This window comes from Phytophthora infestans, genomic scaffold, assembly GCF_000142945.1.
Source record: "Phytophthora infestans T30-4 supercont1.6 genomic scaffold, whole genome shotgun sequence".
Taxonomy (NCBI): Eukaryota; Oomycota; class Peronosporomycetes; order Peronosporales; family Peronosporaceae; genus Phytophthora; species Phytophthora infestans.
The window spans coordinates 1,141,386-1,205,299 of NW_003303753.1; the positions used below are offsets into that span (position 1 = coordinate 1,141,386).

A 63,914-nucleotide genomic window follows, 5' to 3' on the forward strand; every position below is an offset into this window, starting at 1 on the left:
GAGGCACAGCGAAGAGCGCCCTCCACACCCCATATGCGTACGTAGCACCCCAGAGCTGTCGTAGTTCACCGGCTTGGAGCACGTCCCAGTATAGTGAAGCACAGTCGCCGCAAATATCGCAGTTCATCTTAGTAACGCGCCACACTTGGGCTAGGAACTTCCAGGCAACGTTTCGCAGAGACACCGTTAAGCGCCAGACCGTTATAGCCCCTACGTACACGGGCCACAGCTCCCGGCGGGCGTACTCGAAGAAGACACTCGCATGAGACCCCATTGTAGGAGAGGAACAGTTTGCATAAGAATTGGAGTGCCCACGAGACGACTCTTCTCGAAGTCGGTCGATACCCATCAGTCTTAGTCGTTAACCATCAATCAATTTTGTTTTGAGAAAGGAGGACACCGGTTCTTCGTCTCTTGCGAGAGTCCATCTTGCATCCAATACGTAGTTTTCACATAAATCCCCAGCGAGACGGAGCTTGTGGTCCAGGTCCCAACGGTCAGTCTTTCAGCCCATTCGGGCAATTTTGCCTTGACTTCAGACGCTTCCTCCACATCCCTCCTCCTTCGTACGACACCATCGTTGACACTTCGCGTGGCAAGGCGCCCCGCAAGTTCAAGGCCGTCTGGAGTATTGAGTCGTCCGACTCCGACGGTTTTTCACTCGATGAGACTCCGGCCGACGAGCGTTTCTGGGTCACCATGCGGGCTATACTCTCAGCGAACGCATGCTCCTTCGGTATCGAGGTGCTGGACATCACCGCGGAGGCAATTCTGGACGACACTGGGAAGGCGGCGAGCGCCTTGACTGGGCCCGTAGTGATCCTGCCTAAGCCATCCCGCCAGCTCGCCCGCGGAAAGCCGCCTCGACATCCACGCTTTTCCCAGGATGGTCGATTCTTGCTCAAGCGTGTCAGCGCTGGGTCAGCCAAGAAGAAAACGCTAACGGAGAGTCCTCGTTCCGGCAAGCAGCGTCAGAGCCATCGTGGCCGTCGCACGCTTTACCGTTCAAGCTGGCGGACACGACACCTTCCCCGATAATTGATGATCTTAAAACGATCTACTACGAGGCGTCCGAACTGGGTCAAGAACCATACCAGCTCGCTTATCGGTGTCCTGGCTCCCACTTGTGGTATAACTCGCAAGAATATCCCTACGTACACGCTTCTCATTGGCTTTTGTGGAACGAGAACCATTCTAGGTTCTGGGATTTGCAAACGAACGTCTCGTTGAAGACTTTCAACGCCCGGACTCAGCGTCGCAAGGCCAAAATGTCGGCGGTGGTCGCTCGCGTCTGGTTTCTGAGCATCTGCGTTGAGACTTGGGGTTACTTCGGCTTTCTTCGCTTGTCCGAGAGCTGTGCTCATCGGCGTCGTCTTATGTGGATGGGGGGCCGGATTGGTCGGAGCGCTCCAGACGCCAAGTCTTATAACGGCCCGATTATCGACAACCTCTTCAAGTTCTATTGGCGTGACGCGAAGGCGTACTCGCGTAAAGTGAAGAGCGCTATCAAACCGTTCCGCATCGACGAGGGAGGCTTCACGACGTTCACGGAGTTGTTAGAGCACACCAGAGCGCTTAATTCAAACAGTTCAAAGCCGGACAGTCAGCTCACGGACCGAGTACTAGCGCTGGTTTTACTGGATTTGATATCCAAAGACAAGCACAAGCCACATTGGGTGGGAGACCGTTCGAAGGTAGTCTGGCACGCGTTGAGCCACTGTCCTCGCATCCGGAAATTATCGACTAAGCTCTCGCGTAAACGGGAAGGAGGAGCTCTACGAACACCCAAGGTAACCCCTCTCGACTCATTCGAAGTGGACTCCGCGGGATATGCGGCTTACGAGTGCCCGGACGGGACTTATACGGCAGTCTGGGAGGCGAGCGAGGAGGAGTCAGCCTACGAAGAAGCCGAAGCCGAGAGCGAATACGAGGACGTCCATCCCATCAAGAAAACGTTGCGCTTGTCTTCTAGCTCTGACGAGAGTTCAGATGAAGATAAGCGCCCCAGTAAGCGTCTGCAGCTCTCCCGTACGCCTCTGAAGTCGAAGTCGCGTACAAAGCGCTCCCGTTCTCGGTCACGTAGTCACTCACCCCTGAAGAAGTCTCGCATCAGTTCTGCGCGTAAGCGGCCTACTCCCCCCCATGGGCTAAATGCAAACATAAAGAGCGCGCTTCACCCAGGCGTTCGGTCTCACCTCTGCGGTCGCGATCGAGATCACCGGCGCACAAGAAGTCTCGTCGGTCACGCTCGGAGGCGCGTTCAGCTTCACGTCCGAAGTCATCAACTAAGTCCTCGACCACTAAGGTAAGTACGGGTGAGTCACAACGCGAGAAGACATGATCACCCTCGCACTCGAAGGGGCGCAGATCCACCCCCGACAAGCACACAGAAGTAAAAACAACGACTCGCTCGCCAGTCAAAGCGCGGGACGATACTCGCAAGCGTTCGCAGTCGCGCTCAGCGTCGTCGTCGAAGAAGGCAGTATCCCCACGGAGATGCTCGGCGTCGCGGTCTCCGTCGGCACCGAAGAAGTCGAGCTCATCGGGAGAGCACTCCACTCCCACCTCGCCGACGAAAGAATCCGATAAAGCAGTCTAGCGTTAGGCCACCATCAAGTTCGCGACCCGTAAGGGCCCAGAACCGTTCCGTCCGGACGGGTGGTATCGTTCCCAAAGATCTTTTTGTCTTTTCACCCGCGATTCATGCCAACATTTATTGTTTTTGTTCTTCATCTTGGAGCCGCGGTTTTTCTTTTCGACCGGGGATAGAGTAGTCACCCGTAATGTAAAATCCAAAAATAAACAGAGTAAAGTAAGAAGTGTTCCTCCGAACACTTCCAAGTAAAACGGGCTCGAGAGTTACTTAGGCTCAATTGATCAGTCTGTCACGACTCATCCCTTGTAAAAGAATAGTTTCTCTTCGTCCACAGCGGCGTTAGCATCTTCTAACCGAGCACCGCGACGTAATTCTGGTAGGCCCTCCTCCCTACGACGGGTTTCTTCGAACGCCTTGATTAGAGCGGCGTAAGTAGGTAACAGAGTGTTCCGAGGTCTACAAAGGGTCTCATAGGTGGCCAACAACACTAGGAACTGCTTTTCTCGGCCCTTCTTGCGCCTAGCGATTATGTCGATCATCGAACAGGGAACCCCAGTCAAGGCCGTCTCTTCTCCTCGAATCAAGAGTATTTCCATAGACCTAGAAGACGGGAGATCTCCTTCCCTCAAAGGACCGTTGTCGTCGGTTCCGGGACTCGTCCGTTCTCCATCAGGTACTTCGGACGGGAACGCCCTGCTCCATCGACCTTGGAAACGCTTCAAGCGATTGACGCTGATAGTCACTACTCGGTTAAGGTGGGTAGGAATAGCCACTCGATAGGAGTTCTCCCCCACAGTCCCGACCACACGGTAAGGACCATGCCACGCGAAAGCCAGCTTCTTCGTGGTCCTCCCTCGGTGACGTGCTCGGAAATACTGATAGACCCACACAGGGTCGCCTTCTTTAAACTTTACCGACACATGGTTACTCAGTCGTTGCTCGTGCCTTCCCTGGGCCTTCAAGAGCTGGCGCTCAACCAAACGTCTTGTATTTCGTAGTGACAGGAATAGTTTTCGGTGGTAACTAGCGACTTCGTTTCTCTTCTATTCGTTGTTCGTATTAAGAAACGCGAGGTCTAGAGGCAACACGGGGTCCCGGCCATAAACGCTGAAGAACGGGGGGACTTTAAGGGCCTCGTGGTAAGACGAACGAGCAGTACTCGGGGTAGATAAAAGTCCCAGTCGTTCTGCCCTTCGTTGACATACATCTTTTGTATTTTAATCAGCGTACTATTGAAGCGTTCGACTAGGCCCTGCGTCTGAGGGTAGTAAGCAGCACCAAAAAGCTTCTTAATTCTGAGCGTCTCGTAGAAGGACCGAGCTAAACCCGATATCAAGTTGGAGCCTTGGTCGCTCAACAGTTTCTCGGGAACCCCATGTCGCGAGATTACCTTGTTCACCATTATTTCCACGAACGTCACGGTGTCTAAGCGAGCCACGGGGAACGCTTCGACCCATCGAGTAAAGTAGTCGGTGAAGACGAGTATGAACTTGTTGCCTCGAGAGGTAACTACTAGGGGACATATTGCATCCACCACTAGTAGCGATAAGGGTCCAGATAGCTCTTGCACGGCCATTCTCTGTATCAGGCCGCTCCTCCTAGGGCAACAACCTTTACCACTGTCGCAAACGGTACATTCTCGAACGTATTCGGCAACATCCTTCTTCCAACCGTGCCAGTAAGCGTGCTTGCGTACTTTGTCGAGTGTCTTTGTAACTCCAACATGCGCAGCGAGCACATCCTTGTGACAGTGATGCAGTACAGGCGATATGAATGGCAGGGGGAGCACGGATACTTCAAGGGTTGACGCGGGCCCGGCCCGAGTCTTTAACTGCACGCGACGCATGAGCACACCGTTCTTCACTGAGTAGTTAGGGGCCATTAGTAAGTCCTTCTTGCTCATTTGAGGGTCTAGAGCTAGTGTTCCGTCGCTGAGGAACGCTATCATAGCCTGGATCCAAGGAGTCTTCTTTTGTTCTTCCATGAAGCGAGTTTGTTGGAGTCCGAGCACATCAACCGGGGACACCAAGAGCTGATCGGTAGTTTCTTCCTCGTCGGGCGATACCACCGAACTAGAGTCGTCAGCGTTATCTAACACAGATCCCGAAGGGGAGTAGAGTCCAGTCGAGAGGCGCAGTCTCCCTGACTTCGACAGTACTAGGGAAGGACTCGTCAGCATCATTGAGTAGCTCCGCCATTGAGATTGCGTTGATGGTGTGGGTGTGAAGCCTAAATAGACCATCCACATGACTCATAGAAGTGCCGGGCTTGTGGAACACCTTGAAGCGCAGTTGAGATAGTTCCATGGCCCACCTAGCCAGCTTAGCGCTACTCGTGCGGTTAGTTTCGTTGAAGACCCACGTCAAGGCTTTGTGATCCGTGTACAGGTCGAACTCGCAGAGATCCAAGTAGCAGCGAAACTTCCGCGTGGCCCATACAATGCCCCAACACTCGACTTCCGAAGTATTGTCCTCCTTGTGGACCCAGTTATTCTTAGAACCAACAAGCAGTTTGCTCGCATAGGCAGCGACGCTCTTGCGCCCGCCCACGGTTTTCATCAAGCACGCTCCCACGGCGAGTTTGGATGAGTTCACGTACAGACGGAAACGCTTTGAAAAGTCAGGATACACAAGGATAGGAGGTTCCACCAGATTACGCTTGAGCTGCAGGAAAGCAGCTTCGCAGTCGTCGCCCCAGTAGAACCGGGCTTCTTTCATCTAGAGTCGTTCGATCGGGGCCGATATGGCCGCGTACCCCGGGATGTACCTTCTTAAGTAGCCAGTCAAACCCAGGAACGCTCTCACCGTGTGCAAGTCGTGCAGTATTGGCACGTTCATCGCCGACTTGACTTTCTTGGGGTTGGGCAAGATGCCAGAAGAAGTGACGATGTGTCCCAAGAACGCTACCTGGTCACGAGCTCACTTACACTTCTTCATCTTGAGCTTGAAGCCAGCTTATCAGAATTGTTTCAAGACTTGATTTAGTCGTACCAGGTGAGTAGGAAAGGCTTCGCTGAAAACCACGCAGTCGTCGAGGTACTCTGGACAAGTCGTCCACTTGAGGTCGACAAGTACAGTCTCCATTAGTCGTTCGAAGGCCGGGGCTGCATTACACAGTCCAAAGAGCCTCACGAGCCACTCGAAGACACCAGCCCCTAAGGGTCATTCTTAACGGGCTCGCGATCCAGTCGTTCTTAACTGGCTCGCGGCTAGTCCATAGAGTGCGACCGAACATTAGACTTAAGCTTACCATAAAGTAAAATAACTAAGGCGAAGCGAAGGTTAAAAAAACGAAAATGTATTGTTTTCTTACTTTTTTTTAAAAAAAATGCAAAATTGTCGTGTACGAAACGCTAAGTTTAAAGCCCGGAAAGAGGTGAGAACGTATGGGATGGTGCCAAACCACCGTACCAATTACGGAGTAGGTCGGCGCGATCGATCGCAGGTTCGTGTAGAATCTCCGATGCAGAACCAACTGAAACATACCGGAGTTTGTTGTACGTAGAAAGCGTAGCATTTCTCACAACGACGACGCTGCCTTGTAAAATGTCTCCATTGGCGAGGTGACCCCACGTCGTACAAACTATTTGGTACCCGGAATCATCAACAAGGAGTAGCTCTCGCTTATCAGTCGTCTTCCCCTTCCGCGTTACAATACGCTTCACCGAGCCCAACCGATGCACAATAGCAATAGTTGTTGCTACAGACCCGTCCTCAGCTGCCGCAAGGTTGGCAATTGTAGCGGTAGGTATTTGCGGGGCATCCAACAAAGGAGTTTGGGCCAGGTGAATATCCGCATTGGATCCGAAGGATATCTCAACGCAATTCTTCGCCGAAAACGCAGGTATTATCCGGCCGCCGGAGAAGAAGCAACTGTTTCCAGGAACAATGACGTCACCATAACTTGTAATTGCCTCGTTGAACAGGGTAACCCGGTAAACGATCTTGGGTGAGTCGGCAACGAAAACTTCAAGCAATGTACCATTATTTTGCCAGGTTTTCCATTCACGCACGGGATTTCTTGCTATCACACGCGCGATAAACGCCCACGGAGAAGGTGTGCTGGGCTTTAAGTCCTGAAGAGGATAAATGCGCGCAGATTTAACACCAGTCTGCGCGCTGCTGACTGAAGTTTGGGGGGTATTATCGGCAAAATCACAAACGGCACCATCTTATTCGGATACCGAGCAGACTTCCAGTCGCGCGTCCACAATTATTTGAGGGCAAGAGCCCTTGACAGTGGGCGACATCTTTTGGTTATTCTCCGTCACTTGCGAAGCTGTCCCGAGTCCGGAATTTGGTTTCGAAGCTGTGGTAGAGATCACCGCGAGGCCTGGATCACGAGCCGTTCCTACTGCAAGCTTGGTCTTAAGAGTTTTCCGATCACAAAGGGGTAGACCAACTGCCGTTTTCACTTCTGCCGTTCCCACTGCGACTTCACTAACCACGGCACGAGAAGTCTTACTTGGAGGAGTCACCATAGCTGGATCACGGACTGCTGTAGGCAGCTTGGTCTGGAGAGTTTCTCGATCACATGGACGAGGAGTCACCATAGCTGTGCAGACAAGCGAAAATTGTCGAATGACAACAGGAGCAGGCGAGCAAATTGTGCGGATGGACAAAATATGCCAGAAAAAAAGTGGAGAGGTGCTTTGAATGAAAGAAGAGAAACGATTCGACTGAGTGTAGACGATTACCGATTGATGGGTTCAAGTAGACTACATAGTTTCAGTAACTTTACCACCGGCAAGTTACTGAAAGGGAAAAATCTACTTTAACTAGCTTCGAGAGGTTTGGCCATTGTTAACCGCTTAGTTTTTTTTGTCATGTAACTACAAAACCGAAACTAGCATTGAATTTCGAATTACATGCAAGCATAGTCGTTGTAGTTAGTCGTTATCGAGAGGATGTAAGCAGGCGCTTAGCTGAAATTCAGCAAGAAGAATTGCACTGGACCATCTGTTACGCGTTGCGTGTTGAAGCACCACTTGTAAATCTGCGAACTCTGGATAGTGGACGGCAATCCATTTAGCAGTGTACAGATCTCCTCTTGTTACACATATACGAAAAGCCGCGTCTGAAACACGCTCCGGCCTGCTTTCGTAAAAAAATTCCAGCAAACCAAGATTGCCCTGTGTGGCAGCAGCGTCTAAACCGCGAAAAGTACCCCCCTCGCGTCGAGCGTGGCGAAGCCATTTAACAACGTCCATTCTCCCGCGACTAGCAGCATTATCCATAGCGTCTGTTGAGCATCCCGGTGATTCAGGTCTCCCACCTAGCCATCGAAGAAGAGCAAGATGACCGCTCCCTGCTGCATTGTCCATTGCAGCGGACGTAAATCCAGCATCTTGGTTCTCAATAAACCATCGGATGACATCGAAAAACCCGTTTCCCGCTGCATGATCAATAGCATCAGTGGTACATCCTTCTGCACGATTATGGGAAAGCCAACGAACAACTTCAAAGTGACCATGGCATGCAGCCGAGTCCATTGCTGACACAGAGCATCCTTCAGTCCGCTCTCGATGAAGCCATTGAATGACCTCAAGGTGATTCTGAGCAGCAGCCCAGTCCATCGCATTCAAACTCCCACCCCCAATGTGATTTGCATGCAGCCATTGCGCAGTTAAAAGGTGCCCATTTGCGCAAACATGGTCAAACGTATTTGGCGGAAAACCTTCACTTCGATTCAAGAACAGCCAAGTAGCTAGTTCCAGATGACCTCTGATCGCAGCGAGGAAGAACGCCTGCCTTGTGCACCCCTCGGAGCGATTATCGTGAAGCCACAAAACGACGCTGCAGTGACCATGTCCGGCAGCGCCGTCCATCGCTCAAGCTGTGCTGCACCTGGTCTAGTCCGTTCCTTGTTCTCGCTCAAATCGAACAGTTACCCGGTAAACCGGACAGTTACCGGCTTCAGTTACCGCGACGAATTAATCCGATTTGAGCTGGCTAGCCTTCCAGACCATCCCAGTAAAAGAATTTTAAAATGCATTAGCAGAGCATTACAAGCGTAAAAAATAAACTGACATGCATTAAATACTGTATAAAGGATGTAAATACATTAGTACACCTCCATTTGCGCCCTACCACGAGCATCGTGCACTGACGTCGTTTACAGACAGCTGTGCGATCCGGCGATCCCGTTGAGGTCGAGATCCGAGACTCGGATCGCGTGGGTACGCTAGGTTACAAATTGGAAAAAAAAATGAAGCAAGATTGACTAATCACAGGTCAATGGTTCGGATCGCGAGTGATGTCTGGAATTGCGATCCCGTCGTTCTTAACCGAATCGCGATCTGCCCACATAGCGCTAAAGGAACGACGCAACACTTTAAAAAAAGGTTTATACTAATTTTTACTATGAGTGCTGTATGTGCATGATTACAGGCGTAAAAATAAACTAATAGGAGGAGGATATTGTATATGCGCCCTAGATTCCTACTACCACCTCTTTGTACGCACCTCTTCGCAAGTGGTGTGCTGGTGCCTACTGAGAGGTCGCCTCGAATCGCAATGGTAAACAATCGGAAATTAGTGGGTATGGATTAGCCAATCACAGGCCGATTTTCGGGTCGCGATCCCGGTTAAAGAGATTTTTGTTGCTTGGATTAGAGCCATAAGATGATGAACAAAAGTACCCATCGGACTTATTTATAGAATAAGTACCGTGCCGCCATGGAGCCGACCGTGTCTGCCTGCATAGCTGTAGGCTTCGCCAGTCTACTCCTAACTCTAGATGGTGCAGGTACGACAGAGACCCGTGTAAACCGCGCGGCGTTGCCCTCTCTCACTTTTGTTGGTGATACATAGCCTGCCTATTGAACGTGGAGAACGCATGCCTTGTGACGCCATCTAGCAGCATCGTGATGCTCATCATCGGCGCATCGTTGCTAATGCCAATCACTGTCTGCCTCTATGCTGCTGGGTTAGACAGTTACGAGGCACAAGAGTACGAGAGGACCCGGTTACTGCAAGTATTCTCCATCTCGAGCTTGCGCTTCAAATACAGGGAAATGTCTAACCGTTGCCTTAATTAATTATTTCGGCTTTGCAGGGAAGAGCGCGAGCAATACAAACCTCAGCCATGCAAGCTACCGCGACGAGTGTTAATGTATCTTTATACCGGTCATTTACTCTCGGCCTGGGTAATTATTGACTGTGACCGCGAGGTAACAAGGCTGCCGCGTCGAACTGATTGTTTTTTTCTGGTGCAGGGTGACCGCATGTGGGAGTTCGCTGTGCCAATTCTCTTCATGGAGATCTTTGTGGATACATTGCTACCTGGCGCGTGCTTCTCGCTCGTCATGTATGCCTCGTGCCTCATTGCGATTCCGTCGGTGGGGAGACAACTTGATGCTGCAAACCGTTGGAAGGCCATGCGACTAGCTATCTTACTGGAAAATGTCAACATTATCGCTAGCACTGTGTTACTGGGGGCAATGCTGCTGCTAACAGACGCCGATGGACTCCACAAACCCGGTTGGACTTGGCCATTAACGCTTCTCTTCATAAGCACACTGGTCTGTGGTGGGGTGGGTCAGGTACTCAGTGAAGCACAGACATTGGGGATCGAGCGCGACTGGGTCGTGATAATCGCTCAAAGCAGTGGAGCGGAGCGGTCGAGTGCACTGATGAGCCTCAATACTATCCTTCGGCGTGTTGATCTCGCCTGCAAATTGCTGGGCCCTCTTGCATTTGGAGTTATCATGGATTTTGCTGGGCCCAATCCGACCACGCGCGCGATGATGGGCGCGTCGACAGTGGCAATCTGGAATGGCCTTTCCACCCCGCTTGAGTACTTCATGACGCGAGACATCTACAACCTTGTCCCCGCGCTTGCAATTAAGGGGGAGAGCTCGGAGCCATCCAATGACGCTTCCGGTACTGAAGATCGGCAAGCATTCGTGGACGGTCAATCTACGCTGTCTCGTTATGTAGGAATGTGGAGAAACTACCTGAGGCATCCGGTGTTTCTGCTGAGTTTTTCCTACTGCGCACTGTTTATGACTGTCCTGGATAATGGCTCGTTGAACACCGCTTATCTCAAGTGGCGAGGCGTACCCGATTCATTACTGGGCTCCAGTCGTGGTGCAGGTGCCGTGTTCGGGCTTCTGGGTACTGTGCTGTTCCCGTACTTGCAACGCACCATTACGCGACTGGAGCGTGTTGCTGTCTTGAGTATCTGGCTGTTTTGGCTGTTCCTAGCACCAGTGCTGGTGGCATTCCTGCTGACTGGCGAGTCGCGCGTGTCGGACTACGTTATGCTGTGCTTTATGGTAGGCGCACGCATGTGGCTGTGGAGTGCTGATCTCGCAGAAACACAGCTCATGCAGGAATGGATCGAGCCAAGCCGTCGCGGAGCTATCAACGCCATGCAGACGGCGACGTACCACTTATTTTACATGCTCATTCAAGTGATAGGCGTCGTGTACCACGACCCGAAACAGTTCGGAGCACTCGTGCTCTTCTCCGTTGCCACAGTGCTTGCTGCTGCAGTGGGTTTCACCATTTGGGACGTTCGATATGGCTGCCACCGAAGTTTGTATGTGCGGCCCACGACAGAAATTGTGAAGACAGTGACATCACCGTAAAAATCACTTGAAGACTCGTCACTGACGAGTTTGCTGCGCTACAGTATGGTTTTATTTGCATGAGCGCCTACGGTATCTGTGTGGGGATAGTTATCGATGGCGTCGAAATGTAAGTGTCAAATTAGTACAGAAGCGGACTTCAACGTCTTATGGCTCTCTAGGAGAGCACACCTTGGAGGAAAGTATTGTGGCTGCCATTTTCGTTGTCTTGCTGCACCAGTGCGCTTTTCAAGCATCTCGACCGGTAGTGCAAATGTCCGGTCTCATGTCTGTGCGTCGTCTCCGTAGCATGTGATTTGCAATGATAGTTTGTCAGACCATACATGAATTTTGTATGGTATATACTGCCAATTACCTGCCAGCAATATCACCAGCCAATCACAGTTAATCTAAATCATGATTTAAACCAATCGGATGTAGTAGGTCTAGGTGAGTCATCCAAGCCACGTATCAAGTCCGATAAAACTCTAAAATATGTGTATATTCATTCAGTTGTCAAGTGAGTATACGTATCACTTTCATATTCCTCTTTATCGGACCTTCGCGATGGGTTTGGAGGAATTGCAACCTGGCAACACATTGCGGGCTAAGGCAACTGCTGTCGCAGCATTTTCCAAGTTTTTAAAGGGTGAGGATGTTGAAGAGGAATACGTAAAGAAATGTATTGAGGAGGATGAGAGTGGCAAGAGCTTTGTGTGCGTCATGGATACGTTTGGAATGTATCTTGCGTTTAGTGAAGGAAAGAAGTGTAAATTGCTGGCACGAAACACTGCAATGCAGTACTATCGCCAAGCCAAAATTTGGCTCCTAGAGCAATTTCCTCAGCACCGAGCTTCGCTAGAATCGCGGCTGCTTAAAATGGGAAAAACTCAAGATAACTTTTGTCTGAAAAGAGATAACGGTGGTTTCGTAGCAAAGACTCCACCATGTACAAAGGCTGACTTGAAAAAAATGGTTGTGTATTTGTATGTCAATGCATGTTCTGAGAGTGACTACCAAGAAGCTGCTCTTCTGTGTCTGCTCTGGTACCTGTTCGGGTGAGCTTCGGACCTGTCAATGATCAAGAAGCGGAACATCTCTATAGATGCCGCCCGTGTCTTCTTCCTTCGCTTGGTCCGTGTGAAGACGTCGAAAGAACAAGGTTTGTCTCTCTTCCCCGACGCCGACTTCACAACGTGCCCCTTGCTCACTGTTGCTCTCGCCCTCTCCGTCCAAGCAGCACCGTGCCCAGCTCTCATCGGGAACCTTCCCGACCAAGTGCAGCTAACGCCGACCCCACTATCACATGACGTGCCGCTCGTGGAACTCCTGAACGCACCACCGGCGACCTCTGGTCTTGCTACGCCTGCTCCTCCTCCTCCTCGTACTGCTGCGGCCCCGACAATCTACGCACATGTCAATCGTGTGCTTGATCGCGTCGCCCCTGCCGGCGGTGTGTCAGCTGCTCTCACGTCGCACTCTTTCCGTCGTGGTGGGGCCCAGCATGCCAGCGGCTGCGAGAAGATGACCGCGCGCTGGATCTTTGATCGCGGATCTTGAAACCTAAGCACCCCAAACAAAGGGTTCAGCTACATTTTCAACACAAGTAGAGAAGACCACATGATTGCAAAGGTATTGAGTGTATACAAACCAGAAGACGTTGTCCCTCTCCAAGACCTGTCCAGATTTGACGCAGACACGCTTGACGCGATTGCCGAGTTCCAACGAGTCTTGTTCGCAGCTTGCTATCAAGTGGAGACGGAGAGCTTCAACATCAACCGGCAGGTTCTGGATGTCCTAACCGCTTGCGTCGTTAGGCACTATCCCGTCGTAAAGGGCTTGAATCCCAACAGTCTAGCGGTGCAACGACTCGAAACCTGTGTTACGCAGGCTGGGCGTACGCTTCCGGACCTCTTAGCCTGGTCGACGCATCTTGCAGGAGCGCAGCATTTCTGTAAAGACAACATAGAAGCATCCACCTCACCATCCATGCCAATGGAACCAAGCCAAAAACAGAAGATCATCGAGCACCAGGTCTCTGTCATTAAACACCTTATCAATATTTCCAAGTGCTAAGACGCCCGCATGGATCTGCTTGAGGCTAAGCTGAACGGTGATCCTGTAGCTGAAACGCGAAAAAGAAGCATTCAAGATGAAGATGCCACAGATGTGAGCAAACCCAAGCAAAAACAGCGTAGAGGATCAGCAACCTACCTTCATGCGACTTGGTTTACCTGGTACGCGCAAGAGCCACGCTGGTACGTCGAAGCACCGAAGCAGCAGCACTCGAAGGCCAAGCTGCTAGTCGCGTACATGAAGCTGTTCCTCGACGACGGCTTCGTTCTCAGCCAAACCTCAGCGAACTACCGCGACCGAGTTCTGGAGCTGGGGAAGCGCGCCTAGGATGCTGTACTCACGTACTTGAAAGGCAAACACAGCATCAACTCTCGCGGATCGAGCGCGGTCCTCAAGCACCTCCAGCGGGTCCACTGCGCCGGCGCGCTAAATGCCAAGATCCAGCGCCATCGTCAACTGCTCCAGACAGCTCCAATCCAAGACTCGTCTGCTGGCTACACGCAGGACGTTCTTGAGGAGGTTAGTAAGTAGAACAAACATTTAAATGTGAATACATTCACCCTTCCTCACAGGATTAAGCTATGTCGACCTCAACACACGTATGCAATCACCTTTCTTGCTGATCTGAGCTGTTCACGAAACTTGATCTTCGCTACAAGGCCTCTAGCCCAAGCATAAGCAATAACGATGGCCCGATTTGAACAGGCATCCTCAAGGCCGAAACCTTGCGCTCTCCCAGTTGAGCTACATCGTTGGAAGGGGGGGTCAGAGGCGACCTGGGGGTTTGGAAGGCCGTGAAGCCCGTACGGGAGATCAGCGTAGTTGCGTTGAAAAAAGTAAGACTGACCGCTTACGTGAGCTGTCGGCGACGGATTGACTGAAAGTGAGAGGGTGCAAACCATTCGATACGTGTAGTCTAACGCAATTACAAGTGGCACGTTTTTACAGGCAGATAATTAACCGATTAGGATTAGTAGCTCTGATAACTGGCTGTCGTCAATCTTAATTTACCGGACAGATGCAAAATTATCCGGACGATCGTGGCGATTCTGGAGAGTCGCTGCCAGACAAGGAGTCAATCTTCAGCGTTACTGCCTCATTGTTAAATTTGCTAGCTCATGCGCACGTGACTCTCATGCCAAAAATGCATAGAAAAACAAAATAGTGATTTTTGCAGCCCAGAGGGCGTCAGGCCATTTCCTGCCGTCTTTAAAACAGTCTGTTTGACCACTCTTTGGCCTTTTGCGTCATTTCACATCAGACATGCCCTCTCCTAAATCTCGTACCTATCTGAGATGAATTGTGTACAATACATAGGTCCGATAAGGTCATCCAGTCCGATAAATTTTGGTATGGATGGTGCTTCGTTAGCAGAAAGACTCATCAACTTGCGTGTAACGGAGTACGTAGCCCTAAGTGTACCCTAGTTACATGAAGTGTGACACGCCACACTTTAGAAGTGTGACACGTCATACGTCGGGATATTTGGTACAAGGTACCAAGGTCGTCCAAGGCCAACCATTGGCTAATGACATTGCTTTTCTATAGGGGGCCTTCAAAAAATGACGCAAAGCACACATCAATAGGCATTTGCGTGCAGAAATGCGATAGCCAACAAGTGCATTTGTGACGAATTTCGCGATTCAAATCTCTAAAAGAAAATCACACAAATTTGCTACCAGTTTGTCTGGGTGCGGGAGCTCGAACCTCGCCGATGGCAGTAAATACTGCGTTTGCGACAAAATCAGCTACGCACCAGCGCCACTGTAGGAAGGTTTTGTTGCTGCACCTTCTTAGAAGTAGCTTGAAGGAGCGGTGTAGCAGAAGATCTACGAAGAAAAGCTTTGTGGCAGCTTTGTAACGGTGGTGTCGCTGACACCTGCTTCGTTCGAGGTTCTTCTAGCCGATTTTTCCAAGAACTACACGGCTAAGTGGCGTCCCGTTTAGCGCGGCCGCCCTCCTAAACTACGCTTTCTACAAGCTTAAGCATGTACAGCGTCTCAGGCGTGGTCCACCCCCTTCATCGGACCATTGCAATGTTTGTTGTTGTGGTGTGGTTACAACTATGTCGGCGCGGCGCGCGCTCTGATGTCCATTTATATTTGGTTTGACGTCGTCATTTGATTTTGTGATGTCGCAATTTGCAGAGACTTCAAAACGGTCTCTTCAAAATGCCAGCGATTTAGTGCGACCTACCCCCATAATTGCTACAGGATTTGTGCGAGCGACATTCGGGATCTGCTATATTTTCTGAAGGCCCCCATAGGTGACTTATATGTTGTATTTAACTCGAGCTTAGCCTACCTATAAATATACTCAGTTTACAATCTACCTTAAATTGGTCACTTCGCTCCCTTTCGGTAAAATGGGACCTGTGAACTACCGTTCACTGAGAGTTTGTATACTCTCGAAAGCCAACTTCCTCTAGCGCAAGGTGCTGTGTGACCCCGTCACACTTGGTAGCACTCGTAGTCAATCCACGCCAACGCGGGTAAACTACCTGGACCTCTCCGAAGTTCGTTGCCATGGTTAGGAACGACTTCTCCCATCTGAACGACTCACACTTCGAGTCGGTTTGGAAGATGGCGGGCATCTTCGGAATGGAGGCCCTGCAGAGCCTGGTGGTGTCAACACCGGCCGAGCAGCTCGAGCGCGTCAATGCGTTTGACGCTTACGAGCAGGGGCTCATCGCGCATGTGCGGGAGAACCTGCAGGCTCCGGCGGCGGAAGCAAATCCGCCTCACCCGAAGCCAATACGGTTGAAGGTTAAGCCGTATGAAGGGAAGGAAGGCGAGAACCTTCACTTCTGGATCCGAGACGTAGAGCTCGCGATAGACGCGGCTCTGATCTCGACCGAGCAACTTCGTGTTGCTTTTGCACTCTCCAACCTTAGTGGCCGTGCTAAGAGTTAGGTGTACACACGGGAAGCAACATTCCCTGGATGTTTCACATCCTGGGCTCAGCTGTGCGAACAGCTCCGAGCCGCGTTCCTCCCGAGAACTACGAGTACCTCCAGCGCTCGCGCTTCCTATCGTGCAAGCAAGGGAGGCGTGAGCTGCACGAGTACGTCCAAGAGATACAGGAGCTCACGGTGTCCCTAGTGGGAAACCCACTCAGCGAACACATCAAGATGACTGTGTTCATGGACGGCCTTCGAGTATGCCCAGAGCGCACTCAGCTGATCCGGGTGCAGTCAAGCACTCTTGAAGAGGCGATTCAAGTGGCTCTTCAGGAAGAATGCAGCCATCGCCAGGCGCGTACGCCGGCCTCAGCATGGCCTGGAAGTTCTTTGTCGATCCCGGTCGAGCGCAACGGACCCGTTCCCATGGAACTCGGATCCGCCGAGCAGTGTGACATTCGCTGCTTCGGCTGCGGGAAGATGGGCCACTTCAAGCGCGACTACCCCGCGGAAAAACTCCGCAGACGAACTTTCCCCAAGCCCGTCCTCAAGGGTCACTGGCAGAAGCCAGGATCCCGGGGACAGGGGAACGCCGGAAACCAGTAGTGGCGGGGCGCCCTACTGGGGAAGAACTAAGTCTTCGTGAAGGATGCGCGGGTGGCGCGTACCACGGGGACTTCGTCCCTGAGAGTCTTCGCACTCTCGAATCGGCGAAGAGCAGCGGTGAGTTGCTCGAAGTACACGGATGTGTACGGGAACACGATCACCCTTTAGAATCTTGTTCGATTCTGGGACGTCGAAGAATTTCGCACGCCGCCAGACGGTTGCTCGTAATAGCAACAAGCTGTCCGATGCTTTGAGAGAAAGCAAGGGCAACGGGACGGTGTCAGTGCGACTGGCCGACGGGAAGGTCGTCACAGTCCTCAACGTCCAAGTGGATCTGGCCGTCAACTTTGAAGACTTTGACAGCCTCGAACAGTCACTGTTTTTTTTTCTCGACATGGATCCATACCATATGATCCTGGGCATGCCCTGGCTTGAGGAAAACGTGCCCTGGATCGACTGGCTAGGCAAGGCAATTGGTGCTGGCCACCCTGCGAAGTTCGACAGAGCATTGGTGGGTCATGTTCCCACCTCTGTCAGGATCCGGGGCGCCCGCAAGGGCTGCCAGGGTACCAAAGCATTCGGCAGATGCTTGGGAGTTGTCGACGTATATGACGACTCTGAGAACGCTTCGATGGCGGCGGCTCCCAGAAGAGGCGCTGGCCAAGTGGGTAACTTAGGTCCTCAAGCGGGTAACATAGGTCCGCAGACAGCTGCAGCTGTCACGAACGCTGGTAAAGCGTGATCAAGGTACACCACACACGGTCGCCCAGACCTTAACTGAAAGGGAAGACATCGGATACGCTTCCTGTGTGGGTAACACAGTACCACACGAGGCCTCGAGTGCCTCGGATGTCGGCGCTCCCACATCCCCAGACGTGGGTAACAAAGTTCCACGTCACGGTCACGGTCGCCGTCGACGACGACGCCGCCTCCGCCGAAAATCGGATCTGAACCTCGTTCAGATCGACGTCGCTTCAAGCGACTCGGGGTACAGTGCCCGGGTTCCTCCGATAAGGCCGATGGAAGAGTGTTATCACATCTTCGATGGCGAGACCGGTTTACCCGTCAAGGCTTCTGGTGTCTACTTGGAACCGTTGCCAGAGGTTGCAGAGATACTGAACCTCGAAGAAATGACGGTCGAGTCTTTCCTGGCCAACGTCAAGGCCGGAAAGGTTGCCGAGATGGTGCTCATAAGACCTGAGACCACTCGGGAGGAGCTGAACCCCTCCTCTGTCTTAGACGAGGACGTCCTGGAAGACCTGAACAAGCAGCGTCATACGCGCTTGGGTTCCGAGATCCTTAAGAGCCCCAAGGATCCTGTGTATCCTTTGGTGATGGAGTATGCGGGCGTGGTGAGCCAACATCCACCGAACCAACTATCACCAGATCGAGGCGTACGGCATGAGATTAATCTCGTGCCTGGCACAAAGTACTGTGTCACGAGACAATGGCCTCTTCCGCGCGAACAATGCGAGGTCATTGATGCCTTCTTCGCTACGAAAGCGAAGGCAGGCATGGTGCCGGAGTCGACATACAACACAGAACGTTGGCGTCTAGTTCATGCTTTTAACAAGCTGAACAACGCGACGGTGCCGGCCCAGGCACCAATCCCACGAAAGGATGTGCTGTTAAACAACATGGTCGGAAGCGTACTGTACAGTGCGCTGGATTTGGTAGACGGATACTACCAGATCCTGATGCGCGAGAGCGACATCCCGCTCACCGCGGTAAGCACTCCAAGCGGCATGCTTTGGGAGTGGCTCGTCATGCCGCAGGGCCTGTCTAACGCCCCGGCGACATTCAATCGCCTGGTGACGCAATTGTTCAGGCCACTGCGCGCCTTCGTACAGACGTACTTCGACGACATCTTCGTCCATAGCCGTGCCGAGGGAGGCAAGACGACCATGGAGGTACATCTAGGACACCTCCTTCGAGTGTTGGACGTAATGCGAGCAAACAAGCTCTACGCCAACATCGACAAGTGCGTTTTCGCGTCACCAGAGATTAAAGTTCTCGGTCGCTTCGTAAGCAACGTGGGTGTTCGGGTCGACCCAGACAAGGTCAAGGCCATAGCAGCATGGCCAACGCCCCGATCCCAGAAGGATCTTCGAAAATGGTTGGGCTTGGCCAGCTACCTTCACAAGTACAGCGCAGGGTACGCGGGCTTCGCTAAGCCCTTGTCGGACCTCCTTCAGACGGACGTCGACTGGCGCTGGGAACAAGAGCACCAGGATGCCTTTGACAGCATCAAGGCCAGTCTCCAAGAGGCCCCTGCCCTGGCCCTGCCGGACGAGACGAAGCCGTTTAGCGTCGTCTGCGATGCCTCCGACTACGCCATCGGGTGTGCACTGCTGCAGGCCAACACGGCTGGACATGAACGAGTCATCTCGTTCCAGTCCAGGCAGCTCAAATCCGCCAAACGGAACTACCCTGTCCACCACAAGGGGCTCTTGGCAATAAAGTATGCCCCTGTGAAGTTTCAGATTCACCTCCTGGGCTCACGGCCCTTCGTGATCTACACCGACCACGCATCCTTGAGGACGGCGACAAATTTGCCTCACCTCTTTCAACGGATGGCGACGTGGCTGTCCTTCTTCGCGGAGAACAGCTTCCGCGTCGAGTACAAGCAAGGCAAGCAAGCTCAACGTGCTTACGGACGCCCTCTCTCGGCGTCCAGATTACGAGTTGGCCCACATCACACGGGTGACAACGGATCTATATGATCGGATACGCATGGCGTATCGGGACGATGCGGCTGTCGCACCTATCGTCAAGCTCTTCGCGGCAGGAACGAGCATGAAGTCCGACTGGCTTTCGTCGCGACAGCATTCCCGGCTCCACCGATATGAGATGAAGGATGGCCTCCTCTATTACCGGGCGGAGCCCAATGAACCTCCACGGGTGGTCGTACCCAACGACGAGAATCTGGAGTTCGATATCTTCGCGGAGGCGCACGACGCGCCCTCCAGCGGCCACTTGGGCCACGAGAAGAATTTCCTGTCGGTCTCTCAGGCCTTCTGGTGGACCCACATGTACAAGTGGGTCGCCCGATACGTGAATACATGTAAAACGTGTCAGCGCGTCAAACCCGCATGGCACTCTTCGGCTCCACTACAGAGCCTGCCCGTACCGGCTGACTGTTGGAAGTCGATGAGTCTTGACTTCATCTTTGGGCTTCCCGCCGACGGACACGGCAACACCGGAATTTTGGTGTTCGTGTGTCGGCTGAGCAAGATGGTACATCTCTCCAGTGCCCGTTACTATCACAGGCGAACAAACCGCGAGGTTGTTCGTCGATGGCGTGTTCCGCTCTCACGGTCTCCCGTAGACGATTGTCTCGGACCGAGACCCGCGGTTCACGGCTGCGTTTTGGAAAACGCTGTTTCCTTTACTGGGAACTCGTCTGCAGATGTCCACTGCGGACCATCTATAGACAGACGGTCAGACAGAGCGCGCCAATCGAGTGCTCGAGGACACTCTGCGCAGTGTGTGCGCGGAAGCACCACGTACGTGGTCGACGCATCTTCCAGTTCTTGAGTTTGCGCTCAACAACGCGGTACACGCATCCACAGGGTTCACGCCGTTCTACTTGAACGGCTTCCGTTACCCCAGAGTGCCTCTAACTCTTCGAGGAGACACTGACCCCTCTATTCTAAGTGGGGGAGAGGCTCGGAAAGCTAGGTCTCAGATGTTAGACCAGTTTCGCTGCGGAAACAAGTGGAATCCTTTGTGGATACCAAGCTGAGCGTTATCAGCAGGGTCCGCGATGCCATGGCAGCGGCCCACGACAAACAAAAGGAGTTCTATGACAAACATGGAAGGGGAAACTAAGTGCATTTAACGTGGGGACTTAGTGCTAATAGACACAAGGAACCTGCCGCTAGACACTGTCAGCTCTGTCTGCAGCAACAAGCTGAAGCACCGCTTCATCGGACCATTTGCAGTCCTGGTCAGGCATGATGCGTCGTACACCATCCTGCCTAAGTCAATGACGACGCACCCGACGTTATATGTTGGACGTCTTTAACGGTACTTTGATTCGCAGGGGGTTGCTGACTCGCAGACCCACCTTGGCCCAGCTCCTCGAAGCGAGGGCCAGTCACAGACGTCGACGAGGGCGTCGGAGCAGGTATTCAAGCCTCGGTCTGATCGGCAAGGCTGCGGTCAAGACCGTATGCAGGAGGGGCCCCTTACGAACGGACCACGGCGCCATACGCCGGGTACGCCGAGTACGCCGGGTACGCGCCATATGCGGACGACTGGGAGTGCGCCGAAGGCGGCTCCGGACGTGGCAGCAGAGCCTCGATACGTCGGACATGCGGAAGGCCTCGTCCAGATCGAGCGAAGAGGCCCGTCGGTCCACCCGCAGATGCAGGCTCGCGACCTCACGCTCCAACAGGTCCAGGCGGCCCGCAAGACGAGCGAGCTCGCCCTGATTCCCGGCCTGGGCGGCAGCATCCCCGCCAGTCCCAAGGCCAAGTGCAATCTCAAGCACGAGGACGCGTTGACGAAGGCGGTCAAAAAAAACCTCAAAACCCTGCGTCGGACCCGCAGGAGAAGCACTCGGACGAGTGTAGCGTTCGGGAGGCGCCGAGTGTTCGTACTCGTACGAGGGCACCTCCGCCCCTGCTTGACCGGAATGGAGAAGTCCACTACCACGTGGAGCGGATCTTCCAGGAGCAACGGCGTCGTGGTAAGCGACAGCTCCTCGTGAAGTGGAGGGGTTATGCCCACTCCGAGAACGCGTGAAAGCCGATTGAACGGCTCCTGGCTGACTGCCGGAAGGCTGTTGCAATCTGGGAACAGAAGCGGCGGCAGCTTCACAAGTAGTCCGGGGCTTCTTGCCCATATGGGGTACGGACGTTGACGACACTCCGTAACCGCGCTCATCGTGAGCGCTAGAAGCCGCGCGCTTCAGAATGTCCCTTGGCATCATGCGCTTGCTGACCAAGTGGGCGAACCGGACTCGAAGATCACGCTGGTCCAGGATGCGGGACAGCAGCTGACTTCATAGAGTTCCCGTAACTCCGAGGGTGAGTACTTGAGAGACTCCACCTAAGCCCAGAACATGTCCTTACAAGAGCTCCAGTTGGGACAGTTCTCGGGAAGAACTCAGGGGTAACCCCAAAGAGGGTAGAGACCACCCTGGTTCTCGGGCTTCTTACGACAAGTCGTGAAGTCCTTAAGAGGGATACGGTGTGGCGCGAGAAGCACACACCGAGCCGCCTCCAAGTTGTCAACAAACAACTGCTCCTTCTGGACAAGGGTACGTTCGTAATCGCTCGTGGAGGTGTGGCCACCAACAAGACCACGAGGAGCGACGAGAAGGTCCAGGAAGAGGTCAGCCCCAGAGCTCTCCTCGGGAGGCTAATACCCACTTGAGTTGATGGCAGCTCCCTGGCTGACGGGTGCCACCACAGAACCCCCACGCGCGCGCTGGGCAGCTTGGAAGTCTTCCTGCTGCTGGTCGAGGTCGTTAGAGATCTCCCGGGGCTCAAGAATAGCACCTTCTTTCTCCTCCTTCTCATCCTCTTCATCCGAGGAATCGAAGAGGCCCCGATGGGAGTACCCGTCTCCTTCTCCTCGCGGAGTGGAGACTTAGAAGCCGTACGCTTCTTAGAGGGATTGGCGCCTTCGGCTTTAGCGGCCTTAGCACGCGCAAGACCCTCGGCAAGCGAGAGACGTTTGCGAGGTTCTTCCTCCTCGTGGTCGCCAGATTGGGAGTGCCCTTAGCCTTGACGGCCGGACTCTTAGAGCGCACCGAAGTCCTGGGACTGTGATCACCTTGATCACTAGCGGGCGACGGCATGCTGTCGTCCTTGTGCTTGCTGGGCACCATCCCGTAGAGCGCACAGGAGCATCGTGCGTGCTCCCGGGCTCTGCTTCGTCCTCACTGCCTGAGTCGAACTCACGTTCAGCGAACTGAAGGTTCGGACGATTATCTGGGGAGGCCGAGGGTGATGTACTGCGGTGCTTGCTTGTACGCTTGCCCACAGCCGCGCCATCAGTTGAGCCGATCGCCTCGGAGGCCACCTGAGTAGCCTCCTGGAGTGCCGAGCCTTTGCCGTGAGGCTTAGTGCTCTTGGCTTGCGCCTTTCCGGCAGCAGCCTTGGAGCGTGTCTTCGCACCACTTTTCGCAGTGCCACGGGGCATACTAGCAGTCGATGTGGAGACCAAGAAGAGGAGCGCTCAAATTGCTGCTCGTGGCTCTAATTGTGAAGTGAGCCTCCGCCGCGCTCGCGCGGCCAAGTCGATGTATTTTTTACTTTGAGAATGAAAGTTTGTGACGTACACTTCTTCATTCTGCTTGGTCGGTAAACCGAGCCTAAGTGGGGGGGGGTGTAACGGGGTACGTAGCCCTAAGTGGACCCCTAGTTACATGAAGTGTGACACGTCATACTTCGGGATATTTGGTACAAGGTACCAAGGTCGTCCAAGGCCAGCCATTGGCTAATGACATTGCTTTTCTATAGGTGACTTATATGTTGTATTTAACTCAAGCTTAGCCTACCTATAAATATACTCAGTTTACAATCTACCTTAAATTGGTCACTTCGCTCCCTTTCGGTAAAAGGGGACCTGTGAACTGCCGCTCACTGAGAGTTTGTATACTCTCGAAAGCCAACTTCCTCTAGCGCAAGGTGCTATGTAACCCCGTCACATTGCGGCAGCCCGCAACGACTGAAGATATTTTTGCTACTACTGTAGATACTGGAAAAGAGGGGGGGGTTAAGCACAAAATTTGTGCCGAATGAAGACTGTTAAATAGTCTTCATTCGCCTTGCTGTCTGCCTAAAGATTCTGAAAGTCACAAACCACGGACGAGCTCTCTACCGTTATAACTTGGAAGGACTAGAGCATGACAGATGCGTACGGGCCACGCGTGGGGTCTGAAATAATGACCTCCCAGTATGCTGAAAAGCACGGGCTACGGAAGTGCACGCACAAATCCACGGAAGAACACGTAACAGCGAGGGTGCACGGAAAGAAATTGTCCCATAACATCACGGTAGAACATGAAGCACACTCGACGAACCAAGCATGAAGCCACGGGAGAGCATAAACGGGAAATCACCGAGCATTGAAATACGATACCAGGGTAGCACCGGAGCTCACCAAGCCACGGCACATGATACTACTGGAGAACATGGTAGCACGGACGACAGACCATTTGTGACACCACAAGATCACATAATGGCATGGACGGTGGCCCAACCACTAAACGATGGGAGAGCACACAGTAACGGGAGCTATAAACGGGAATTCGCCGAGCCTCAGAACACGAAACCAATGTAGAATTGGAGCTCACCGAGCCACCGAGGACAATATTACAGTAGAATACGATAGCTCAGACGGCGGTCCAGCCACGAAACCACGGGGGAAAGCTTCTACAGAGCACGAAGCTTCACCGCGGAACACGATATCACGGCAGGACACGGTACCACGGGCGAAACATTTACACTATGAGTCCACGATAGCACTTACGATACAGTAACAGCACAACATTACAGTAGCCTGCCACACCATGGGAGCACGATGCACGGGCGCGATGCACGGGGGACGGAACAGCAAAACTACTATGTGGAGACACCGAGCTCTCGCAAGAGCTCCCATCAGTCAGGATACAGGCCATGGGAATATTGATGTTCATTAACTTGACAGGGTACAGGCGATGGGGCGTCATGGGCCGCGAATGATTATGGACTACTAAACGTTTGGAACCCACGTAAACGTTTGGGAGCACAGATTAGTTAGCAGCCATGAAAGAGTCGATTAGCAAAAGTTGTTAGGAAAGGGGCTGTCAAATAAGAAGTCGCCGTTCAATTGGACTCGGAGGTAAGAATGTTTGACATTTTTTGTTTGGTTTGTGAGCACTGACTTATTATATTATTGTTTTCGTTTTTTTCGAAGCAAAACCACAAAACCAGCAAGACTATTTACGATTCGTACCGTGGAGCTAAGTCGATGCCTCTGCCGTCCAAGTCGAGAAGACCTCGGACTTTTGGCAGACATGAAGGGCATCACTGCAGATATCAACCGATATCTTTCTGATAAGCTTGGTGGGTGCTTCTGGTGACCGTGACGAGGATGTGCCAGTCAAAGTTTTTTGTCAGTTTAAACTAACATTGTTTTTTTTTTGCTTTAACAGATATGGTTCTGACTTCACAGCAGACTAGAAACATTTTGGCTTTTGTACTTCGATGTTTCGTCTGTGTTCGTCATTCCATGTGAGTGTGGTTTCGTGTAGTGAAACCACTTATCATTTAGTGGTCAAATTTGGCCTGTACGATCTCGTGGTTTCGTACGCTTCTGTTGCCCGTGGACTCCATGTTCTTCCGTGATCGTGCTCTTCCGCGCCCTTCGTTGATTTGTGGCCCCCACTCACCCGTAGCTCACGCTGTTTTGTGGTTAGGCATTCGCGGTTTTGGTTATATGATCTTTCGTAGGAGTGCTCTCATCGTGAAGCTTGCTTCGCACCTGGTGTACCTCCAACCATGGCGTTGTTGTCCTTTTTCACGTGGTGCTTGCATTACCCCGTGCGTACACCGCATCTGCTTAAAACTGTGCGATAGATGCTCCGGAATTGGTAGAGCTTCGGGGCGGCTAAGCAACACACAAGCAACACAACAACCAAAATAGAATGATACAAGCGTTAGGATATCATATTAAAACATCACGCGTCCCCCACTTGAAGATTACCTGTTGCTCTTCTTCCGACTTTCAGAGCCTCGAATACGGTAGTGCAAAAATTGTCCTGCCTTGTACCTTTCGAATGCTGTCTGGAAGTCATCCCAGCTGTTGAATGTCTTGACCGGAAGATCTGACAAAATGTTAGTCACAGGCTTATGCGCTTTCAGCTTCTTCTTTCGCTCTTCCCACGTTTTAGTATTTCGTTGATGTAGGCGCCGTCCCGTCGACACAGTCTAAGTGGAAGTAGCATGGCGGGGTTGCCCCCCCCATTATTAAACTTGAAACGCTTGGGTGGAAGCGCAGCTGTTACTGCGTCATGACAATCCGATTATTCGTACTCCGTTCGAGACTTTTTCGCTTGCGGTTTTGATTTCGACCCCGCAGTTGACTGACAACTTGTTCTGGCATTACATGTAGCAGATTTCGTTTCGGCCAAAGCTGACTTGACTATCAGGTCTTGATTCGGCAGGTGCAGTAGCTCGTGAGTGTACGTAGTCTGGGTTGGCGGCTTCTGTCGCTACATCTGCGTCTGCTGTGGCGTCTGCGTTTGCTGTGTCTGCGCTTGCGGCGTTTCCGTCTGCGGCGTCTGCGTTTGCGGCGTCTGCACTTGCGACGTCTCCGTCTGTGGCGTCTGCGCTTGTGGTGTCTGCGCTTGCGTCATCTCCGTATGCGGTGTTTCCGTCTGCGCCTGCGTCGTAGTCCTCGTACACCAGACCCTTCATGTCAGCATCTTCATTCACCACATCCACTAGGGTGGCGAACGGGTCATCGATATACACATCGTCGTCCACAGGGTCCGTGGTTATCCCTTGAGCAGCGCAAACGTAGTCGACTGGCTTGTGGTATCGCAAATTAGCACGGCTTTCTAAAACCAAACAAAAGATCGCCAGGTGGTGAAAGCAGCACGAGTACCACGATGCCTCGAGCCTGTGCCTCCATCTGCAGAACCGTCTTCTCCTTGTGTTGGCGCTCCCTTTGCCGACATCATCACCGGTGCTGCCTCTCGCTTTCTTTACATTAAAATGGGGACCATGGGATCCGTACTTACTCGAACAAAGCTATCACAACATTAAAAAATTCGATTCTTATGATTTTTTTACGTAAGATAAGCCATGGTAAATTTCCCAAACCCAAGTGCGTCGTACAGTACTGCACCCCGTTTTCGCAGGGGTGGTCCATTTAGGATTTTAAATATATAAGATTTAAGCAAACAAGTGATAGTTCATTTGCATTCAATCCGGAGGTTTATCAAAGGTCCAAGGGCGCGCAAACGGGATGCAGTACTGTACTGTAGGCACTTTGTCGTGTAATCGTTGATGCTTTTTTACCAAAGTACAATTATAATAATACCAGGTACAGTAATGCACCCCGTGTGGACCATATACGATTTGCAAATTAACTAGACTTAAGAATACAAGCAATTGCTCATTTGTTTTTCGACTTATCACATCTGAAAGTTTATCAAAGGTCCAGGGGCGCGAAAGCGGGGGAAATGCAGTTAGCGACTACTGTACACCGTGCAAAATATGTGACGCGGCAATCGGCCAATGCGCAAGGTTCCATCTTCACATCACGAGTCATGATGTGAAGATTCACGACCAAAGCCCGGCCACATGAGCTGGATTTCTCGGAGAAGTTCTCGCCGCCTTCCAATACAATTATGCGTACTATTACGTTAGGGTAAGTTAAGAAAAAGCCTCGAAGGCCATGGTGAAGTCGTGTATATCTAGACGCTCTGAAGCGACGGCTGACGGATCGGCAGTAGGGCTGTCTTGGCGTGGTCGTTTACGCCGGGATATGAGTAGCTGGGCTTGTTGGACGCATCGGTACTGTTGCTAGAATTGTTGGACGTAGTCAAGTTGGACAGCATCACCTTGAGGCTTAGACACCTCAGCGCGTTCAGCTCCACCTGGTGCTGGTCGTGCAGGTGTTGCGACGACGCTGGGTGTAGCCGGCTCGCCCTCGCGTTACCGTTCTCGCTGCGTGACTGGCAGGTTGACTGGCTACGAGTAGGCAGAGTAAATTCAGGCACGACGTCGCCCCCCATGTCCTGATCGATGTTTAACTGATGCACGTTGGCACGCGGCATATCCAGACGCTCCATGGGAAATCCAACGTTCTCGTCGCTGCTGTATTCGGAGCCGCTGGCGTCCAAGCTGCAGTCCTCTGCGCTGGGGTCCAAGGCCGAAAAGCTGTCTACTAGGCTGCACTCGGCGCCGTCAGCGCCCCTTTGGAAGGGGCTGCTGAGGTCCAGCGCTGCGAGGTTAAGAGATCCGAAGTTTCGTTTCATGACGATGGCGCCTGGTATGTGTGCGGTCTTTCAAAAAAAAATACAGCAAACGCGCTTAATCCCAGACACGTTCGAACGGCACTTGACACGCTTGTAGACCGCAGTAAGAAGATCGGCAAGCGGCTGCGGCGGTGGCTTCCGAACAAAGAGGAAGGCGAGGGCGGAGGCAGGATTCGGGGCTTATGACTGTGCACCAAATGCTTTCCATTCGACGTGGGAATTTCTTGACTGAGATTCGAGCTGCCTAGAGTAGCGAGTGGCGACCACTGGCTTGATCGTGAAACAGTCGGTCAGTTGAAGAAGCGACGGGTGCGTCAAACCCGTTGGTAAAAGAAAACGCACTTTTGCAGGACTCACACTGCCGGTATCGCATGGCGGAGAGCACTGTGGCGCCGCCCGGCCCGCAATACTGTAACGCCTTCCCCATAATAAAATGCTCCGTAAAATGAATGCAGCCTATTTCTCTAGCTGCCTCTTGACAAAACCCAACTACATGTATTAATTTGTGGCTGCGGCTTCGCTTAGAAAGCAAAAATAGTATTTGCCCCCAGTCGGCCCGGAGCAAATTATTTACTGCGCTTTCTTATAATACTGCTCCGAAAACGGAGTCTTCTTTTAATATATGCGGTGCGCCCCAGCTTCAAAATTGGCCTTAATAACATGTACTATCGGCCATTTTGACCGACAATATAAAAGAATTTATTTGATTTGAGCATGCCTCCTGCACAAACGTTATACCAATACTGACTTGTTAGATTGGATATGACAGTTCTGGTTCAAAATCGCTCCTTCCTGAATTTACGGATATTGGAGTACCTCAAACGTTAGACTGATGTTTTAATTAGAATGACAATTTCTGGTTCCATACAACATTTGGACAAAATCTCACTAAATATTTAAAATTAAGTGAGATTTTGTCCAGAAGCATTTTTAAAACAGGTCTATCTCCACGCTTCCTCGATACATGGACTACAAACTTGGATATTGCCAGCTTCCCTTTATTTGATGAAATTCATGGCGGCCTGAGTAACTTGATATATCGCTATATCTGATAGATCAGCTGTCCACCGCTCAGGAAAGATTTTATTGTACCGGTACAGAAGCAGCGACGGGGATTGTGGGATCGCCTCAACCACGCATGCGCTGTGACTGGCGCGCCGCCTGAATCTCTTGAGCTGGAGGCATGCGAATGGAATTCCAGTTGAACATGCAAAACTTCAAGGGGTGCAAAGCGGATTTCGCAAAACACGACAGCGCTGTGGTTTTACAGTAAGAAATCAGAGTAAGCTCATTTTTTCCGTACTTCAACCTCCAAAATAAGACCTTTCCTTTTTATTTTAAGATAATGTATTTTAAATATTGTGAATATGTCAAATTTGCCGATGCTGGCCAACAGCAGCAGTAACGGTAGCAAAGCTAGGCACCTTTTTGCTCACTAGTTTGCGTTGAACGAAGGACATGCGTATCGCATAACTTGATGCGTTGAACGCACTGCGTTCTGCCTCTGAGAGTCCTGCTGGTATTGCATTGTGTGCCACCTCTTGTTCGTCGGTCGGCCCTAAGAAGAGCCGCCTTACATCACGAGTTATTTATAACAAGTATTGTGTGTTTCCTAGGTACTGTAGCGTCTACTGTAGCTTCCCCGCTACATGTGTGCCATCTGGATTGATGAAGCAATCGCGACAGCAAATGCAGTCCACGGTGGAGTGCATTGGCTGTGGAGTCCACGCTGCGGTCTCTTGCTCGGCCGGCTGCATTCGCGCACATCGTTGGAGTGTTCAGTCTGCCTTGCCAATATCTCTTTTTGGCCATTTATTGCACCGTCAACTGATAGATACTATCATAGAAGAGGGAAATACTAGCTTATTTTAATAAGCCAGTACAGCTTCTGCATCATTACGATTTTGGTTGACCTCCGAAAATCCCGCCTGGTTGATAGAGAATTCCCTTGTTACATGACAATGTCACTTGTAAGTACTTAAGAACATGTACTTCAAGTAACTATTTGAAGTACTTAAGTAAATGATTTTTCGGTGATAATTTCAATGCAATCATTTACTCATTGTGGAAGTTTCCAAGATACTCAACTTGAGACCCAACAACCGATCCAATTGGCTCATTTATCGTATTAGGTACGACATCGGACTTAACTGGAGCGTCAGGGTACCATCCGTAACAGTGTCTGTCGATTGTCAAATTCCGGAACATGTATTATATTACTTCGAAGTATATTATGACTTGTATCGGGACATTCAACCCAGAAGGAGAATGACAATGACATCCACGTCCGTTCGCAGCCTCTCTAGGCTCGCTGCGCAAGAAACAAGGCACGACACACAGCAGGCAATTATGCTGGTAAGTCAATGTATAACTCTATCGGATAACGAAAATGCAAAAAATGGTAGAAGAAGTTGAAGACGGACGGATCGGCGCTACCTGATAAGTATCAATGCTACCTACTCCTTCAACTGCTGTAAATTCAAACTCAAATCTTCAAGCAGCACCTTCGTATCGTCGATCAGCTGCGTCTCGGCGCGCAGGACATCAAAGCACATCTTCTTCTTCTCGTTCGACAGCACCGACGAGCCGCCAGAAACGCAAATAGGGCTCCAACGCCGACGCGAGGAAGTTGCCGAGAGCGCAGCGCTCTCCAAAGATCGCACCGCACGCTGGCCCTGAACCGTCAACTCCGCTAGTCTAGGCTTCATGCGGCGTATCTCCACAGCTAATAGCTCCAGCTCACTCTTGAACTCGCGCTCAGCACGTGATAAATGCGGTTGATTCTCTTTCACTGCCTGCAAAACTGCTGCAGCGCGCTTACTCAGATTCTGTTGCACCGCCAGAGCGCGCTTCATCTTCTCCTGTAGCTTCTTCATCGAGGCACAGACATCGTCCGCGTGCTGCTGTACCGCTACCACCTTATCTGCCTGTGTCTTAATTATCGTGGCGTGCAATTGTAGGCGGTCACGCATAAGCTGATCCATCCCATCGACATACTCCACGTCCTCATACAATATCTTCACTCGCTCCAGCACAAACGCAAGCACAGCGTCGTCCACCTCGTGCATCAGTGTGTTGCCAGTGACCCTCGTTCCACGGGCGCTTAATGCCTCCAATTTATCCTCAACTAAAGCTCCAAATGGTCTGATCCCACCGCCACTTAAGTTGTCACTGGCAGGAGCTCGCGACTTAGACGACGCCATCGACGCTAGCGTATCGGGCAATCTCTTCTGTACATTCTCAGGGCTCGTATTGCTGCTGTCCGTGAGTACCCCCTTGAGCAGCTCGCTAGACGCGGCGCTAACATTCACAACTTCAAAGCTGCCAGATGCGAGACGAAGTAGCAGCAAATGCCCGAAGTTCACGTTCTTCACAATACGAGCGCCAACAACATTTGATATCGCAGACGACGAAGCAGGAGAAGGTCCAACGCTGCTTGGAGACACGCTGAAAACGTGGCGAACGGAGCTCTTTGGGACTGCTGTGAACTGCTTGCCCGAGGCGAGTGCGAAAACCCAACCCACATTGATCACATGAACGCCCGTCGAATGCAGACAATAGACTAGTCGTGGGTCAGCAGTGTCCCGCTCAAGCACAGCCTTGCCACCCGAATCATCAATACCGAGGTTAAGGCACTCCAGCAGCAGTGCAGGCAGCTTGCGCGTGCCATTCGCAGCTGCCGGGTGGCGATCGCTTCTCCACAAAGGCCTGATAGGAACGTCCAGTAGAATCATCTCAACGTGGCCTGAAGTGAACGTGCGCAACAAGAAAGGAGACGCACTACCAGGACGCTTCTCCGCCAAATTACGAGAGGCATGAGGCACCACAAGCAACGACGTCGCAGAAGACCCCCCTGACACATGGTTCTTGCCTTCTACCACCGACTGGGGGGTCACATCGACGGGTCCTTGTACTGCGATCGGCCACGTATCCGGCGAAATGCCGCTCACATGTGGGCTGAGGTAGCAGAACACACCGGCATTAGTATTGTCACATCCGACGGGTGCGCGTCCACCAAAGCGAGGGCTGGCACGCCGCGTCTGTGTGGATTCCAGAGCCCAACCTTCTCGCAGCCAGTATTTCTGCGACTTGAGTTCAAGTAGGCGGGACTGCAGTATACTTCCGCTGCCAGCCTCTTCCATCTTCTGTTTGCAAACTGCAATCTGTGCGTCTACCTCAGTCCTCAGAATCTGAAGGAAGGTCTTGTCAGCGCAGCAATCATAAGGTACCAAAGGGCATAGTGCATACACAGCGCCATCCGAACGCAGCACATAACACGTGAACGCGTCCCAGATCTGCGCAGCCTGCGTTTGACCTGCATGTTGTTGTTGGGCCTGGATCGAAGCTCCAAAGCAGAAGCATGTCGAGAAGGCACCTGTGGCGCGAGCTTTAGTCGGAAAGTCCAATCGATGACGCTGTTCCGGCTTCGACACGTCCTGTTGCGTGTTGAACACCTCGATCTCCTCCGCGTCTGACAGCACCACGAGGTGCGTGTCGCTCAGCGGGTGCCACGCCGCATGCCGCACATTGCTAAAGTAGCCCACAGTTCGTACTACTGCAGCAGACTGCTCACGGGACACGAAGGCCACGCGCTTTCCCGGCGCCACGCGCTGTTTGACCTGTTCCGCGACTCTGTCCTGGTCCTTTAGTTCGTCCTCCTTAAGCGCGATCTCCTGCTCACTGCCGTCCTCGAACCTCACGAGAAACCTCTGAATGCAGTCATTCTCCGCTCGGCGCTGCAGACTCTGCGGCTTGTGCTTGCTTTTCGCGGGTAGTCGTAGCACTTTGATCCAGTTCTTGGCCAGCAGCAGAATCTGTGAGCCGCTGGTATTGAGCTTGATTTGCTCCACTTCAGCAGCCTTGTGCGGATGCAGCAGTGGGTCCAGCGTCACGTGTTTCAGCAGCTTCTCCGTCGGTGGCTTGACTTGGCTCTGATGGAGTACGTTCGAGAGGAAAAGTCTTCCACAGTCACTCCATAAAGCAGCTTCGCCGTCACGCATATCGAAGGTCTGAAGGTGCGCGGCTGTGCGCATATTCGCGTATGTGGGGAGAGACACGGAGCCGCAAAGCTGCAGGTTGTCATGCAACGCCCAGTCGTCCAAGTCGGCGCGCATGGTCATGAGATGTCGACTTTGGCTGGCTTGGGCAGAATTTGAACGGAGGTGTACCAGTGCCAGATTTTTTGTGGCACTAGCGTGGACCGTCCTAAAAAGTCTTCAGAGGAGGTTTTTTGACGAGCACGAAAATCAGCTCATCGAGGTTTTTAGTGCTCCACGGCAAAGTGAACCCATTTTGCTCGTTCTGCTCGTTTTTCAGCGATCTAATTTGCCGAAAACAATGTTTTATTTTACTGGCTATTAATCTACTGCAAATTTTGCGATAGGAAAGCATTATTTTCCTCCGAGAAGAACAATGGTGTTGACTCGTGCCTAAGCTTCTGCTGCAGCCGCTGCAGAAGCCGACGCACACGCAGACGCCCAAGCCGCTGCACAAGCCGCCTACGCCACTGCCCAAGCTGTGACCTTGGCTGAAGGCCAACCAGCTCCCACCCACACTGCACAGCCATTCGAGATCCGAGACGTTTCCCCTGTTGGGCACGGCTTCAATTATCGCGAAGACACCGCCATCGTTCCACATATGTCCACGACGCAGACACCAGCATTTGTACTCTCTCCAAGCGAAACCCAACACGTCATGAACATCGCGCAGCACTTCATTACCCTGACCCAGGCCCTTGCTGAAGAGCAGGCCATGTTCCAGCATCACCAGCGTGCGGAAAACGACGCACAGAACGCGCCGTTGATGGCTGTTCAAGCTTCGACGGAAACAAGAGTGCAGCAGTTCACCGAGCAACAACGTGCAATTGCCCATCAGCTTATTGAAGCGCTAGCTACGACACAAAACGAGCTGGCGTCTCAATTTCAGCAAATGCAGGTGTTGGAAGGGGACAGAGTTATGCAGATCGAAAAATTCGTCGATAAGAAACTGGGCGAGGCCCTACAAAAAGTGCATCAGTCGAGTCAAGCGATTACCTCACAGACGGACGTCGCTCAGAAGCTTTTGGTCGAGATCGAACAAACTGTCGCCAATAGCCAAGCTGCTTTCGCTAGTCACATTCGTCAAGTCGTTGAAAGTGAGTTAACAAGCCTGCAGCATGATTCTTTAAGTGCAGCGCAAGTACAGCGAGTGGTGGACGAAACGGTAGCTGCGGCTATTGCTGAGGCAAAACAAACAATCGATACAGAGCTCCAGCGTGCCCGCAGCGAAATTCAACGTGAAATCGCAACCAGAATGGAGGAACCAGTCCGGTATTTGGTTTTGGAGCTGACAACGCAGGCGGCACGTCAACTGGAATCTCGCGTGCATAGTCTGGTTACGAATACACAGTCGGAACTGAACCTACAAATTCAACGCCAAGCGAATGCAACGTCAGTTCTGCGTGAGAAGCTGCAGAAGCAGCAAATGCGCTTCAAGCATCGGTCGAATCGAATTGGTGAAGAATGGCTAAAGACTTTTATCCAGGATGTGCTGCTGAGCAACCCAGATTTAGTGAGTCATGAGCGACAAGAACAGTCGCAACAATCTTGCACAGTTTCGGGAGGCGATATAAAGAACACGATGAGTTTGAAGAGCAGCTCAATGCCACTCTTGAGCGCAGTATCGGAGTAGCAGCTACGACGATCGGCAACGCTATCAACGGTGGAATGCGCTGCATAGCCAAGTCCTCGCTCAGGCGTGATCACGATTTTGATGATAGCGTCTCCGACGATGATGTCTGGGTGAACCCAAAAGACCTTCAATTGGAGAATCGGATGAAGGAAGCGTGGCGAAAAGCTTACCATTGTAGCAAACCTGATCACGTCTCTTCTGAAGCAAATTTGGACCGTGAAGGCAAGAACGCTTGGGGCAATCGAATTGACAATGGACCAGAAGTTCTGGCTCGGAATGGCAAAGAGAGTGAAGGACTCGTTTCATCTCTGCAAACTCAGTTGTCCTTTACCGGTGGAGCCGCGTTTAATTCCGGTGTACCGCTGGTGGTACCACCTACTCAAACACAGATCTTCGTCCAGAAGGAAACGCACTATGGACGCCACCTACACCCATCTGCGGTACCGCGTCGTCAATGCCAGGAGGTTGAGCAACCCCAGCAGCCTGCGCCACGCCAAATTCAGCCCCGGTATCGTCATCGCGAGACCCATTCTCCTGTTCCTCCACGACTTCAATCTGGAGGACATCGGCACCAAATCCAGCGCCACCGCAAGCAAGCTCACCATGCGCCGCATTAGACAAATGGGATAGTTCGAAAGATGTTATGTGTCAATTCATACACTGTATGTACAGCACCAGGTGTCGAACGCGCTTGATGTTTTCGTGAAGATCACGGACAAAATCCAGATGTGTAAGATTGCTGCGGCTGAGGTCCCACGTGTTCAATGTCGCGGAGATCCTGGACGAGCACAACAAGGACCTCAACACGGACCGACGGACTTCGAGGCGTCTGTGCTGACGCTGCGCGGCATGTACAAGGACGGCTTGATCACTAGCGAGGAGGCGGTTCTGACAGACCTGATCAACGAATACTTCGCGGTAGAAACCGCAGAGCTCGGCTGGCCTGGACATGGTCTTCTCCATTGCTCTCTCACACAAAGCGTTAGAGTCTAAAAACAAGCTGCTGTCGCAGCTTCTAGCTCAGATGGCGCGGAGCACTACTCGCACGTCGGTGAAGGTCGCTGCTTTGTGCCGCTTTTCGAGAAGCTGGCTTCCTTCAAGGAGAAACAGTACTCGTTTGTGGGTCTGGAGCTGCGGCAGTTTCTCATCGACAACAAGGTGTCGTCATACAATGGACGCCCTTAACCAGGTCGAGAAAGTCCTCAAGGACTACCTTGCTAACAGTTCATAGGCGAACATTGCTGAGGCCACCGCGAACTTCTTGGGCCAGTCACAGCCGCTGTTCGACCTCGCTTCTCGACCGCGAAGATCAGCAGACCCGGGAGTTGGCGCTGGAGCTGTTCGCACAGCACATGTACCGCTCGCACCTCATCGAGTCGATGGAGATGATCGTCGCCAAGGCTTTCCAGTTCAAGTCGCCTGTTCTCGACGCGCTGGCGGTTTGGTATCGCCCCCGCCGAGAGTTACGATGGCTTGGCCAACCTGCTGCGACGCAACAGCTCGACCAGCTCGCTGGACCTGGATGAGCACAACTCGTAAAATAACAGCGACGACCAAGAGACCGTGGACAAGCCGTTGCCCAAGCCGGTCGAGAGCTACTAGAACATCTCTCCGGACTTCGAGCGTCACGGGGCTATTGTCCGCTTTACGAACCTGGAAGCCTTCAAGAACGTGTTCACGGACGTGATGACGTTGTTCCCGCTCGTGAACAAGACGTTGTCGGTGCGCAAGGATCCTCTTGTCTATGTGCGTCATTCGGAGGAGGCGAACCTGCACGCGGAGGAGACAAATCTGCTGGAATAGGTCAAGGCGTTCCTCAAGTCAGCGAACCCGAGCTTCTGTCGCACAACATCCGCCTCGTGACCTCGGTCCGCCCGCAGAACATCGAGAACATCTCGTCCCACAATGCTGACATGGCGTTGTACCCGAACATCTACACGTTCCCTGGCCGTCTAAACTACAACGAGGACAAGGTCGTGCGCCAAATGGAGGCCCCGATCTCCTACAAGCTGATGCCGTGTCGTCTGCAGAACTACAGCGTGACACCGTTGGCATCGGAGGTCATGAATGTGCAGTTGTAAATGACCAAGATGGAGGAGGCTGACTCGCACAGCGTGATCAACCGCTTCCAGCGCATTTTCGTGCGTGCGGTGGTGCGTCAGCTTGACCACGATGACAGTAGCTCGCGCTCGCAGTACGATGCGTACCCGCGCCCTGTGCGCTCACCTATGGATGCGCTGAACGCTTTGGAGGTTAACCTGGCCAAACCTTTCGTGAAGCAGTCATCGCCGCCGACCAAGAACAGCCACGTGTTCCTGAACATCCTGCCTCAGGCAATCGTTGACCCGCAGTACCTGGAGGCGTGGTTCGCATTCTGGCGCACCGTTACACCGAGCGCCTAGAGCAGTTGGGCGTGTTAACGGTGGAGCTCAAGATCATCGCGCGCTTCAACATCGATGCCCCGGCAATCCCTGTGCGTCTCGTTTACGAGAACCCAACTGACTATGTGGTGCGCGTGCAGGCTTACGTTGATGCTGTTGGCCACGATGAGCCGGTGACGAAACCCACGGCGATCTTGACGGCATGCCTGTCACGACGCCGTACCCGGTCGTATTCCCCTTCGACAAGAAGCGTCAGATGGCTAAGGCGATGTTCAACACGATGTACGTGTACGACTTCCTGGAGCTCATCGAGTGCAACCTGCTCCGCCAGTGGTGTAAGTACGTGCAGCAGCGTAAGCGCGGCGGTGGACCTAAGATCACCATCCCGAACCTGATGATGGAGGTGCGAGAGCTGATCCTGGACGTGACGGGCAAGGACATCACGGGTACCACGCGCCCTCGTGGCCAGAACGACATCGGTATGGTGGCGTGGCTGCTGACAGGAGCAGATGGCTTCGCAAGTTGTGAAGATCGGTTGCAAGGACCCCAAGGCTGCCGTAGCTGGTATTCTCGAGGTGCCCAACATTCTGCAGACCATGCTCCGCCTAGACGACTAGTTAAGAAGCTCTACACTCGAATTTCAGAGCCCCCGTCTACAGCAAGGACCATGGTTGCTCGGTCCAAGCGTAGATGCATTACTTATTCACAGAGCTGACTTTTCTTCTTCTTCGTTAAACTCCCTAGAAATGCTGGTACTTGACACAAACTCGGCAATAATATCTGAATTAATGGAGAGGTCCGGGTCGATGTCAAGCAGAAGGTTCGAAGGCTTGTGGAAGCGGTGCTGGCCCCGAGAAATTTCTTCGCATTGCAGTAGATTAACGAACTCTGGATTCCTGTTTATAAAGATGCCCATGTCGATGGTGTCTCCCGATAAACTAGTTCGTTGCGCCGACACCATTTCACCACTGACGCTGAAGTCCCTCTCAATTTGACAGGACGAAACAGGAATCGAGAAGAGCACACGTACCGCTTTTGGGATGATTCGGTATTGTCCGGAATGCTCAAGCCACTTCCAGAACTCAAGCACAGTTTCTTTCGCAGCGATATTGGCGTTGCGCTCGACATCCACCATATCATCCATCCAGCGATCCAATTCATCTTCAGCCCGTTTATCAACGCGAGGCGCCACAACAGGTCTTGTGCGGGGCGCAAACCGTGCCTCTAGACGGCTCAACTGAGGTGAAGACGCGCTCACGTGGCCTGCTACACCATCTAATGGTCCAGCCACCTTCTTCAGCAACGATAGTAGGTTTGATCGAATTTTGTCGTTGACTGCGTTCAATCTGTTGACGGCTCCCTTTCTCTTTAATCCGTGCTGCCGGCAACACAGGAGCGCGGTTGAGTGATTCTTGGGTGGTTTTGTAGCGAAAAAACGTTCGTCCAAAGCTTCGCGTAAGAGATCACGGGTCTTTGCTGCTAGATGTGTCAGGGAGCTCGCTGGTATCCACTGTGGCTTCTCATCGGTTGACAGGTAGTGTAAGATTGGTTGACCGGGACCAAGATTGTCAATGCGGATCATGTACAGCGACATCAGTACTTCCACCTGCTCTGGCCGCTCTGCCTGGCATTTAAACTTCAAAGCCGCAACCGGCGCAAGCAGTGATAGTGCGTGGACGAGTTCGGAATGGCAATTTTCCAGAGGAAAAGCCGGAGGTGGTCGGCGTTCCTGTATGGCACGGTCTGCTCGTATCTTGTACCACTCACATCAGCCTCCCATTTGTTTAGTACCCGTCTCATCGCATTCGTCGTGCTCAGATATCGTGATGCAGAACGCCCGATAAGATGCTCATTTTGTTTTCTCCTTACAAAGCTCGCCAAACAAATCTCCAGCCGAGGATACCAGCTTTACATTCGAAATAACAGCGTCATCTTCGTAATCAGACCCACGATTTCAGGGTTGGCCTCTTTACTTCTCCTTCCACCCAGCCCACACGACATTTTGGTGGCGGCATGGGCCATGTGGGCAAAACACCACTCCCAGCGCAGCTGTAGATTTGAACGCAGCATAAATTTGACGTCGCCACCCGCGTCGCCGGTCGCCCCGAAGAAGTGTTGGGGCTTCAAGTCAAAGTCAGCTAATGAACTCGTCAGCCACATGCGAAATGGCTTTTGGATTCCACCTTCCCGCTCACTATAAGCCGGGTTAAACGATTTTGTCCCGAGAAGGACAGATTTGAATTGCCAGTCTTTGTCGACCAGGTAAACCCTCAGCCCCAGATATTTGTCGCTGGTGGTTTTGCATGTCCAAAATTCGGTAACTAGTGTGAAGTTCGGGTAAACCTCTCGGTTATCAGCAATGTACTTCATCATCTCCTTTGGTAGGAGAGAATGCGTCCTACTAGAAGTCCTAAAGTGTCCTATTGTCCTAAAACCTGGGATAAAAAACTAGCAATTCGGCTCATAAACAAACCCATATTTAGGACAACACAATGAGTTTTAGGACGAAACAAGCCAGGGTCCGCGTGTCCTAATAGGACACTCGACAACTGGACACTCAGTCTGTCCTATTAGGACAGACTGCAACTCAGACCACTGTCCTATTAGGACAACACCAAGCCCAACATGCACTGTCCTCAAGCCATATCCTCAACTGGCCTAGCTAAAAACAATAAACATCTTAAAGCCCCACTCTCCAAGAGCAGCCGATTCTTTGTTGTGCGCGAAAAGCACCTCAACAAAACTTCTCTACTACAAAGTGTGTGACAATATTTTTAAAGTGTTTCAAAGGATGATAGTCATTGAAGGTAATAATAGCCGCTAATAACGGTTGAGCGACTTCAACATGCACATAGCAAACGACGGTTAATAATCAGAACGTGACGACATAGGGGGGGCTCAAAAAGCAGCAAAGTACTCGCAAGGGCTATTATAGCGGCAGAAAATGATGGGGCTAGCTAATCCAAAATAAATTATTATCTTTGGATAATCGGCGATAACTTCACCAAAATAGCCTTAAATTAAGTGCAAAGGGCGCGGATAGAAAGCTGAGGTTTCGTAGTTCCTTCTTCCATAAATTAAGACTCTTCATCTCTTTCATTTCAGGAAGCGCAGTGCAACGCAGACACCAGCTCAGTCCGGGCGAGAAAACCCTAGTTTGCAATGTATATGATTATTTCGTCGCCGAGGACAAAGCAGGCAGAAGTGGAGGGTGGGACTCGCGCGATCGAACTAAAGAGGCGACGCGCCTTGGGAAAAGCACAGTTTTTCGGGTGCTCTGGGCATGGAACCTCGACCCAGACACCAATTTTGCCTAGGTGCGCTTGTCGTTTTGGCCCATGTAGGGTTAAAACTGCTCTGTTGTGATATCATATGAAAATCTTACAATTTTATGCTTTCGCTAGTAGAATGTACCATCCACAAGAAGCTCATGAGGAAGATGGTGGGTAATCACTCTTTAAATATGTACAAATCCTTCTTTTTAAATTTGAACGTTTTATTTTTAACGCCTGTTTGTACAGCTGTTTTGCCCTTTCCACACTCTTGACCAATGGAATATCAGCATTATAGCAACTGTTTCCCCGTTTAAAGGTCCTTGGAGACACCTTTTTGGGGAGCCTGTAGCGACAAAACTGCTGCGAATTAGCCGGTTTTAGTACCAAAATCATACTCAAAATGGGCGGTTTTATCACATATCTAAATGTCATATCTGGTTTTATCAAAATTGAGCCCCCCATGGGGATTTGATTACTAGCCCCTTCATTTTCTGCCGCTACAATACTTGGCTGCAAGTCGATCCGAAGACGCGGTTCGCAAGCGATGGGGGTCTTGGTTAGCGCGGCGGTGTGCTCGGCCTGGTTCGTCGAGCTGTCTGGCGTCGTCGGGGTGTCGACAACAGGTGCGTTTGTGGCAGGCGAGTCCGGGCTGGGAGCCGACGTCGATGGGCAGTTGGACGGCACGTAGACTACCAGGTCGGCCTTCAGGTTGGAACCGACACCGACCGGCAGTTGGCACTCCTCCAGGTTCATGGCCTTCACGTCAGCGAGCAGGGTGTTGCAGGCAGTCGAGGCGCACATCTTGTCAATGGTGACCTGGTCCGGGATCTCAGTGGTCCGTGCCGCACTGTTGAATGTTCGCGCTCGTGAGCAGAGCGGACAAGACACTGCTTCCGCAGGTGGCAGCAGAGGCCAGATAGGCGAGCGCCCTAGCTGCAGAAGGAGCAGCCGCAATGGTCCATGATGCTTGGCTGCAGTAGTGGAGATTCAGAAATAATTGGTGTGCCCCAGGACAATAAGTAAAGCCAATGTGAGTTTTAAGTAGCTCTTACGTAAATTTACGTAGATAGTCCGGAAAAAGTTAATATTTGAGGTTTAGGACAATCTGGAGGACACAAAATTATAATATTCTGTAACGAAGGATTAGTCGCTTTTTAGGACACATCTCCAAAATCTCCCTGTAAAATTTAGGACAAATAGGACAGTTTAGGACGTGTCTTAGGACGCATTATCCTACACCTCTCCTTTTTCGTGGACTGATACAGCTCGACGATGGCCGCACTAACACGCTTGGAGCCAAGGTCCGTCTGCATTTTCTTCTTCACCACCAGCGCTTTCAGCATCTTCGACTCTTCATACTCACCACTTCTCAGCGGCAAATTGTGGTTGACAATTTTCAGTGTTTCCAGTAACGTGGTGGAGCAGTGGCGGATCGATCCCCGTGGGACTCGAGATGTTCTCATCTCGGATTGTTAGCGAACAGTGGTGAGGCGCGGAGTTTGTCGATCTCGCTATCTCGCTTCCTCTTGCCAGTAACTTCAACGTCTGTCTTCGGCGACGCAAGATTATGTACCAGTCGAAGATGGTGGGCAGCTCGGGATGTCTTTCCTGTTGACATCCGGTAGAGATTCCCACCTGACGTTCTGCATGTTTCATCGGCCATACACGCCCACCGGACTGTGAGCTTGTTGTTCTCGTCGCGGTACTCGACCATCACTCCCCACTTAATAATGTAGGAAGCCTCGTTTTCTGTAGGGGGGATCACCTTGAACGGCCCTATCGACTGGAAGTCTGCGATGGCTTGCTTTACGGCCGCCGCCGGCTTCAACGCAGACTGAAGTTGATGCATAATGCACTTGCCTGCGTCAATAGCAACACTGCCGGAAGAAGTAGTTCCTGCTGCAACAGCAGCTCTATTGTCAGAATCACGGTCGTCCGCGAAGGTCGAGCGCCGAGAAAGACAGGCTTAGCTTCAGTTAAACTGTTTGATCCAAAAAAAGACTTATTAAGAAGTCAGTATAGTAGTAGGAATGTGATGGCTGAAAGTACTGTTTTTAGTAGAAGACGTGACGAGGACACGATTCGCCCACAGCGATAATTTGGGATTGCGGGAGTTCTGTCCAGGAGAACAGACTCCAGTTACCAGTAGAATAAACTATGCAATACAAACATGAAGTAACTAGCTAGCAGCCACCGTCTTGTTCAATCAGGGACAAGTAGAGCCAGGAACACGACACACCTCAACTGTCGTTGCTCAATACTTCACACTCCCACTTCGTGTTGCTGCCTCTGCCACTTGCAGTAGTCACTTGTTGGTCACCATAAACCACTACTTGTTGTCCAGCACCGGCAACACGTTAAGACGTTCACGCAGCTTTCAGAACTGCTGTGGACCGAGTGGTTTCGTGAAACCACTTGGTCCACAGCAGTTCTGTCAGAAATGTGGAGTGTGGAATCTTCCAAGTAAAGTATTGTCCAAGTGAAGGCAATATTGTCTTCACTTGGACAATACTTGACGTGGAAGATTCCACGCTCCACAAAATCACGAATCTTGTGAAATTTCAGATCCACACTCTTGACTTTGTAGCTACTACGCACTTCTTTAATCACTTGGATCGCAGCTTGGTTATCCTCATAGAGAATAGTCTTCTTTGTACGTCGGAGCTTCAGCTCAATGCACAGATTGTGTGTCCACATGATCATATTTGAACACTCACTAGCTGCCACAAACTCAGCACTGCACGTATCGTCCGTAATGACCGGCTGCTTCTTGCTCTTGTAAGCAAACGTGCATCCATTCAGCTGAAGTACATAACTTGTGATAGAACGACGATCATCTTTCTCGTTTCCCAAATCTGCATCCGCGTAAGCTGTTAGTTGCATTGCTGGCGACTCCGTTTTATACCACACTAGCCCGTACTCACGCGTACCCTGCAGGTAGCGGAGAACACGTTTTGCCAACACAAAGTGTTCTTTTGTGTAGCAGTTGAGGAATTTCCCCGGAGTCCGCACAGCATTCGCGATATCCGGTCGCGAACAGCTAACTAAATACTGCAATGAACCCACAATACACTGATAGTCCACATCAGGATCAATATTCACACAAACAGTCTCCTTGTCAGGATCTCCTGGAAGAGGAAAATTGCCTTTAGCTTGTGGCGTTGGCATCGCCTTGCAATTATCCATCTTAAAACGCTCCAGAAGTTGTGCTACATAGCCACTCTGTGAAATAGACAGCATCTTGCCAGGAACGTACTTGATCACCATTGACAACAAGTGACTGACATTGCCCAAATCTTTGATCTTAACCTTTTTACTAAGCTCATCCAGTACAAGCTCGATGTTCTGGTTTGTAGCTGCAATTACAATGTCATCGACGTTACAGAGTCAAAAAGATAGGACTTCGATTCACCCAGCGAAAGTAAACTCCACTGTCCATCTTGGATCTCTGAAAGCCACAATCTCTCAAATACTCGTCAAGTGTTTTGTACCAAATACGCGGGGTCTGCTTTAAGCCATACAGACTTCTCAGCAGCCTGCATACACGACCAGTTCCATCATCAAAAAAACTCTGGTTGGTACATGTAGATCTCGCAGTCAATAGGGCCATTGAGAAACGCAGTCACGAAATCAACATGACGACACAATAGTCCGTAGTGTAGTGCGAGCAGGAGTACCAACCTCACCGCCTCAGCACACACCACAGGAGCAAACGTTTCCCAAAAGTTTAACCCATACTTCTGCTGACAACCTTTGATCGTAATCCGAGCTCGATGTATCTCCACTTCTCCACGTGCATTGCGCTTTCGAACGAATACTCATTTGCTCGTTAGCACCTTGGAATCCTTAGGCTTCTCCACCAGCTCCCAGGTGTTGTTACGAAGCAATTCAGTGTACTCCTTGTTCAAAGCCTCAATCCACTTGTCAGAGTCAGGTGCCTCCAATGCAGCCTTCACTGAAGTTATCTCCAACAACGCATTCATCGCTTGAATCACCAAACTTCCAGGAAGTTCAATTTCATAGTCGGAAAGTCTAGCATTTGGTCGACGCATACGTGTCGAGCGGCGGAACGATGTTCCTAACACAAGCTCTTCTTCGTCTGTATCTGACGATACATCTTCTCCCACTGAGCTTGGACAGCTTCTGCCAGTATCACCTGAAGCAATAGCATCAGCTTCAGCCTCCTCGACATCTCTATCCACATTTTTCTCGCTCACTGGAAAAGACTCAGGCAATTCCCTGAGAGGCATTGGGTAGCGGTGAAGCACACCCACACCTTCGTCAAGATTACCATTCTCTTCACATTGATCTTCATGATCAGCAGAGTGAACTTCCTGCTGCAATGCACCTAATGGTGACAGCTGGGCAGCAGCCAACGCCACTCCCACTGGAGTCAAACTCGACAGTTCCGGTGTGGGGCATCCCACACTAACTGGAGATTGCTCGCAACAGCACAGGGTCCACCGCTTGAGCGTGCATTAGATAGTCGTTGTCGTTTTGCAGGAGATGCAGTCAACTCCTCATGAGTTACTGCCGCCATGACTGGCAGATGCACAAGTCGGATCACGTCTGGGAGGACGAAGCGGCCTCGTCGATATCGATTAGTCAAAAGCTGATCCACATAATCGTTATCAACAGTCCAATCTTCATCAAACTCCACAGACCGCAACTCTTGAATGCTACCAGTACGCAAATTCAAAATGCGGTACCCTTCAGAGCTCTTTGCGTATCCGACGAGAGACCCAACTTACCAGGATTCTCCAACTTATTCACTCTTAGCACCTTTGGAGTAAATGCATGCAAAATGCAACCCCACACTCGCAGCTTTGCTACGTCTGGTCGCTCACCAAATCGTCGCGTGTACGGAGTATCTCCATCTAGAGCAGTAGATGCACTCACCTTCACCACTTCAACTGCAAATGTGAATGCCTCACCCCACAAGGTAAGAGGCATGTGTGCCGTAGTTAACAAACTTCGAGCACGGGCCGTCAATACGCCATTCATTTTCTCGACCAGTCCATTCTCTTCCGGACTATAAGCATTCGTCCACAGGAACTCGATGCCTTTGCCCCGGAGGAATGTTTTCACCTTGTTGTTGACTAACTCCTTTCCTTGGTCTGCCGAGAAAACTTCAATGTGATGGCCTTGCGCCAGTCACCACTGGAGATGAGAAATAACCACACTGCTAGCTTCTTGTTTCTCTTTTAACAAAAATCCCCATACATAACGCGTGGCCTCATCTTGGACGAGTTGAAAATGCTGAAAGCCGTCATACGTAGTGATACCCATGTAGCACATGTCAGACATTAGTTTCTGATACGGAGACGTAGCACGTCTTGTTTCGGTCTTCTTATACGACATCCGCTTCATCTTTAAGGATGTACATGTCCAACATTTTCGGTCTTGGTTGATAGAGCTGTCTCCATCACCAGCCAATCCACCAAACCCAGTAGCAGCTTCTTGCATAATCATACGATGCAACGCAGAATAGTTCAGGTGCGCAAAACGCATATGCCACCTTTCCAGCCCATTCTCATTTGAAGTCTGAGTTACTGCTTTTACTCCTCGAGCATCAGCTGGTCTCGAACGTAAGCGATATCTAGTTCCTAACTTCTCCAATCGAAAGTGAACTCCAGCTTTCTTCAACCAGCACACACGTTTTCCACGTTGATGCTCAAAGCCAATTTCCCATCCAGTGTCTTCCAACAAATGAGAACTCAGCAAATTATCGGGTCCGGTTGGAGTATGAACAACACCACGTAAAACTAAAGTTTCTTCACGCTGGGATAGAACATTTTTCACAGAGAGGTTCACATTTCCAATGAGACGCTCTTGTTTAGGGACTCCATCAAAATCTAAAAAGAGATGATTCCGATCTTGTTGTGCATTTTGTAGTAACTTCAGATCAGTACAAACGTGCACGTCCGTAGCCGTATCAAGGACCCATTCCACGATACCAACCTCACGACACTTGGTTGCTGCTGTCTCAACAGCGCCTATCTTGCGTTGTGTCAGTGCGTCGATCTTTCGTGCTCCGCTTGCATCACCAGTCTTCTTATTCTGCCAGCGCTTGCATTCCATGCTTGCATTCTGCTTTGGACCTTGCGAGTCATTTGCAGCCGTATTAACTGGACATTTTGCTCAAATGTGGCCAACTTCACCACAATTCCAGCATTCCGGACCTTTCGGTTTATCGCCGTTGTCGTTCCCGCCATTCTTCTTTTGAGACTTATATCTCCCACGACCTCTGTTCTTTTTCCCTCCTTTTCCTGCATTGCCTCCAAACTTCTTGTTATTATTATTTGGAGTCTTCCGCGCCGAACTGATACTGGAATGAGGTTCATCTTTTGCAACCTTCACCTTCTCATCCAGATCATCTTCAGCCAGCAGGGCATTCATCACCTGAGCAGACGTGGGGGCGGCATGTTGCACATCAGGCAACGCCAGAACAGCATAATGACGAGAGAACTGCCGAACAACTTCACGATGCGTTTGTGAAACATTGCCAAGCAATATTTCTGCTACCTTTCATCACTTATGAGCTTGCCGTAATGCTGAAGCTCACGCTTCTGCATTTGCATCTCACGCAACCAATCAGTCAACTTGACTTCTCGAGTATACATGTTAGCGTAAAGTTGTTGCCGGGCAAAGATGTAATTCGCATATTCACGTTTGGTTTGTTTATTTTCAAATTGAATTCACATCTCTCTCGCCGACATCTGATGACAAATTAATTCTGCATATGCCTCCGGCACTCCACGCAAAATAGCATCTCGCGCGGCGTTATCTCTTGCATCAAACTCAGCTTGCAGTCTTGCATCAAAAAGCGGACGCATATCACTACCGTCTATAACGCTCCACAAACCCAAGCGAGTCAAAAAGGTCTTAAGTTGCACTGCATAAAGGTCAAAACTTCCCTTCATTACAGGAGGCTTATTCGAGATGTCTTTAATGCCAAGTGCCCCAGCTCCAGCACCACGAAAACTAGGAACCATCGTAACACCTCCAGCGGATCCCCATCCAGCCAATCCCGGTCCATACGACATACCTGTCGATCCAAAACCCATCGGCATACAGGCGGTTAAGCCTGACACTGGCAGCGTAGCAGATATTCCACTAGTCATCACTCCACCGAAAGTAAAACCACCTTGAAGCGGAGCAACTGCAGTCGTATTCACACCACTAGTAAGCACAATAGACGATCCAGAAGTAGCACCAGTCGTTAATCCAGAAGTACTAGCAGTACTGGTACTGCTACTCGCAGTTGTAGGCGGTGCAACACTGGCAATCGCCGTGGAGGTCGACAATGCTGCCGATATACTTGACGCAGCCATCAGGAGTGATGCCAGGAAGCTCTAGAGTGCTAACTCTCAAAGCTTCACCCGCAGTTGGGCTCCGTACCTATTGTTTTTAGTAGAAGACGTGACGAGGACACGATTCGCCCACAGCGATAATTTGGGATTGCGGGAGTTCTGTCCAGGAGAACAGACTCCAGCTACCAGTAGAATAAAGTATGCAATACAAACATGAAGTAACTAGCTAGCAGCCACCGTCTTGTTCAATCAGGGACAAGTAGAGCCAGGAACACGACACACCTCAACTGTCGTTGCTCAATACTTCACAGAAAGTGCACACTGGCATCTTCATCTTCTTCACGCCATGTTGCAAGCCGTCGAGCTAAGGTGTCGCTATGGGTTGCTTTCAACACGAAGAGCGGAAGAATAAGCATGGAGGAGAACATCTCAGCGGATTCCGTCACCGTACGTCATTTCTTCGCGTCTGAACCAACCTTCGACCCAACACGTTTTTTTTTCTAGTCGGGACCACAATTCTGCATCTCTCGGAAAGAACTTTATGAACACCTCACATGTTTTAATGAAAACGGTACATGGTCTTAGTTTGGATCGATTATTCTGAGACGCGTCGAGCGCAACAGCGACCCAGTTCGTTGGCACTTTCTGTGATACAGTTTCTTTCTGAATGCTCCAGTTAGCATCTTCTAGACGCCGTCAGGTCCACTGAGCAAAAGCTGGGGATATGGATCCAACGTTCAGTTTCATAGTTGTGTAAAATTTGCTGCCGGTAGTACCTCCAGAATCATCTAAACTTCCGAATTGCTGGATAAGCCGCAGGTAAGATCCATTTCAAGAGAGTGGATTCCCCGATTCCCAACGAATTTTCAATTCCTCTAAAAGGGATGATGTTTCGGTTAGGTAATTGAGAGACCGGCCGTAGCGCTGCAGCCAACCCCGAAAACCTTTCATCTGTGGCGGAGATTGATGCCGGAGAGACTGGTGGAATCTCGCTTGCTTCTACGCACACGCGCCGTATTTTTAGTGAGCTTTGTTTAGTCATCATCACATCGGAGATGCTTACTTCAACAGCCTCCCACATCGAGGAATGTGTATGTTGCTCTATCTGTCGGATAGTATTTAATGTACCACAGGTGGCTGTTTATAACAGTCCTGTACGTACATCAGCATTTACAAGAAGTAGATCTTGTTTTGAAATTGATGATCTTTTTCCTTTGACTTTCATTGTCAGATTTGTCATCTTGTGCCGTTTTGCTGGACGGCCCCAATGGATTAATTTCACGGTATTGCGTGCGCGTAACCTCGGTCGACATTCGTACGACTAATATCGGTTGCAGAAAGAGAGAATTACTTGAAGTCGCATAACGTCACTCTCAAAGAGAGAATAGCGTGTATTCACTTAACACCATTCAGGTTGTCGTCGCATATTTGTTCTTTCCGGTTCAGTTGGGACCATTCAGGTTGTCGTCGCAACCGCCATAAACTCCTTCTTTGTCATTTTTGCGGTCTTCTTACTAGGCATCGCGAAATTGCAGAATGCTTGGTTTCCTACCGTAATTTACCGATTCAGTTTCTTTCAATTACCACGAGATCAATTCACCTCCTTCAACCACTGACTTTCTATCGCTCGTTCCACAAAAACGTCTAGGTGAAGATACTAAGAAAAATAACTTCTATTTCCTGATTTTTTTTCTCGGAAAAACGCCGATCTACCATACAAGCTGACGTGGTCAGGCGAGAAATCAAGCTCAGAAAACGTGGAGCTGCTGGTACGGAACGTAACGAGGGTACTCGCGCATTACGCAGCTGGTGCAGCGTCACCCAAGGGGCCAAATGAGCGACTGCATAAGGTCCGAGTCATTGCGGGCAAATGCTAGTCGAAAGAATACGAAGGTACTTTGTGTTTAAGATACAGAGTAATAAGTCAGAGCTTTAGCTTCGAATAGAATACCAAACATCTAGTTACGGGTTTATCTAGATTTTTATTTGACCCTTTATCTGGAATTTATGTAGAAACCTTCGAGCGGACAACTAAAAAAAGTATTCCCAGTGTAAGTCGCAGACGATCTAGTTTATTAGGATTTTTGAGCTACAAAGGGAACAAACGGAGCGCGCGCACGCGATGGCACCTAAGGAAACATTGACGGTACCGACATGCTTGAGAGCGATACCGACTGAATCTCTTCATCGGATGAGGATGAAACGAGCCCCTTTGATTATATGCAGTACAGCTACGCTGAATCCGTGAACGTCCCGCTATGGATGAATAACATTATCTCTCCGACGTATCTTACTTTTAGTATGTTGCGCACTAGCCAATGATAATCGTTTCTTATTCTTTATAGCCAATTAAAGCGATCTCCGTTGCATTGGGCGAATCAAATTGCTTCAAGAATACAATTATATCCAATTAAAACTATAGTTTAGGGTGCAGTCGGAAGCTGAGCGATTGCGACGTATCTAGTCGGAGTTGACGACCGGATATGTGTATAGTAATACTTGCTAAAGGTTTGCCACGTATCACCTGCATATTTCTACCTCTCCGACCAAGAACAATGAGCCTGAACGACTTGAAGCCCGCCAACACAAAGCGCGCGCGTGCGACGGCTTTAAAAGCGTTTGAGCGCTTCCTGTCTTTAGAGAATACTACCATGGAGCACGTCGTGGCTTTGATCGTCGCAGACTCTAGTCGCGCGAGTAGTATACTAGTGACTCTAATGGACAAGTTTGGTGTGTACCTGGCATTCCACGCAGGAGCAAAGGGGCAGCCTCTGTCGCGCCACTCCGTCGCTCAATACTTCCGCCAGGTCAAATGCTGGCTTTTGGATGAGTATCCTGTTCAAGGTGGCGCTGTAGCACGACAGCTGCTCAGCATGGGGCGTACCCTTGAACAGCACTGCATCAAGCGTGAAAGTGGTGGGTTCGTCAAGAAGGCTATTGCGTGCACAAAAGAGGATCTCAAGAAGTTGATACGCTACTTATATTCAACGGCTCGCTGTGCGTCGGACTACCAAGATGCTGCGTTGTTGTGCCTCCTGTGGTACCTCTTCGGCCGTGCATCAGACATTACGTTCGTCCGGAAGCAGCAGCTCTCCGTCGGAGCTGGAGGGGTTTTCTTTATCCGATTCATCCGCGTGAAGACGTCCGATGAGCAGTCACTGTCACTTTTTCCTGACGCTGACTTCATGACTTGTCCGCTGCTAGCGCTCGCGCTGGCCTTGTTTACGCAGGAGTCTCCGTGGGCAGCGTTGCTAAGCCATTTGCCGGTGAGGTCGAAGGACGTTCCTGTTGACCTAGCTGCCTCGATACCATTACTGGAACTTCTTGACGACAATAGTGCCCTGAATTCTTCTCAGACGTCGCCAGGTAGCACCACTGTTCACGCGACACCAACAGTTGGAATCCACGCTCTTGTCAACCGCGTGCTCGATCGCGTTGCTGGTCCTGCTGGAGTCGAAGTGTCGCTGACGTCACATTCGTTTCGTCGTGGCGGCGCGCAACACGCGAACGCAGACTCAGAGCTGGCAGCTCAATGGATCTTTGATCGCGGAGCTTGGAACTTGACTACGACTAACAAAGCCTTTGCGTACGTCTTCAACACCCCTAAAGAAGATCATCAAGTTGCTAAGGTGCTGAGTGGGATGACGCCAAAGCAAGCCTCTTCTCTCCCGTCCCTGGAATCCTTCGACGCTGCAACACTAGAAAAGTTTAGAGAGGTTAGCGGGAAGCTTTTCAACTCGAGCCATGATCTGGGTAACAAGGCATTTAACGTCTGCGCTGTTGTGAGAGATGTGCTAACAGCAACCCTCCTCCTCCACTACCCGTCGTTAGTGAAGATCAACGCGAAGACACCTGCAATGAAGACAATTCACCTATGTGCGGAAGCCTCTGGCGCGACGACGACCAACCTGCTTGCATGGTCACAACGGCTCACAGCGTCAAATGAACACGCCAACACCACCGCCGAAGCCATGAAAGAAGAAAATGTAAGGGCCAACGCTGCGTTGAATATCAAACTGCCTTGATTGAAAGGTTAATTGAGGTCAACCGTAGCCTTGAAGCTCGAGTTAACTCGCTAGAAGCTGCAATGAACAACACAGAAGGGGAAACTTTAGCACGAGATAATCAAGCCAAGCGAGTAAGAGACGAAGATGAAATCGTACCAGTAAAGCGTCGCCGTCGATCCAAGACAATACCGCTTGTTGACACGTGGTTTGCGTGGTACACGGCTGCTCCGCGTGGATGGCAGAGTACTAATAAGCACAAGAAATCGGATTCCAAGCAGCTCGTGGCCTTCATGAGGCTCTTCATCGAAGACGGGTACGCGCTCGACGAGTTATCATCCAGCTACAAAGATACAGTACGTCAGCTCGGAGAGTTAGCGTCAAACAAAGTCACAGTGCTCCTAGGCGAGCAGGGCGTACCGTCAAAGGGATCCAACGGTGTGCTTAAGGTTCTTCGGCAGATGCACCGCGAAGGCAAGCTGAATAGTCTCATCAGTGCCTACCATCAGCGTTTTACCATCGGCAGAGTTGTAGACCCTACACCAACACAGCACCAAAGCATGCTCAAGCTGCTCCCGTAACACAATCCAATCTCTCTGTGTCCTTGTAGCTGGTTCTTATATCATGTCAATCATGTAGAGACCTGCAAGGCATTCAAGCATAAAATTTTTACCAATGGGTGGATTTGAACCACCTCCTTCCCTTTCGGGAGCTCTACCATTGAGCTAAATCGGTGGGGGTTAGACAACAACAGCACAGGGATACTCATCTGGGTGCTCGACGGGGAATTAACGGTGATCCACTGTTCTTTGTGGCCGCGACATACCCTCTTAGGTGTACCGATGCGCGGTACGCCCCCCTCAATTCACCGTTCCAGGTGGTCAATCGAGCACTGAGCTTGCAGGGCAAAATGGCGCAGTCAATATTGCACCGGCGCCACTCGTTTACGAGGAGTAATTACGCTCAATGAACCAATTAGCGCGCTTTTACGAAACCTCCAAATTTAGGTATTAAGTACGATATATAAAGTTTTGCGATACGTCGGATCGGAGTCGGAAGGTGCTCGGCTGGTCGGAGTCGTTATGATATGGATGGGCGATTTTGACGAGATTATCTTACGAAAAGCGGGGGCGAAGTGAAAACAGTGCTATTACGACTTCGCCGGCGCATGTTTGCCTCTGTCTTCTGCCTCGACGCGAGTTGGCGTACAGACAACGACGCATAAATTACATACCGCTGAATGACATCCTTGATAGTATATTAAATCAAACCAAGAGCGACACAAAAATCCAACATAAAAAATAACTCGTTCTGATTAGTTAATTTTACACATAAAATTACAAAGGACGATCAAAAAGACATGTGCTGTAACATAAAAGTTTATCGCTAAACGGATACGTCAGGGTACCGAGGAATTGCTTTCTCGAAATTACGAATTACAGTTCTCTCCTCAATTGCGTTCCATGCATCTATAGTAGATATCATCCCACGCAGTAGTTTTTCCTTGGCACTACCTCCACGTTTTCTTCTCGGATCCTTTCGGAGTTTCACTTTAAGTGGGTCCATTACACTAACGTCCAGCGGCTGGTAAACCGCCGTGCTGCTAGGTGGTAGCGTGACCACTGTTGCATTTGCCTCCTCGGCAACAACCCGCTGTCCTTCTTTCGACGCATGGCACACAAAATCGTCAAGAAGAAGGACAGCGGGTTTGTCTACTTCAAAATTAAGAAGTTTCTCGACGTAAAACTTTCAAACCGACGTATCCATCCATGCATGGCGTAAAAGTGCCCATCGGGATACTCCTCAAACTCACATTGCTCGATTTTGCCACCGGGGACTCCACGGATGATAAAAAGTATTGGATATTTTGTTCCTACCAAAAACCAGTATTTATCAGAAGAAATATAGTTAAAATGTGTCAACAAATAATTAAACTCTTACCATCATCAAGTACAGTCAGCACGGCTCTCATGCGGCATGCATGGTTGTTTAAACCGACGATGTGAGCCAAATCCTTGCGTCCTTTGCCCGCCCAGCTTCTCGTTGGTGGCATGTCAAAAAGTATGGCTGTTTCATTGACATTGAGAATGCCTCCTCCTTGAAATGCAGCAAAGCCCCCCCCCCCCGGCTTAATTGTAAGGTCCTCTGAGGCAGCGCGAACCCCGACTTGTTTGGCCAGAGACAAAGCCTCACGTTTTTCCTTGAGAGTGTAGCTACGCCTTGCGCGCTTTCGCGTCATTTTAAAGAATGAGACCGAATTGTAAGAGCGGGCCTGGTGGTTCTGTCTAGGAACCATTCATTATTTTTTAGATTGTCATTGGCTGTATTTATTCAAAATATCGAATTCAATTGGCCAAAAAGGGCTTTAGTATGGAAATCAAATTCGTCCCACTGTGCGAGTCGAATTTTGTGTGTGCCGACTTTATCCGTCGTTGTCTGTAGCCGAAGATTTGTACATCTGGTTGGATGAATCGGTGCTGAGTTCCTTTCGATATTTCGTCAATGCAAACCTGTTTCAGTCATCATTCGTTTTGAAGGAGGCGTTGCTTCATTTTGGGAAGGTAAATCTTTGGTGCAATTTTTACTTCTGTCACCAACATTATCGGCGACTCTACCTACCGTGAACTCGGCGACTCTACCTACCGTGAACTCCACTCCGGTGGCTATAGAGATGCTACACGCTTGAAATGCAGAATCACTCCGATGATATTGTTGGTACTGTCAATAGATACCACGCAGTATTTAAACGAAGTTGCAGCAAGTGTATTAACAAGAGATGAGCTGCAACTTAAGGCACACGAGAAGCTGAAAGCACTCTTCCGCGATCGATGCCTAACAATATCTGGCAGAACTAGAAAATGATTGAGCGGCTTCTAAATCGCAATCCACAAGTAATGCTAACGCAAACCTGTCGTGGCGGCCTGTTGTCAACTTTGTTTCTAGCTCCTACTGACTTCTGCTGCCATAAGAAATGTGAGCCCACAATGAACCGCGAATAGCCTTACACGTTCAGTATTTTTTCGAGCAGTGGGTTAATGCATGTTATCCAACTTTACGCTCAGCTGTTATGGCTGTCGAACTATGGCCTTCGCAGCTTTTCACGCGATGTTGACTGAGTGTCCGAGTCTAGGTCGCTTCAATGGTGCGATGGAATACAAAAAAACGGACAAAGCAGTAAACGCAAATGAAAGAGGTATCACTGGTGCACCTACATGGGGTGTCTTCTGCTGTCGATTTGGATAAAAGATGTTGTGGCTCCAAGCTCAAAGAAGTAGTAGACAAAGATGTCAGATTCGCCATGGAGTTGTGTGTGGGGGATCATGCGACGGATTCTCAGTATACGCATCGCCTTTGAAGATTATCCATGTGGTGCACGTGTCGGTTAAAGCTGAAGTATTGCGACTTATTGTGCTGTCATGACGATTGTTTTTGAGACGTACATGGAGAGGGTTGATGACCAGGGGGTTGCAATCCAATTTTTTCGGTTAAAACACTCGGTGATTGTACTGATTTGAATACTCTCCAGCAGAATTTGGGAATATAGAGAGCGTTTGAACGAGCGAGAATTAGCAAAGATAATTATCTTACGCCAGCTTCCCACATTCGGCCGCTGGTATTTGGAACTGAGTAAAAGGTGATATCAAGGTTTACTCTCGTTATATCAAAAGCGTAATTTTCATGGCATGCTGCCCCCCTCATGACTGCATTTTAGCTGCGGATGATCATGGGCCTGATTTAAAATGCTTTCCAATCGCACCAGCTGCTTAAGAAACGAATCTGTTCTCACATTCACAGTGGATTAATCTCTAGTTGTGCTTTCCATTTAGTTTCACAGGTGCTTGTGTAACCCAGTAAGCTGTTCTTCTTTCCCGGTCTACCAAAACTACAAGCAGAAGCATCCGCGATTCGCAGCATTTTGCCGTGATGCAGCCCGATATCTTGGAAGCAGCTACGAATTGAAAGAGGTCCGAGTACTTCGCTCGATTGATAACCGTTCAGCAGCAACATCGAGCTCGCTGTTTTTTTGTACATAAAGTGAGATCAACTTCCGAATTACCCAGAGTTTGTTCATTATCACTTGAGTAAGCGTATGAAGCACATTCTGAATGTCGTAACCATCCTTTCCGCAAGCTTTAGGTTTAAAAATCATACTATCCTACAAGGATCTCAGGCCTCACCTGATGACGGCGCCCAGCAAATTGTTGTGTAGTGTGTTATCAATTGTACCCCGATATCGAGGACAACAAACACACTCGGAAGGGGTTCAAAGCTCGGTACCAGTGTGACATCTGCGGTGTTGCCTTATGTAAGCTACAAGATGGAATGGTGAGACGTCGTGTTTCACCTGATTCCATACCGACAAAGAGATGCTGAAATCACGCAAAATTCCAGAAGAACTTCACTGGAATCGTTTGCAATAGAAACGAGCGATTCCACCATCAGAAAACAGAGTTTTTTACTGGGTGCGTCGAGCCGCCGCGCATCAAGTGTCATATTGGTCGCAAAGGAGAGGTGAAGCTCGCTGCACTTGCAGCGACGTCAAGAAACGAGCTCGTAGTGCTGTGTCCTAAACCAAAGAGCCAAAGTCTTGACCAGAAAACGTAGGACCAATCGCCAGAAGCTCGACAAGATCAACGCTAAAAATTTAAATGTTTCAGTACGGAGTACTAAGATGCCTTCAGTGACAGTGAAATGGCTGTTATATCTGACACCCGTCCTCGCACCATTTATTTCGTAGCTATCATATCAGTTGTTTTCTATTGACGCGAAGCCGACTTAGTAGGCTTTTTTTGTCCTGAAAATGAAGGTGTTGGGGCTATGACTGGTCGATGACCTTTACTGACATATATGAGCTGATAGAATAAAACATTAAACGATTTGTATGTGTAGTTGATTGGTTATATTTTGTAACAAATACGGTTCTTACTGTCCTTTTGTATGATTTTGTGTTTGAAACATTTCCTCTGTAATAAAAAGAAGCGTCTTGTCTCATTACAGAGCAAATCACGTCGCATTCTAGCCACATCTTAATAGATACTTTGCACTCAAATGCGTGTTTGGTTTGTAACGAGGTCAACTTTGCTGCTCCATTTGGAAATTAACCTTAGTGTTCAATGTGAATAATGCATATATCCCTGCTAATGCTTATTAAGCGCATGATACACCCTGCATTTGCTCCCAAAGCTTGATCTCAAATTATGCTTCCATGCTGCTTAGCGTGTTATCCTCCACAGCCTCGTCTTCGAAGAAGTCCTTGAGAACGAGTAGGCGGCGCTCCTTCTCGAATGCAGTGACGACAGTGCTGGTCAGATACTCGCGACGCTCCCACGTCGGCTTCCAGGCCACCAGGTAGTTATTTTTGCAGTTCTCGCGCTTCCCGTTCAGCAGCTTGTAAACGTAATGCTGCGTCTCTCCCTCAAGGTTACCGTCGGCCGCTTCACCATCAGACTTCGCTTCGTCATCGGCTTCGTCACTCGTACAAAGAGGGACAAGACACGTGTACGTCACTGAGACTCGCGGCTTGGTCTGGTTATCCAGTGAGGTGAGCACGGTTTTAAACGCCTGAGGGAGAAGTGCTGCCGAGGCGATGGTCAAATTCATGCTAAGACGCTGGTGGCGAATTGTTTTTCAATAACCCGAATCTTGTGGTGCTTAGAAACCACAACGCGTTTCGTACTCCTTTCCTGGAGTTGCTGACAATCTTTACTGGCTTGATCGATGGCATGGTTGCGGGGCTGTGATATTTCGGGTAATGACGAAATGCAGAACGAACGACTTAGCTGGATTGATCAAGGCGATAAAAGCAAGTGCTGCCTGAACGACACGCAGGTAATTGACACGTAATCACGCTTTTAAATTAGCCACAGTAGCTTCGTAATATGTGTCAACGCTGGATCTTTAACCGAGCCCGCGGCCTGCAGCTGCTGGAAGCGGCAGACGTGCTCGGTGAGATTGCCGCTCTGGTGGAATTTGCGCATGAACTTCTGCACTCTACGGGCTGTGATCTTGTGGTCTTGAAGAAACGATAGCAGCTCGCTGCAGCTTTGGTTCCGATGACAAGGAATTCATCGTCCTACCTCGGAGACTTCGCGTTCAGCTCGAAGCTCTCGGGGATGAACAGCATCAGAAATGCGACGACCATCTTGAAGGCGGACCTTGTGTGCTTCGTCGTTGCGTCCGTAGAGCTCCACACACGCGGTTCTTGGGTGTACCATTAAATGGTCCCCGACGTAGGACGTCACTTAGCAGGTGGTTCGTTGCTGTCCGGGTCATTACTTGTAGATGTTGTTTTCTGTTGCTTGTGGTAGAACTTTGTCTTCTTGACAGAAAATGACAATTGCATGGCGACCTTCTGGCTGATCTGAATTAGTTGCTCAATCCAGGCGGGTTGGTGAAGATATATGGGAGATTTGGTGAAGTCGGTTGTCGTATCTTGCGAAGCCGCGCTCTCTCGATAAATATTTTTCTGTTTGTCTCACAGGAGTAAGTTATTATGGGGAAAGCCTTTGTCTCGAGCACAAGCATCAATGCGTTGGATTGCTGGACAATCTTCTGTAAGATTCTTGGGCTGAGGGTAGTGTTTCTGCACGTATGCCATCGTCCACATTGTACTGCGGAATCTCAATGCCGGACAAAGCGACGAAGAGTGCTGACGCGACCGCTCGAATCTTTATCTGCGTGTCCGAGTCAAAGACGCCAAGCGTGAACAGCTTGTCAGGGTCGCGACTGATCAAGACTCGTGCGACTTTGTGGTCGTCAGAGGGGGGGGGGTCGTCATGTTCCAAGCTCCTCTGAATAATTGGGACGTCAAGCGCTCAGCCAAAGCTGCCTTTTTCGCGACGCTGTCAAGTACATGGTTCACGTAGCTGTGAATTCTCGGAGCAGTGTCGGCGTTCTTGTCATCACTGGAGGCGGTTTTGGTGAAGTGCAATTCGACTACGTCTTTTGGATGATCGATCAGGTCGATGATCGGGATACCCGGCGTCAGTGAAGTGAGAGCTTGTCCGTGCTGCTCTGGAAGCTGATTCAACAGTGATGCGGTCGGCGACGACTGGGTAATTAGCGCTAGCGCAATAGCTAGCGGATATGTGAAGAAGTCCTTATCGGAGCACAGCGATAGCTCTTTCTTCAGACATTTTGACGCGGATGAAACGGCCGCAGAAAATGTCACAAGAGCCAATGGAGAGGTTTGCCTTGCGAAGGAGTGTGATATCAGACGCTCGGCCAATTAGGTGCCAGAGTAAGCAGAGCACAGCCGTGTCTTGATAATCCGTGAAGGTAACAGCATTCGAATACATGTATACAATCATTTGCTTCAGCACCTTCTCCGGGCATGCGGGGTCTTGTTAACAAACGCTGTAGACTCTTTCTTCATGCAGTAGCGCTCCAAAACATGTCCTTTCGCGAGAAGGGTCTTCTCCAAAGTTGCTTGGTTTTGAGGGACATTTTTCAGCATCCAATCTTTGGCCTGCCGGTAGTACTGCATCACCGAGTGTCGAGCCAAGCGCTGGCCGTAGCGTCCTTCCTAGAAAGCGAGGTGCATGCCAAACCTGTCGACCACAGATGCTAGTACCAGCGCAGCATTCTCACTCTGCGTGCACGAATCCAGGTACTCCCACTTAATACGTTCGTACTCGACAAACACTTTAAAAACGACCGCTGGGCAGACTCGTGAGCTTGCTTGGTGCTAATTATTTCATATTCATTTTGAGTCGGAGGTGTCGGAGCTTCATGATATATGCGAATGACTTGCAATCTCTAGAGAAATATCAATAACTGGGCTGGTCCCTTACACTTGAAATGTCGGAGCTGTGGTTCTAAAGCCATCATGAAACTATGTTCTCCCTTATTGGCTAAAAAAGACGCAAGATTCGCTAACAATGCAAACCTTTTATTATCTTTCATTCTACTTCGAAGTATTTGGTCAATAATAGCAATAGTAAAACAAATGTAGTCGAAGATTTGACGATACTCATCCATACAAAAACGATGCTGACACTGGCCGACAGCAGCCCCGACACGGTCGTGATTGGTGAAACATGTAGAGTTTCAGCCAATTACCAATTCAACTCCAACTCAAATTCAATTGGAGAAAAAGGCAGAGAAGTCTTTAGAGCGCCAGTCTTCAGAACGGAGGTCCACACAACAGAATAATTAAAAAGAGAGCGCAGGAGCGGCGCGCGCGTGTCTGGGGCGTCCGCAGGCGGGGGGGGGGGCTCGCCACGAGCAGCTGTCCGATAGCAGCAGCGACCCACCGAGGACCTTCTGCAAAGTACGACAGCACTGAAGAAGCGGATAAGGGGTAGGATGGCGCCGTACGTTTTGGGCTGTGGTGTAGACTAAGGAAATGTGGATTCTGTCAGCGTGTTTGTAAGGCTGAAGGGATGAACAAGCAGCAGATGAGGGGCAAAGGAGGCTTTGTGTGCTGTTTCCAGTGGAACTTTGCTGCTTTACCCCTCGACACCTTGCTGCTGGACCATGTAATCTTGGTGTGCTGTTATACAGCGTGATTCTTGCTGTGTGATGTCGTGGGTAGTAAGGTGTTACGAAGGCTTGGTGGCATGGTAATATATGCAATTGATGTTGTGTTTATCAGCTCTTCTTGTCTGTGTTAAGCATCTGCATACCTGCGGAGACGGCGAAGCGGCCGACGACGTGAGCTTGGAGCTTCGGCGGAAGGGCGACGGCGCTCGCAGGTGTGACCAGCTTCGTCTTCTATGAAGGATCGACAAACCTGAGCTCTGCGACGGCGGTTGAAGGCCGTGACCATTGTAGGAGGAAGGTTGGCCGCAGGCTCTTCGGTTGCTTTCCAGTCAGTAACATACACGCGCCGCCCATCCCTGATGTAGGAGTCGGTGATGCTGCGAACATAGTAGTTCCTAGCTGCCAAGGTCTCAGTCGGCTCCGTCTCTTTGTCGCTACTGCTGCTATCTCCGCCCCCAAGACCTTCACGCAGCGTCAACTTCGCCTCGGCTAGGCGCGGCGGTGGGATCCAGAAAACGTCGCTGTCGCTGTGGTCGCTGTCGGCGGTGCCATTTTTCGAGGGTGCCGGCTCTTTTTATTCGGCGCGTGATGAGCCTGCGTCTAAGTGCTTTTACTTGCATGCATCGGAAGGTGGTCACTGCTTCTCGTCTGCGGCCAGATTGGATGCGCCGTCTTCTAGCGAGTCGGTCGTAGCGGCATTTTCTGCTCCCATCGGCGCTGCTTTTCCCTCAGCGGCGTCACTCGACTCGCGCAGTAGGCCTGGTCATGCTCAGACGTGGCTGCCTTTGATGCGGCGCCTTCCACCTTGGAGAAGGGCGGTGAGTGCTTCGAACAGTAGACTCGTGAGTTCGCCGAGTTTTAATTGAGCTTGGGGAAGCTTGAGTCTTAGGAGACGAACGATTTCGTCGGAGAATTTACACGAGGGTAATGTTGCGTAATAAAAGCTCTAACTGCTTCGTAAAAAGTCTACGACTAAGTCATCGCATCTTGTAGCTGCAAATTTGACAGTGAAGAAGCTTTAAAAACAACGATCCAGTAACTGAGTGCCCATTTTTAGCTCGGTCACTTTTAAAATAAAATAAGAATGAAGTCAAACGTTTTCACACATCTCAATCACAAAAATCATTTTCAAAATCTCAATTCTATCTGCGGCTAAACAGCTCATGCGTTTCAACTGGGGTGGGATCAATTATATCACCGATCACAATACGAGCACGGAAAGCATTAAGATGTGCATCAAGCTTACCTTCACGGTAAATTTGCGCAGTTGCTTCAGTACGCTCGAGCCATTTTATCGCTTTGTCCCGCATTCTTCGAAAAACTTGTACAGTCCTTCTTCGGCCTCCAAGCCAACACGTTGAACTTGGTCGCAGTAATCCAGAGAGGAATCATCGAGCGCAAAGCCGTTAGGCAGGAATAGCTTCATGTAGTTTACGGTGTGCTTGTCGACCGACTTCTTTTGACGGTCGGAGCATACATTCCACAGGCGCGGGGTCTTCGCATACCACTCAAACCAAATAGCAGAAGGGTTCTTTGGTAACGCCTTGGTTCTACACCCTTTTGGATTGGTGAGCTCGACTTCTGGTGACGACTGACCTGTTGTGGGTTCACGATCCAGCTGAGCGTGACCCGCTTGCGCCATTAAGCACTGTGACCCTTTCGGATAGAGCTCGATTCATCGCCACCAACTCTCCAATTATGCGGTTTTGGTAGTTTATGAGTTTGTTCTCGCTTGTCAATTTCTCGCCATCTCCACCGGATTCCTCAAGCTCTTTTTGCGACACCTTGCTTTGAAGTTCGAAGCTCCAAGCCATTACTTGCGTTTTGGTCAATCCAAGTGTCATCAAATATTGCCGCATCCTAGCTGCGTACATGCACATAGGATAACGCTTCAAGACCTCTGGAAAGTACAGGATCAATGAAGCCGTAAGGACTTCAGCGACGCGGCCGTTGCGTTTTGTGTCGGGGTCTTAAGTGTGTATCCTGGACTGAAATAGCAGGTGGCTTAGCTCCAGCGCTTTTTGTCTGCAAGCGGAATCAAACCAATAAAACGTCGGAACTGGAAGCTTTTTTTGCTTGAATCCCAACCGCTGAGAACGCGAGCTACCTTTTGATCTTGCGCTTGTCGTGTTGAGCACGTACGCAAACGCATTATTCGTTGCTGTCATATTCCATGAGCCCCGATCAAAAATCCACTGAGCACTAAGAAGTGGGTCGCTGTTTGCATGCTGCGCTCCGCCGCATCGGTGCGAATGAGAAGTCAAATTTGCCGTAGGCTTTGCTTTAGCCTGAGCAGCGGAAGCAGACTTGACACGTGGTTCACGTACGCATGTGTCTTCATATTTTCGTCAGGTAACTTGCGCTGCTTTTGAGGGGGATCGATTGAGCTGTCGAGTTCACCACCTACATCCAGAGCTTCAGCCAGCGGAATGTCGGTAGGCGGGTTCAAGTTTTCGTCGTAGGTAGCTGCGATATGAGGGTGCTCAAGCAACTGCGCACAAGGGGCGTCTTGCATTACCAACGCCATAGCAATAGCATGCGGTGGACACGTAATGAAGCTTTCTCTGTCTGGAAAGAGTGAAATCCCCTATTCTTCTGCTGTCTTCACACGATTTAATCTCACAAACACCACTCCATCAGCACTAACAGACAGATTTTTCTTGAACACGAAGCCTAGATCCGACGCACGCCAAACGCATACCACATTAGCGCTGCGTCTTGGTAGTCTTTAGAACTTGTCGCATCATAGTAAAACCCATCCATGAGAATTCGTAGGTCCTCCTTCGTGCAAGCCGGTGCTTTATTGACCCCCACCCCATCAACACGCTTGAGGCAGTGCCGTTCAAGGGTTTGACCCATCTTGAGTAGCTTCTTCTCGATTGTAGCTCTGTGCTTCGGGTACGTGTCAAGAAGCCAGTTCTTTACATGGCGGTAGTAGCTCACGACTGAGTTCCTTGCAAGCGGTTTGCTTCCCCAGTCCTCCAAAAATGCTAGGTGGACGCCGAAACGGTCTAGCAGCTTTAGGAAGACGGCACCCCTTGCATCCGCGACCAGAGATGCCACAACGAAGTCCATGGAGATACCTTCGGCCGCAATGAAGCGACCGAAGGTGTTGATTGCCGTTTGGCGAGCGCGCTGAGAGTTTAAGGGAGCGAGGTCTTCCGAACTCATAATGAATTGGAGTGTTTTGTCGGCGAAAAAGCAAATACACGAATGATATGCGCTCAACTTGTGGCCTGTATTGACTCTCAACATAATCCCCCCCCTGCCTACATAATACGTCGGCATGGCGTCGGTATCAATTTACCCTATCCCCCGTGGGTCTTATTGGTTGATATATGTTAAATGCTGATTTCATTGGTCAAAAACCGTCGCGTCAGTCATATTGCCAATACTTTAATCAAGTTAAAAACTGTGCCGGCACAGTGATGCCATAAAAGCTGAAACACACCTTGTAAAAAAAATACTACGGTAGTTTCACATTATCGTGAGTGGTTTATTATTTATCGAAGCAACACTACCTTAGGCATAGAGTTAACCCCTTGAACGCGAGAGCGTGGACCGTACATGTTATCACGATTTTCTTAACGTGTACGGTCCACGTTAAGGATTTTTGACTCAAAGTTTGTATGGGACTATACAAAGTTGAAGTCAACCAGGGTTAGGTGCCATACCCTTTCCCTCCCGAGTGAATCCTCATTGTGAACAAGGACAGATCATGAGGACATAAGCATGCCAACATTCAGAAAGAGAGTGCCAACATATCGCATATGATATTTGATGGGCGTGAATCCAGCCGCCACTCATTTCTCCCTCTCACTTTCAGAATTGCCGGCTTGGCAGCGAATGGCCTTTCAAGCGCGATGGCGCGAGCTTGCACGAGTGGGCTGGAAATCCCAGCAGTCGACTGGACTGTCCTACGACATCATCTACATAATGCCGGGAAAGAAGAAGCGGGGAGGGGTGCGTGGGCGTGATTACTTCGTGGGGGAGGATGACCTGATGGAGTACTTGGATCGCGCGGACCTTGGTACCGGCTAACATTACGTCAAATATGC

At 50.5% G+C, this 63,914-nt stretch overlaps 6 protein-coding genes and 1 pseudogene across 6 annotated transcripts; 3 read left to right on the forward strand and 4 right to left on the reverse strand.

Moving 5' to 3' along the window:
- Positions 1-9,464: 9,464 nt before the first annotated feature.
- Positions 9,465-11,189, forward strand: PITG_04549 (Ferroportin (FP) Family; the record flags this gene model as incomplete). Its single annotated transcript, XM_002905269.1, has 3 exons — positions 9,465-9,572; positions 9,690-9,743; positions 9,813-11,189. The coding sequence occupies 3 exons, from the start codon at positions 9,465-9,467 to the stop codon at positions 11,187-11,189; spliced, it is 1,539 nt and encodes a 512-aa protein (XP_002905315.1).
- A 15,977-nt stretch (positions 11,190-27,166) lies between these two features.
- PITG_04552 (uncharacterized protein) lies at positions 27,167-28,157 on the reverse strand (the record flags this gene model as incomplete). Its single annotated transcript, XM_002905270.1, has 2 exons — positions 27,167-27,741; positions 28,073-28,157. 2 exons carry the CDS (start codon positions 28,155-28,157, stop codon positions 27,167-27,169), a joined length of 660 nt encoding a protein of 219 aa, XP_002905316.1.
- Positions 28,158-30,186: 2,029 nt separating this feature from the next.
- PITG_04553 (uncharacterized protein) lies at positions 30,187-32,844 on the reverse strand (the record flags this gene model as incomplete). The annotated part of the gene is made up of 2 exons (XM_002905271.1): positions 30,187-30,960; positions 31,003-32,844. 2 exons carry the CDS (start codon positions 32,842-32,844, stop codon positions 30,187-30,189), a joined length of 2,616 nt encoding a protein of 871 aa, XP_002905317.1.
- A 2,934-nt stretch (positions 32,845-35,778) lies between these two features.
- On the forward strand, positions 35,779-36,640 carry PITG_04554 (uncharacterized protein; the record flags this gene model as incomplete). The annotated part of the gene is made up of 4 exons (XM_002905272.1): positions 35,779-35,838; positions 36,002-36,139; positions 36,235-36,476; positions 36,532-36,640. The coding sequence occupies 4 exons, from the start codon at positions 35,779-35,781 to the stop codon at positions 36,638-36,640; spliced, it is 549 nt and encodes a 182-aa protein (XP_002905318.1).
- Positions 36,641-37,060: 420 nt separating this feature from the next.
- On the forward strand, positions 37,061-38,008 carry PITG_04555 (uncharacterized protein; the record flags this gene model as incomplete). The annotated part of the gene is made up of 2 exons (XM_002905273.1): positions 37,061-37,259; positions 37,779-38,008. 2 exons carry the CDS (start codon positions 37,061-37,063, stop codon positions 38,006-38,008), a joined length of 429 nt encoding a protein of 142 aa, XP_002905319.1.
- Positions 38,009-40,595: 2,587 nt separating this feature from the next.
- PITG_22744 lies at positions 40,596-40,953 on the reverse strand (annotated as a pseudogene; the record flags this gene model as incomplete).
- Positions 40,954-57,610: 16,657 nt separating this feature from the next.
- On the reverse strand, positions 57,611-60,568 carry PITG_04558 (uncharacterized protein; the record flags this gene model as incomplete). Its single annotated transcript, XM_002905274.1, has 6 exons — positions 57,611-57,724; positions 58,226-58,393; positions 58,946-59,059; positions 59,628-59,711; positions 60,000-60,168; positions 60,495-60,568. The coding sequence occupies 6 exons, from the start codon at positions 60,566-60,568 to the stop codon at positions 57,611-57,613; spliced, it is 723 nt and encodes a 240-aa protein (XP_002905320.1).
- Between the last annotated feature and the right edge of the window lie 3,346 nt (positions 60,569-63,914).